This window comes from Miscanthus floridulus, chromosome 8 (genome assembly GCF_019320115.1).
Source record: "Miscanthus floridulus cultivar M001 chromosome 8, ASM1932011v1, whole genome shotgun sequence".
NCBI lineage: Eukaryota > Viridiplantae > Streptophyta > Magnoliopsida > Poales > Poaceae > Miscanthus > Miscanthus floridulus.
The window spans coordinates 160135457-160206820 of record NC_089587.1 but is presented as its reverse complement, the minus strand read 5'-3'; the positions used below and the strand labels follow the sequence as shown (position 1 = coordinate 160206820).

The 71364-nt window shown below is 45.1% G+C and overlaps 2 protein-coding genes and 1 pseudogene across 9 annotated transcripts; 1 reads left to right on the top strand and 2 right to left on the bottom strand.

Moving 5' to 3' along the window:
• Positions 1 to 13450: 13450 nt before the first annotated feature.
• Positions 13451 to 36475, bottom strand: LOC136477439 (DNA polymerase epsilon catalytic subunit A-like). Of its 2 annotated transcripts, XM_066475602.1 has the most exons (49): positions 36183 to 36475; positions 34440 to 34505; positions 34309 to 34368; positions 34085 to 34180; positions 33504 to 33664; positions 33232 to 33320; positions 32927 to 33144; positions 32460 to 32546; positions 32206 to 32340; positions 31456 to 31578; positions 31011 to 31094; positions 30644 to 30808; positions 30007 to 30183; positions 29774 to 29887; positions 29293 to 29397; positions 27906 to 28024; positions 27695 to 27836; positions 27527 to 27621; positions 27220 to 27325; positions 27046 to 27125; positions 26780 to 26956; positions 26056 to 26140; positions 25861 to 25941; positions 25582 to 25725; positions 24828 to 24923; positions 24522 to 24722; positions 24175 to 24229; positions 23947 to 24089; positions 23185 to 23618; positions 22314 to 22452; positions 22000 to 22197; positions 21841 to 21915; positions 21568 to 21758; positions 20715 to 20886; positions 20566 to 20630; positions 18837 to 18969; positions 18660 to 18761; positions 18495 to 18578; positions 17422 to 17496; positions 17279 to 17338; positions 16925 to 17181; positions 16790 to 16838; positions 16402 to 16562; positions 16254 to 16320; positions 16042 to 16158; positions 15756 to 15926; positions 15317 to 15520; positions 14666 to 14772; positions 13451 to 14136 (listed from the first exon to the last, which is right to left on the bottom strand). In XM_066475602.1, the coding sequence occupies exons 1-49, from the start codon at positions 36375 to 36377 to the stop codon at positions 13776 to 13778; spliced, it is 6621 nt and encodes a 2206-aa protein (XP_066331699.1). In that variant the 5' UTR covers positions 36378 to 36475; the 3' UTR covers positions 13451 to 13775. The 2 variants fall into 2 exon arrangements, with proteins under 2 accessions (XP_066331699.1, XP_066331700.1); XM_066475603.1 differs by lacking the exons at positions 34085 to 34180; positions 34309 to 34368; positions 34440 to 34505; positions 36183 to 36475 and adding an exon at positions 33955 to 33975.
• Positions 36476 to 37046: 571 nt separating this feature from the next.
• LOC136477438 (uncharacterized) lies at positions 37047 to 66478 on the bottom strand. 7 transcript variants are annotated; one of them, XR_010764013.1, is made up of 13 exons: positions 66092 to 66478; positions 65963 to 66027; positions 47148 to 47294; positions 46836 to 46943; positions 46598 to 46735; positions 46264 to 46515; positions 42982 to 44858; positions 42779 to 42897; positions 41813 to 42689; positions 39041 to 39140; positions 38206 to 38278; positions 38024 to 38126; positions 37047 to 37684 (listed from the first exon to the last, which is right to left on the bottom strand). XR_010764013.1 is itself a non-coding variant. In XM_066475600.1 (6 exons), exons 1-5 carry the CDS (start codon positions 66417 to 66419, stop codon positions 38052 to 38054), a joined length of 630 nt encoding a protein of 209 aa, XP_066331697.1. In that variant the 5' UTR covers positions 66420 to 66478; the 3' UTR covers positions 37048 to 37684; positions 38024 to 38051. The 7 variants fall into 7 exon arrangements, 2 of the variants coding, with proteins under 2 accessions (XP_066331698.1, XP_066331697.1); XR_010764014.1 differs by lacking the exon at positions 39041 to 39140; XR_010764017.1 differs by lacking the exons at positions 46264 to 46515; positions 46598 to 46735 and having other exon boundaries at positions 41813 to 42897.
• On the top strand, positions 44846 to 46137 carry LOC136475441 (ethylene-responsive transcription factor RAP2-13-like; annotated as a pseudogene).
• Positions 66479 to 71364: the final 4886 nt, after the last annotated feature.

Here is a 71364-nt window from a genome sequence, read left to right as displayed (position 1 = left end):
AGTGTATTGTGTTGGCCCAAACAAGTCCATGTGCAATAACTCAAATGCTTTACTAGTGCTCATCATGCTTTTCTTAGGATGGGTGTTTCCAACTTGTTTGCTGGCTTGACAAGAGCTACAAAGCTTATCCTTTTCAAACACAACATCTTTCAAGCCTTTAACTAAGTCATGCTTAATCAATCTATTCAATTGTTTCATTCCAACATGACCAAGCCTTCTATGCCATAACCAACCCATGCTAGACTTAGTGAACAAGCATGTAGACAATCTAGCTTCACTAGCATTGAAATCAACCAAGTATAGATTCTCATATCTAAAGCCTTTGAAGATCAAGTTAGAGCCATCTACACTTATGATCTTTACATCATCTATTCCAAATATGCATTTGAATCCAAGATCACACAATTGAGCTACGGATAGCAAATTGAAGTTCAAGCTCTCTACTAGCAACACATTGGATATGCTCATGTCATTGGATATTGCAATCTTACTAAGCCCTTTGACCTTGCCTTTGCCATTATCACCAAATGTGATACTATCGTAACCATCATTGCCATTGGTGTTGATTGAGTTGAACATTCTTGCATCACCGGTCATGTGTTGAGTACACCCACTATCAAGAACCCAATGCTTTCCTCCAGCTTTGTAATTGACCTACAAAAGAAGATCAATTCTTTTTAGGTACCCAAACTTGCTTGGGTCCTTGAAGGTTAGTTACTAAGCTCTTTGGAACCCAAATGGCTTTCTTCTTTGAGCCCATCCATGGTTTACCAATGAACTTAGCCTTCACACCATTTGTACCCTTAGTAAGCATATAGCATGAATCAAGCTTAATAAAGAATACATTAGCATTTTTGTTCTTATTTTTGCATTCTTGCTCTTTGTGACCCACTTGCTTGCAACTAGTGCAAAATTGACCATTGTTCTTCACAAAACTAGTCTTGTGAGGAGCAAATGCCGCTTTGCCTTTCTTGGGGGTATAGCCCAATCCCTCTTTGTAGAGAGAAGCTCTTTGGCTACCCAAGCACATAAGCAAGCGGTCCTCACCACCATAAGCCTTAGCTAGGTTGTGAGTGAGCTTAGTGACCTCCTTCTTGAGGTTCTCATTCTCAACCACTAGTGAGGCATCACAAGTGAGACCATCACTACTAGATGAGGTAGAAATGGAAGTGCTACAAGAAGGGTTAGAAGGAGCAACAATGATAGACATAGATAGCGGTTCATCAATTATCTCACAAGTTAAGCCTACGTTACAAGTTTCAACATGCTTCTTTTTATTTTGCTCATCAAGCAAAGAGGAATGAGCCTTTTCAAACTTTTTGTGAGCTTTGCCAAGCTTCTCATTGGCTTCCTCTAGCCTCCCATGAGATACATTGAGCTCATCAAAGGCTTACTTAAGGGCTTTTAGTTCCTTACGCAAGCTTTTGCATTCCCTTCTCTTGATATCAAAGTGTTCTCTAGCATCTTCTAGCATGTCAAATAATTCATCCTTAGTAGGTTCATCATCATCACTATCACTATCATTTTCATTTTTATGTTCATTATCATCATCATGTTCTTCATCACTTTCATCATCGCAAGATTGTACCTTAGTGGCCTTAGCCATGAAGCATGATGAAGATTCGAAGAGAGAAGGCTTCTCATTGATGGCAATGCTTGCAAGAGCCTTCTTCTTGGTGGTCTTGTTATCATCCCTATCATCATCATCATCACTTGAGGAAGCATCACTATCCCAAGTGACTACATATGAACCACCCTTCTTCTTCTTGAAGGCCATCTTGTCCTTCTTCTCTTTCTTTTCTTTCTTGTCCTTCTTCTTGTTCTTCTTGTTGTCATCATCATTTTCACTATTATATGGGCATTGAGCAACAAGATGATCTTTGCTTCCACACTTGAAGCACCTTCTTGACTCTTCTTTGTTCTTGAATGAAGATTTCTTTCTTCTTGCACGATAGCCCTTCTTCACCATGAACTTGCCAAATCTCTTGACAAATAGAGCCATCTTCTCATCATCATCATCATCATCCCATGATTCATCTTCTTCACTTGATGTTTCTTGCTTAGCTTTGCCCTTGGATGATGTGGCCTTGAATGCCACACTCTTCTTCTTCTCATCCTTATTCTCATCTTTCTTCTCCTTCTTTTCTTCCTTCTCATCATCATCTCTATAAGTATCATCGGTCATTATATCTTCCAACACTTGGTTTGGTGTCATTGTGTCCAAACCACTCCTCACTAGAATAGTGACCAATGTACCAAATCTTGAGGGTAAGCATCTCAAGAACTTGTGGGAGAAGTCTTTATCCTTCACTTCTTCTCCAAGTGCTTTGAGATCATTAATAAGCACTTGAAGCCTATGGAACATCTCCGGCACACTCTCATCATCCTTCATCTTGAAGCTTGCAAACTTTTCTTTGAGAATGTAAGCCTTTGCACCCTTCACGGCTTGAGTGCCCTCAAATGATTCCTCCAACTTCTTCCATGCCTCATGAGCCATCTCAATATTTTTGACTTGCTCAAATGTTCTTTCATCAATTGCATCATGAATAGCACTTAGAGCAATGTCATTGTTTTGGAGAAGTACTTCTTCGGCCACGGTGGGATTCTCTGGATCTTCAATCTCAATTTTTGTTTCTACCACCTTCCAAACCTTCCTATTGATTGACTTGATATACATTGTCATCTTAGCCATCCAATAGGGATAATTTGTGCCATCAAATTGGGGTGGCTTCTTGGTGTTGTTGATTTGAGCCATTTTAACACCGAAGGTTGTTAAGCCTCAAATAACGGTGACCTCGGCTCTGATACCACTTGAAAGGTCCTAATGGCTAGAGGGGGGGTGAATAGCCTAATAAAAATTTCTACAACAACACTTAACAAAAGGTTAGACAATTATGAGGCGAAGCAAGTATTGCGCTAGCCTACTCAAAATGCAAGCCACCTACCACAATTCTAGTTTAGATAGTGTCGATTCACACAAGAGGTATGACACTACCCTATGTTAGTGTGCTCTCAAAAGCTAACTAAAGAGTCACACCAACCAACCAAGCAAGCTCTCACAACTAGTTACACTAAAGAGCTTGTCAACTAGTTTGCGATAATGTAAAGAGAGTGATCAAGATAGTTATACCACCGTGTAGAGGAGTGAACCAATCAATCACAAGGATGAATAACAATGAAGACCAATCACCTCAGAATCAATGATGAACACAATGATTTTTACCGAGGTTCACTTGCTTGCCGGCAAGCTAGTCCACGTTGTGGCGATTCACTCACTTGGAGGTTCACGCGCTAATTGGCTTCACACGCTAAACCCTCAATAGGGTGCCGCACAACCAACACAAGATGAGGATCACACAAGCCACGAGCAATTCATTAGAGTACCTTTTGGCTCTCCGCCGGGGAAAGGTCAAGAACCCCTCACAATCACCACGATCGGAGCCGGAGAAATCACCACCTCCGCTCGACGATCCTCGCTGCTCCAAGCCGTCTAGGTGGCGGCAACCACCAAGAGTAACAAGCGAATCCCGCAGTGAAACACAAACACCAAGTGCCTCTAGATGTAAACACTCAAACAATGCACTTGGATTCTCTTCCAATCTCACAAAGATGTTTAATCTATGATGGAAATGAGTGTGAGGGCTTTGGCTAAGCTCACAAGGTTGCTATGTTAACGGAAATAGCCAAAGATATGAGCTATAGCCAGCCATGGGGCTTAAATAGAAGCCCCCACGAAATATAGCTGTTATACCCCTTTACTGGGCATGACGCGGACTGACCGGACGCTCCGGTCAGTTGACCGGACGCTGAGCCCCCTACGTCCGATCGCTCGTAGTCAGCCACGTGTCTGGCTCCAACGGTCATCTGCCTTGACCGATCGGTCGCTCTGGTCAGTTGACCGGACGCTGGACCCTCAGCGTCCGGTCGTTTCTAGTAAGCTCTCCGAGGCGTATTTCTTTGACCGGACGCGTCTGGTCCACCTTGACCGGACGCAGACCAGCGTTCGGTGCTTAACCCTAAGCGCTATGCAGACCGACCACTTGACCGGACACACCTCTTTAGCGTCCAGTCGCCGAGCGACCTAGCGTCCAGTCAATAGACCGACGCCAGCATCTCACTGTTACACATGACCGGACACGCCGGTCCCTCAGAGGTCTAGCGTCCGGTCACTGTATAACCAGCGACACTAACTCGTTTTTACTTCTAACTTCTCCACCCTTGCTCAAATGTGCTAACCACCAAGTGTATCACCTTGTGCACATGTGTTAGCATATTTTCACAAATATTTTCAAGGGTGTTAGCACTCCACTAGATCCTAAATGCATATGTAATGAGTTAGAGCATCTAGTGGCACTTTGATAACCGTATTTCGATACGAGTTTCACTCCTCTTAATAGTACGGCTATCAAACCTAAATGTGATCATACTCTCTAAGTGTCTTGATCACCAAAACAAAATAGCTCCTATGGTTTATACTTTTGCCTTGAGCTTTTTGTTTTTCTCTTTCTTTATTTCAAGTTTAAGCCCTTGATCATCGCCATGCCATCACTTTGTCATGTTATGATCTTCATTAGCTTCTCTACTTGAAGTGTGCTACCTATCTCATGATCACTTGATAAACTAGGTTAGCGCTTAGGGTTTCATCAATTCACCAAAACCAAACTAGTGCTTTCAGCGGGCCTTGTTCCCTCCGGTACATGGTGGCGGCCACACCACAAACGCAGTTGGTGTGATCTCGCAAGACTTCAAGCCCCTCCGATGTACAACACTTGTGCTCGCAAGCACGGGGTGGCAAGAGGTATGCAAACCTCACTAAACACTAGACATACACCTAGAGCAAGCGCATAAGCGGTGGTCTAATCAACCTAAGCACTTCGCAAAGCACTTATGCTAATCACCTAATAAAACACTAAGCACTATGCATGTGGAGATCACTAAAATGGTGTATCAACACCCTTGGTATGTTTCCTCAGCTCCACTCATCTCAAATGGCCGGTTGGGGGTTGTATTTATAAGCCCCACTGAGAAAGTAGCCGTTGGGGTCGAATTCTCACGAAACTGCTACTGACCAGACGCTGAATCGTCCTGACCGGACGCGTCCGGTCATCCCGACCGTTGAGCCGGCAATACACTGATCGGACGCTGGCCAGTGTCCGGTCGCCTGCCACCGGACGTGTCCGGTCACATATTTGCCGCTCTGGAACCTCTCTGTACTCGATCGGACGCTGCTTTCCTACGTCCGGTCGGTTGCCGCCAGCGTCTGATCCAGTGTCCGGTTGCCTGTCTGCCGAGCCACCGGTCCAGCGTCCGGTCCAGCGCCCGATCGCCTCTGTGAGCTCGTTTCTTCGCGATCTTGCGTATGGCTTGGTTCCTATCTTCATGCTTGAACTTTGCTTGATATCTTGATTCTTTTCTTGTGCTCCTAAGGTCTTACTTGAGGTGTTGATCATCGGATCATCACGTCGCCTTCGTCCAAGTCACGTCTTGCACCCTATTGAACTACAAAACAAACACTTGCAAATTCATTAGTCCAATTTGGTTGTGTTGGTCATCAAACACCAAAATTCAAAGTAAATGGGCCAAGGGTCCATTTTCCTTACACGGTCCTTCACCGCAGTCCGGGGGGCCACACCTGCAGTCTCCGTCGCCGCAGTAGGGATGTTGAACTTTGTGATGTTGAACTTGTAATAATAAACTTGTGATGTTGAATTTTGGTGCATTTGTGATGGATTTTTGATGGATTTATTAAATATGCGTGTGCTTGTGATATATAATGCATGTTGGTGATATAGATATGATGATTGATGTATATGTGTGTGTGTATATATATATATATATATATATATATATATATATATTGTCTGTTACAATGGAATGTAAAAAAATTGCAATTCTCGAGGTCTTTGCCGAGTGCCATGGGCAAGGCACTCGGCAAAGATTTTTCAAAAAAAAAAAATTCTTTGCCGAGTGCCTTGCCGCGGCACTCGGCAAAGTATTTTTTTTAAAAAAAATTCAGAAATTCTTTGTCGAGTGCCTAAACAGGGGCACTCGGCAAAGAAATTATTTAAAAATAAATAAAAAAAAACATTTGCCGAGTGCCTGGGCAGGGGCACTCGGCAAAGTACTTTTTAAAAAAAAATAAAAAAAACTTTGCTGAGTGCCTGGGCTGGAGCACTCGGCAAAGTCATTTTTAAAAAAAATAAAAAAAATTTGCCGAGTGCTGGGTCGGGCACTCGGTAAAATAACCGTTAACGGCCGGCGCCGCAACGGCCGAAAATATTTTGCGAGTGCCGCCCCAAGCACTCAGCAAAATTTTATTTTATTTTGCCGAGTGTCCGAATAAAAAGCACTCGGTAAAGACCCTTTACCGAGAAAAATTTTGTCGAGCGGACTTTGCCAAATGCTACACTCGGCAAAGCCTTTGCCAAGTGCAAATGGCTCTTTGCCGAGTGTAAAAACAATCGGCAAAGCCGTGGCCTACAGCAGTGATTTTCTGTGTTTTGATCACCTACTAGTACCCTCTCACGTTGACCGACTCATTTTCTCACTTGTATACGAAGAAGGAAACCACTTTTAATACTGCTCTGCAAACAAATAAAAGATGGAAAACATTCCGCGCTCCGGTTGTTTGCCTCCACGAGCAAAAGTACTTATACAGCGCAAAGTAACTCATGAGCTAAGGCCCTGTTTAGTTGGCGAAATTTTTTGAAAAATGATATTGTAGTACTTTCGTTGTTATTTGACAATTAATGTCCAATTATAGTCTAATTAGGCTTAAAAGATTCATCTCGTGAATTTCGTCTAAACTGTATAATTAGTTTTTATTTTTTATTTATATTTAATACTTCATGCATGCGTTCAAAGATTCGATGTGACGAAGAATCTTAAAAAATTTTGCAAAATTTTGAGAACTAAACGGTACCTAAGTCAAAGTCGCAGCTACAGCCATGAGAACTAAACGGTACCTAAGTCAAAGTCGCAGCTACAGCCAACAGAAGTCTAGTCTAAGAGCAACTTGATCCATATGCAAATGCAAGCGTACGTACCCCCAAGCGGTTGAGGACACGGCAGGCACAGATTTTTCTGACTTACCGGGCCTGCAGTGAAGATGCTTTGAACCGGCAAAACTAACCATCATCACCTGCCGCGGAATCGTGCAGCAAATCATTGTGATGGCATTGGCGCTCTGTGCCGTCCCAAATCGTCAGTCAGAGATTAAAATATGATGAGGTCGCCCCTCGCGAACCAAAGGACAAGTTTGACAACGTTTATAAGCCCTTGTTTAGTTGGAGAAATTTGGATTTTGGGCTACTGTAGCACGTTCGTTTTTATTTGGCAAATAGTATTCAAACATGGACTAATTAGGCTCAAAACGTTCGTCTCGCAATTTCCCACCAAACTGTTCAATTAGTTTTTCTTTTCGTCTACATTTAATGCTCCATGCACGGGCCGTAAACATTCGATGTGACAGGTACTGTAACAACTTTTTAGAAGTTAGGGTGTAACTAAACAAAGGATAAAATCACAAATGGTACTCCTATCCTACAATAATGCATCCCGGGGCCTACGAGAAGGCTGAGGTCACAGGGCACGCGGGCTTCATCCATCCATCCAACGAATCCTGGCCCCTCACAAGTCGCAAGTACGTCCACTCAAAAAAAAAAAAAGAACACGTCACAAGTACAACGGCCTCCGTTTCCTTTTCCTTGTGTAAAATAATGCAGTACGATGATGGTGGCAACAAAAACAGACAACTAGCATGACGCCCCAAGGTTAGCGTAGTGGCAGGCTGGCAGCATTCGGTCCGACGCGTGTATTTCTTTTCACGTCATCCCTACCGTTCATACAACCACATCATAACTTAGAATAATCTATGCGGCTAGATTTGAAAACGCAACTTTATTTTCCGTTCAACTCCATGCTCATAGGCCATAACCAAAGATATCTATGTTAGAATATACATGTATATGTGCTGTGCGTGTATGGGCCTGTGCCTGGTATAGCCGGCCAGCCCTATATTTGGTTAGAGAGATATGAGGAGATCTCTGTTGGTTCTGTTTCTATAAGCCACAAGATCTCCTCTTCCCTATATATATATGTACATAGGACTCTCCAATCAATTCAATCCAATATTCCATGCAATCTCTATTGTTTTCATGGTATCACGAGTCTAGGGTTCCCTTCCGCTCCTGCTCGCCGCCGCAAATTCGCGTGCGCATCCTCTGCAGCACCAATCATGCCCGGCGATCCTCCACCCCCTGCTCCCCAGCCGCACGCTCCGCAGCCCTCGAGCGCAGCCTCCGGCATCGTCACCGACGCCTCTGGTGCTGCAGCCATCGCTGCCCAGGAGAAGCGCGCCCATGCCGACGCTGCTCGCCTCCGCGAGCGCGCGGCCCAGGCTCGCCACGCCGCTGCCCTCGCCCGCGTGGCTGAGGCTGACCGCGTGGCTGCTGCAGCGCAGGCTGAGCGCGACGCCGCCGAAACTCGTCTCCGCGCTGCCCTGGCTCGCGCCGCCCTCGAGCGTGCTGCGACCCAACCCCTCCCTGGAAGTGACGACGGTTCCGGCGGCGAAGACTCCGACGCCGGCGACGATCCCCTCCAGGATGCTCTCTTCCAGCACGAGGCCGCAGCCTTGATCAATCTGCATGCCCAAGCCGTGGCTGTGCAGAACATCCGTCTCCTCGTGCCGCTCGTCCTCGACGTCTCTTCGACGTTCTACGGCCACTGGCGCGAGTCCTTCCTCCACGTCGTCGGCCGCTACTCTCTAGAGAGTCACGTTCTCTCCGACGCGTCCACTCCCACCTCGCCGGATTGGGTGCGCATGGACTACGTCGTTCGGACTTGGCTCGGCGGCACCATCACCGACGCCCTCGCCGAGACCGCCGTCGAATCGGGCAACACTGCCCGTGTCTCATGGCTCGCCATCGAGTCCCAGTTCCGTGGGAATCGCGAAACCCGTGCCCTCCACCTCGACGCGGAATTCCGCAACTTCAAGCAAGGCGATCAAGACATCACCACCTATTGCAGGAAGCTCAAGGGCATGGCTGATGCTCTCCGCGACCTTGGCGAGCCCGTTCTAGACCGCACGCTTGTGCTAAACCTCATCCGCGGTCTCAATGGCCGCTTTGAAGCCATTGGGCTCCACCTTCGTCGCGGGCATCCCTTCCCTTCCTTTTTGCAGGCCCGCAATGATCTTCTCCTTGAAGAGCTCACCATGGAGGCGACTGCGCCGGCTACTGCTCTTCATGTCGGGGCTGCCACCCCCTCCAGCGGCTCGCGGCCGCCGTCTGCTCCTCAAGCACCTCCAGCCGCGCCTCCACAGCAACGGCCGCCGGGTCAACAACAACCCTCCAACGGTGGGGGGGGGGCAAGCGCGCCCGGCGCGGCAAGCGCGGTGGTGGCGGCCGTGGCCAAATGCCCAACAGTGGGCAGCAATCAGCGTCTTGGCCTAATCTTCATCAACCATGGACCGGATCCATCAACATGTGGCCTGGACCCCGGCCATCGACGCTCCCGCACCCTCATGCTCTCCTCGGCGGCGTGCAGCAGCCTCTAGGCGGACAGCAGATGCCTCATGCACTGCTGGCCGGCGCACAACAGGGCTGGGGTGTCCACTCGGGCGTGCAGCAGTGGGCACTGCCCCCAGCGGGCCTCTACAGCCCGGCTGTTGGCTCCCCAGGCTGGGATGCGGCAAGCTTGGCTGCCAACTTCCAAACGATGTCGCTGCAGCAGCCCCCATCCAGCAACTGGTACTTCGACTCCGGCGCCACCAACCATATGACTTCTGATGCTGGTACAGTCACTGCTCCCTTCACTCCACTTTCATCATCACCATCCCATATTGTTGTCGGTAATGGACACCTTCTTCCCGTTACTTCCACTGGCGTTACCAATTTTCCTCATAACCTTCATCTTAATAATGTCCTTGTTTCTCCTGGCCTTATTAAGAATCTTATTTCGGTACGTCAGTTTACTTCCGATAACAATTGTTCTGTGGAGTTTGACCCTCTTGGCTGTTCTGTGAAGGATCTACATTCTCGGAGAGAGATCGTCCGGTGTGACAGCTCCGGTCCCCTCTACCCACTACAGTTCCATGAGCCTGCCTCTACTCTGATCGCCACCTCCAGTCCTTTGCTTTGGCACCAGCGTCTTGGTCATCCCGGTCATGAAGTCTTGTCTAGGCTAGCCCAATCGTCTGCTATTCCATGTAATAATAGTGCCAGTCAAACATTATGTCATGCTTGTCAGTTGGGGCGTCATACTCGTTTGCCATTTCATGCGTCCAATTCCAGAACCACTCATATTTTCCAATTAATACATTGTGATTTGTGGACCTCGCCTATTCCAAGTGTTGCTGGATGCAAGTATTATCTTGTCGTTCTTGATGACTTTTCGCACTACCTCTGGACTTTTCCACTTCGGTTAAAGTCAGACACCTTTTCGACCCTGTCTAACTTCTTTGCATATGTTGCTACACAGTTCGGTGTCTCTATTCAGGGTATTCAGTGCGACAATGGACGCGAGTTCGACAATCATGCTTCCCGTGCCTTCTTCCTCTCTCACGGCGTGCAGCTACGCATGTCTTGTCCTTACACCTCCTCCCAAAACGGTAAAGCCGAACGCATTATTCGTACCATCAATAATGTTGTTCGCTCCCTCCTGTTCCAGGCTAGTGTCCCTCCAGCCTATTGGGTTGAGGCCCTCTCCACCGCCACACTGCTCCTTAACATTCTCCCTACCAAGACACTCAATTTCTCCACCCCTCATATGGTCCTATATGGGTCTCCACCCTCTTATGAGCATCTTCGTGTTTTTGGGTGCCGTTGCTATCCCAACCTTTCAGCCACCGCTCCCCACAAACTCGCCCCCCGTTCCTCCTTGTGTGTTTTTCTTGGCTATTCCCCTCATCACAAAGGATACTGCTGTCTTGACAGGTCCTCCAACCGGATCATCATATCTCGGCATGTCGTCTTTGATGAGACATCCTATCCCTTCTCCGAGGATTCCGCTCGTCCTACTCCCCAGGACTTCGAGTTCTTGGACTCTATTGACCCTGTGATGGCTCCACCAGTGTCGTCATTTTTTATGCCTGCAGGTTCTCCCGGCGCCGCCGCTGCACAGCCACGTGCGGCTGTGTTTCCAGGGAGCAGCGCCCCATGGCTTGCTGCTGCTCCCCTGGCCCCTGGCGCATCATCTACAGCAGGCCCGGCTGCAACAGCCGGTCATGCACCACCAGCAGCTGGCTCCTCCATCAGCCAGCCAGCTGGTCTGGGCAATCAGGCACGTGCACCACCAGCAGCTGGCCCCTCCAGTAGCCAGCCGGCTAGTCTAGACAGTCGCCCTGTTGGTCCTCCACCCGGCTTCCAGCGCTGGGATGGGCAGGCTGCTACGGCGCTGGTCCCACGGCCTCCATCTCCACCTGCTCCACCTGCTCCACCACCACCGGCTGCTACTGCTGTTCGCCTTCCACCTGGGGCGGTTCCCATCGTCCCTGTGGTCAATCAGCATGCCATGAGGACGCGTGGGAAAGCCGGTTTCCGACAGCCGGCGGCATTTTAGACGACCTCCCTGTCGCCGATCCCGCGGACGTATCGCGCCGCTCTTGCTGACCCCCATTGGCGTGCAGCTATGCAGGAGGAGTTCTCAGCTCTGCTTGTCAACCACACTTGGGATCTAGTTCCGCGACCACCGCGCTCTAATGTGGTGACTAGCAAGTGGGTCTTCAAACACAAGTTCAGGGCAGACGGTTCTCTCGAGCGCTACAAGGCGCGCTGGGTTCTTCGTGGATTCACCCAGCGCCCAGGCATTGACTACGATGAGACTTTCAGCCCCGTTGTGAAGCCCGCCACTGTTCGCACAGTTCTCTCGTTGGCTGTCTCACGCAGTTGGCCAGTTCATCAGCTTGATGTGAAGAATGCATTCCTCCATGGGACCCTCTCCGAGACAGTCTACTGCGCCCAGCCAGCAGGATTTGAGGACAATTCTCGCCTGGATTTTGTCTGCCGCTTAAACAGGTCCTTATACGGCCTGAAACAGGCGCCCCGTGCTTGGTATAGCAGGTTCGCCACGTTCCTTCTCCAGTTGGGCTTTGTTGAGACCAAGTCGGACACATCCTTATTTGTTTATCGTCGGGGTTCTGAGACTGCATATCTCCTGCTCTATGTTGATGATATTGTGCTGACTGCTTCCTCAGCGGATCTACGCCAGCGTATTATTGCAGCGCTTCAGCGGGAATTTTCTATGAAGGATTTGGGAGAACTCCATCATTTTCTGGGCATGCAGGTTCAGCGCACCAGCTGTGGTCTTTTCTTATCTCAACATCAGTATATGCTGGACATCTTAGATCGTGCTGGTATGGCAGATTGCAAGCCCTGCTCTACTCCGGTTGATATCAACCCGAAGCTCTCAGCTGATGGCAACCCCATTGCAGATCCTACGGATTTTCGCAGCCTAGCAGGAGCTCTGCAGTATCTCACTTTCACACGGCCGGACATTGCTTATGCCGTGCAGCAAGTGTGTCTTCATATGCATGATCCGCGAGAGCCTCGCCTTGCAGCTTTGAAGCGCATATTGCGCTATGTTCGTGGCACTTTAGAGTTGGGGTTACACATTCGAGCCTCCAGTCAGCTTTATCTTGTTGTCTACTCCGATGCCGACTGGGCCGGCTGTCCTGACACTCGTAAGTCCACCTCGGGCTACGCGGTGTTCCTCGGTGACACTTTGATTTCCTGGTCCTCCAAGCGCCAGAACACGGTCTCTCGCTCCAGTGCTGAAGCTGAGTATCGTGCGGTCGCCAATGCCGTCGCCGAAGCTTCTTGGTTGCGCCAGTTGTTGTCTGAGCTGCATACACCCCTGCGCCATGCCACATTGGTCTACTGCGACAATATCAGCACCGTGTACATGTCTTCCAACCCTGTTCAGCATCAGCGTACCAAGCACATTGAGATTGATCTTCACTTCGTCCGAGAACGAGTGGCTCTTGGTGCTGTCCGCGTTCTTCACGTCCCGACGACGTCCCAGTTCGCCGACATTTTTACCAAAGGCTTGCCTACTGCTGTCTTCACGGAGTTTCGGTACAGTCTCAACGTTCGACCCATCGATGCTGTGACTGCGGGGGCGTGTTAGAATATACATGTATATGTGCTGTGCGTGTATGGGCCTGTGCCTGGTATAGCCGGCCAGCCCTATATTTGGTTAGAGAGATATGAGATCTCTGTTGGTTCTGTTTCTATAAGCCACAAGATCTCTTCCCTATATATATATGTACATAGGACTCTCCAATCAATTCAATCCAATATTCCACGCAATCTCTATTGCTTTCAATCTATCTACATGGCCTCCAATACAAAGTTGATTTTTGCACCAGCAATGTCACATACTACATTTTTTTCTATAATTCTCTTCGCGCCCCCCCCCCCCCCCCCCCCCCCCCCCCCCCCCCCCCCCCCCCCCCAGCAAGGCTAATTATCAAGATGTTTCGATACCAAGGTTACAATCGTTTCTTGTCAATTTTCCATCCACCTTTGAATATCTACAATACAATAACAATCTTTTGCAAGCAGGGTAGAGGTACACTGCTACCACACATCGTTAGTCTTCATCACTGATAAACTGGTATCTTCTGAAGTCCGAACAGTTTTACTCTACCAAAGATCAAGCTGATACGTGGCACCACTATACACCCGTTTATATACACTCTTCGGAGCTATAGCCTATGCAAGTTGTAAAACCTAGCAATCGCTAAACTATGTTGAAGTAGCAGCCTGCTGCCTGCATCATCTGACTTCAAGAATCCATCGCACGCAATCTTGCAGGAGCTGGAACTTTTGGCTGACCGCCACTTTCAGGAATACCCGCATTTTGCTGAGAAAATATGAAGACTCTTCCTTGCACCGGAAGGAGCCCCCACAGGAACACTGCTCCGACAAATGGGCGGCTTTCACTTGCCTGCAGCGCACGCACACCAGATCCTGCAGGTGGTACAGCCTCTCTCGCTGGCGGACCACCTGTAGAAGTGCGTTCTCCATGTGCTCACGGTGGTATGGTTGCCCACACTGCGGAACCGCGCATCTCCACTCCTGACCTCGGAGTGTTGAGTCACGGCAGAGATCCAGGTCCCGGCAATCATTGCAATAGCTGCCAATGTAATTGTTTCATAAGATTTGGTAACATCATGATTCAAGAGAAGACAATGAAAATAGCTGCTGAATCTGTACATTATGATTCTAACACAAAAGATTGGAACAATTTCCAGCTAAGACCTTGTTTGGATGTAGTCGGATTCCAATCAATCCACATGTGTGGGGATGGATTGGAGTGGAACTTAGAACTAAATTCCACCCCAACCCACCTCAACACATATGGATTGAGGTGAATCCGACAACATCCAAACAAGGCCTAAATGTTACATTTTAATTTTAATTCTGACCCATAGATCGTACCAATTTTACAAATTGAGCAGTTAATATGAGAACTGGCAAGAGAGCAAGAAACACTATTTGGTTCCAATTCTCTGATTAACATTCTCCTGTTTCTTTTTTATGAAAATGTATTTCAACTCATTTTTTTTCAATGCAACCATAAAGATAAATAGCTAAAATACTATCGCAAATGATCATGCAAGGATGCAACAAACTTTCCACAATTTGGTTTATGAATATAATACCTGCAGATCACATTTGGCAGAGTGAACGAGGCACATGGGTCTTGGAATTGTGCTTCTGGAGCAAACTCCTTTACGCGAACCAACTTTAACAAGTTCTTCCTCATTCTCTGCCAGAAATATTTGTATATGGTGAGAGGAATTATAGTACAATTACAAGTGTAACAATCTAGCCCAGTCAAAAAAGGAAAGGTTGGTTATTCTTCTGCAACATTTGAAAAAAGGTTTATTTTCTTGCCAGAATGTGGAACAAGACCATTTGGTTAATTCGAAGACAGGCAAACGTACTGATGACAGCGCGGCAGTAGGACTTCTAGTTGGGAGGCTGCCGGTCAGGGTCAAAGAAATCTCTACCTTAACTGTTATGCCTCAGAGCAGGGTTTTCCCCCAGGGTCAAGTCTTTTTTAATTATTTTATTCAAAGACAGAAGGACATGACTCAAATGTTTTTTAGTTAAGTAGTCAACATGCATGTCAAACCGAGAAGACAGACATGTTGGCCTATCTGCAAGTCATTGGTAGATATATAGCAACAGCACAGGGAGGATACCTAACTATTTGGTGAAGAAATAACAATTAACAAATATTCTTCTGCTTTAAGTTCTTCCAGTGAAAACAGCAAGTATCAGTTGAGTCGTCCAAACAGAAGATTTACCAAAATATCATGCTGAACATTCTGATCAAGAGCAAGGACTGCACAGATATGCTTAATGAACTCCAATGCAGCGTCGCCTTTATGCGTGTGAGGATCGGATTCTCTATTTGCAGGTTCATCTGACTCATGCTTGCTTTTCCCTTTGAAATGGTGAAGTATATCACTTACAGTTCTTAGAAGCTTGTCTGCAAAGTAATTGCTAATCTGCATAACCAAATATTAAAGTCAGATTATAAACAACAGTGTTTCCAGAGCATATGGTACTCCATTTATTATAAATATTGTGCTCAAGAAACTCCATAACTTTCTGGAACTCTGAATACCATCATTAGCTTTATGCACCACAATAGCAATATATTAATTGTGGTTAAAATGTCACTGGTAAATGTTTGGATGTCCACATTTCCATGTTATCTGGATGAAGAAGAAAATACATTACCTTGTCACGGAGGTGTTCTATCACCTGGCCCTCAAGATTCTCGGCAGCCATGACTGTTACAGATGGAGTGCATGAGGTATCATCCCTTATGGTAGCTTGAGTAGCTACTTGTTCCTTCATGAATTTCCATGGAATATATAGGAATTCGGATACAATTAAGACAAAGTGATCCTGTATTTTAACAAAAGAAAAAAATGAAATATAAGGTCAGAGCAATCATTTGAGTTTCATTTGCAGGAAAGTCGTTACTAATGTTAGGATGACTCTGAAATTATAACAAATATACCTGTGTATCTTTGGGCAAATCTTCTGCCATGTTCCAGCTTGAGACAATGTCAATATCATTATCACCATCTGAAGAGTCTGTGTTTTGTGTTTTAGCTTGAATTCCGCCATAGTTATACTAAACCATAAAACAACATAAGATAAAGAAACATCAAAGGCAAAAAACAAAAGTCTAAATCAACATATTGTGGTAACACAACGAAAAGTACAAACCTGATCCATGAACAGTGACGAATGCCAGAAGTGCAATGGTTCCAATTCTATCCACTCGAAAAGATCCCTAAAAAAAGTAGACTATTAGTCTCAGTTTAGAGAATAAGTGGATTACCCATTCTGTTTGCAATAAGTGGTCACACGGTACCTTGTCTGCAAGGTCTTTAATAAGCTATCACAATATGCATGTGCGGATGACAAATCTACTTTTCCAGTATCTATGATTATCTTAGAAAAGTTTGCAAATATAACATTAGCTCCCAGCTTTCGGAACTCAGCCAACAATAGAGCAAAGACTTTCTTCATTGCCTGATAAAGTTCAATTATAAAGAAAAAGACAGGGTAAGATAAGTTGTAGCGTAGGTAATGTTGGACATTCGACAGCGTAAAAACTGACACTAGACTAGTAAAAAAAAACAATGATTGCTTGCAAAAGAAATTATTTTGCAAATCTAGTAAAAAATAAGCAGTAAATACTGGAAACGATATCTGTATTACAAAAAGGACTATTGACACAGTTAAGTAATTCAGCTTACATTATGAAGAAGACGATGGAGAGCTGGATCATGAAGTTTCGATCGTGGGCTGAAAAAGTATTCAAGAACATGCTAAGAGCACACTAAAACTGAAATGCAATTACTAACAGTTCAAGCACAAACATGAGATATTACCTGCAAAGCCAGCGGTAGAGATGTTGCAATATTGCATCAGCAAATACATTTCCAGACGACACTGCATCTGAAATGCATCTTTGAATAAGTTGCTTTAGCACCTGGAAAGCAGGTATACATAAGATAGCATCGTCAAAGTCAGTTTCAGTGCCATGTGGACCAGGAGGCACGTCGTTTCCAAAGCTACCAATTGATCCTCCTTCCATTTCATCCACTTGACTACTTTTTAGGAGAGCATTAACCGCCAAATGGTGGATCTGCAGAAGAAATATATGTTACATATAAATTGATTATCAGCAGAGAAATGAGCTTGTAGTATTTTAATGTGTCTAAGCCAATAGGATCTGAGCCTACCTTAAGCTCAACAGAAACTCTTCTATATGCACCAGGATAAGTAAGTGCAGGCTGAATGACCTATAAAATGAGGTCATATTTAGCTAAACAGTGAAAAAAGGTAAAACACAATGCATATTGGGAAATAAACCAATGCTTCTCACTTCATCAGCAAAACATGTCTCTCCTTCGTAAGTGCCTCCTAAATCAGGAATGCCATCATCAGATATCCATAGTACCTACATATATAGCAAGTCACTAGGAAACATATGCACTACAAAAAAAACTCCATATTAAACCGTGATGGTTTTTTTTTCTGAAGTACAGGGTTGAACCCTGCTTCAGGCTCATTAATTAAACCAGGATATGTGGCATCCAGGTCTAGAGGGATGCCTAGAGGTGGTGGTGGGGTGGCACAAGCACGCCCGCCAGCGGTCGTTAGCGGTAGCTCCGGTGGTGGTGGTGGTGGCGCCAATGGAGCCAGGCAAAAGGTGTGGGCAGCAAGGTCTCTGACCGGAGTCCAAAGAAGCAAACAGGGCACGATGTGCGTGGGGGAGGAAGAAGATAAGATGGCTGTAGGGCCCACACAGGCGTATCTGGACAGGTCTCCCATCAGCGCTATACAGAGACTGCTCTCTGTTTAGTCGCCTCCTTCAGGAGAGCATAGCTCAGTTACTCATACCCAGTTTTCCCTAAAGACATGTAGGGAAATATTTTTGCAGATAATTTCAAGCTTTTTTCTTCTCTATATGGGCACAATATATATAATTCACATAATATGTTTTTTCTCAAACACGGAGGAGAGCTGTGTATCATTATATTAAGAAGAAAGGAAAAAAAGGGAAGAACCCTTACAAACAAAAATTCACCCACCCATGCCAGTGATTAACTAAATAAGCGCGCCTGTGTACAAGAACAGCACCGACCCTATCGGCATGCCTAAACCAACCCTAGGGCTGAGAGGTAAGAGATACCTCTCACCCCAGCCAATTTCCCAAAAAAAAAAGGAAATGTACTTGGCTTCTATATTGTCATTGGTGAAAAGCAAGGCATTGTTTTAAGATAACTGGTTTGCATGCATGTTCTCCTGGAAAGCTGCATATCATTTACAAAGCTGAAAATCTAATGGTGTGAAAAAAGAGAATCAATCAGAAGTTCGCCACAAGGAATATGACAGACAAGTGCATGGAATTCAAACAAAATAAAGGCCAACTTCCATGATCAAGATAGAACTAACCTGCTGTTGATCACGCAATGCCCTTGAAAAAAATACATCAGCAGTAAAAAGAAGCCAGTCTAGCTCAAAATTACCCAGTGGCACCTGTTTAAAAGCATTGGTGTTCAGTTTATTTCGATACAAACTGAATGACTAACTGAAGTATTTGCTAGTAGAGAACCTTACATGTGCATATCTAGCTAGTGAAATCCGTTCACTGAACCATTGGGTTGATGCAGCACAACGCTGCATACTTGTTCGACCAGCTGTTGCTTGCCAACCGAGAGCCTGGACAAGCAAAGTAAGCAAAACAAGAGGAAGAACAAAAGGTATAAAATGCAATGGCCTTTGTCCATTTTATACCAGATAGTTGTTGTCCCGTGCATTGCTAGGAATGGTTACACATGGGAAATCATCAAGTGCTCGTACAGCTGCCTTTATAGCTTGGAGTTTAGGGCATTCTATGATGCCTATGACAGGTCCAGGATGTTGTTGTCTACAAAAGATTTCCTTAGATTTTATGATAAGCAAAATTACCAAATACTATAATAGGAAGACACTAGATACTATCTAGCACATACACAACTTAGGTGCCTTGGCCATTAGATCAAAACAGAAAGAAATTTGGCAATTCTGATGTCGAATCATACATTTATGTAACACATTTGCACTTTATGTTTCAACCTACTAACTGTGTCTGTTTGCCATTCTTTAGGTAGTGCCCTTTCAGACAAAACTTAACCACAGACAACAAAGGATTATACTGATACTCTCTACTGAATTAGCTATAAACTTACAACAGGAATTCTGATGTGACAGTTACCACATGGACAAATTTGAGTTAGAAGGAGAATCGAGCTATTGAACAATGTATGGAGAAGGGGTATCTGCCATTTTTGTGCAAAAAAAAAATTCTAATGCTTAAAAGGCCACTTTGCCTGATATTAAATTAAAATAATATTTTTTTTTACCCTAATTTTCTAGAACGATGAGGTCACAAGGGACATATACAAGGGGACATCCCTTGGTGTATGCTTTTCGCGGATGATGTAGTGCTAGTTGATGAAAGTCGGACAGGAGTGAATCAGAAACTGAAGTTATGGCGGGAGACTTTGGAGTCCAAAGGTTTTACTAAAACTGAGTATATGAGATGTGACTTCGGCACTACTACTCGGGAGGAGGAAGATATTAGTTTGGAAGGTCAAGTTGTGCCTAGGAAGGATACCTTTCGATATTTAGGATCAATGCTACAGAGAGGCGGGGATATTGATGAAGATGTTAGCCATAGAATCAAAGCAGAGTGGATGAAGTGGCGCCAAGCATCTGGTGTCCTATGTGACAAAAGGGTACCACAGAAGCTAAAAGACAAGTTTTATAGGACGGCGATTAGACCTGCTATGTTGTATGGTGCAGAATGTTGGCCTACAAAAAGACGACATGTTCAACAGATAAGTGTCGCGGAAATGCGTATGTTGCGTTGGATTTGCGGTCATACAAGAAGGGATCGAGTTCGGAACGATGATATACGTGATAGATTAGGGGTAGCACCAATTGAAGAAAAGCTTGTCCAACACCGGTTGAGATGGTTTGGACATGTCCAACGGAGACCTCCAGAGGCACCAGTGCGTAGTGGAATCCTAAGCCAGGATAGTAACGTGAAGAGAGGCAGAGGAAGACCGAAGTTGACTTGGGTAGAGGCAATAAAAGGAGACTTGAAATGATGGAATATACCCAAAGACTTAGCCTTAGATAGGAGTGCTTGGAAAACAGCTATTCACGTGCCTGAACCTTAATTGCTTCTGCTAGGTTTCAACTCTAGCCTACCCTAACTTGTTTGTGACTTAAAGGCTTTGTTGTTGTTGTTGTTGACCCTAATTTTCTAGAACAAACTGGCTGGTGTCAGCAACCAGTAAACACAAAAAAGAGCCCGAATGCGATCACAGGATACAAATTTTGCATATATGCATGTCCAGTACATCAGCAACTTTTTATTCCCCAGATTACAAAACCTAGTCCAATAAAGTGTTCATGACTCACAGAAAAAGAAGCCAAAAAAACAAGACTGTTTTTAAATAATCAGAAAACAGCATACCTGTACTCAAGTAACATTCTTTGCACATATTTGCTGCCAGCATCAATTAATGTTTGGTAGTCCACCTAAAAATAGAATCAAAGAATCAGAATTAGGTATGCCAAACAGCATGAAAATTTATATATTGCATCTCATGATTTCACTCATACATGGAAAGAGAGATTCTCAGGGACAGAACCAAGGGCTTGGCAAGCATCTTGAAATTGCTTTTCAAGAAATGACGGAGATATTTCTTTGTTACGGAAAGGATTGACAACCACTGCATGTATTCGGAGAGACGTAGGGAAGTAAAATACATATACAGCCCTTCCTTCATTCAAGCTGAAATTAAAGAATATGTACGTAAGTCCCAGATTAATAAATGTATTACTGAAGAGTACAGATGGCTCCTTGTACATAATATTCTTTCGTTTTAATTGAGCGGCAGAGCTCCTGCCTTTGTTTCAAAAAAAAAAGAGTACACATGGCTTTCATATGATGCATGAAAGGAAGAAGAGTACATTCCAATGTTTTCAAGTCGTCTAGTCGAACCTAGTCGCCATGGGACCGACTAGGACGATTAATCACGATTAATCGCGATTAATCGGACGACTTGTACAAGTCGACGGTACCCCTAATCAGTCAGCAGGGACCGATTAGGACGATTAATCGTGATTAATCGCGATTAATCGGACGACTTGAAAACATTGGTACATTCATTGATGCCAATCCTACAATACATTAAAAAGTAAAAGATTGTAAACATGTGTTTTATGATCTTGAGAAAATGTCCTAGAAACAATCATTGAGTCCTCAAGAGATCATACATACACTAAAACTAGCAGTTTACTCCATAGTACAAGGGCTTGAATTAGTTAACTACAATTACTCTATACTTTTGATAGAGATGGAAAATGGGCATAATAACCGCTCTGTAGGCAAAATATATAAGTGTCAAGTAGTGCTACATAGATTACCATTATAGGTCTTATATGCTTATAATAACTATATTATTAGGGGTACCTGTGGTATAAATAGAAAAATGAAACTGTTTGTTCCAGATATGAGCACTCGGCGGTTGTTTTCATTTGCAACTCAGCGAGATCCCATCCATCTTGTATACTTCGTTTTTTTGCGGACTTGTCCACTTTGCATACACAGCCAATTTGGAGAACAGCATTGAGATCTGGTGGAATTTTTGTCTCGTATATTCCCTAAACGTAACTTAGGTTATAAAGGAAATGAAAGAAAAATAATGCAAAACCATCTCCCATAAACACATCAACAAATGCTCACCTCAACATCTGGCTCTGCTAGATGAGCTGCAAGTTTTTTGCCTTCAGCCCTGAACTGTTCTTCAGTTGTTACAACCTAAATGACATAGTCAAAGCATGTTCTCTTAGACAAAGAAATTGTATCCCTAGTTACTTTGCAGCTATTATTCACAACATTCACCTCAATGAGGTTGAAACAAGGTCTTCCATGTGGGAGAATCTTTTTGACACGCCTTCCTGGAAACTCTTCTGTGACAGGAGCCTTTGAGTTTAGGTAAAAAGTTCTAGGCACATTAATAGGAATCTTGAACATAATCCCTTCAGCAACAACCCACGCAAAAAAGTGACCAGGCACTGTACTTGAAGCAAGCTGGATTATCTGGTATGGACAATATATGGAATTAAAAGCATCACCATAAGCAAAGACATAATGTTTAAAACAAAAGATGGTAAAACAAATGCTACAGAGCATAATAGATAACAGAAGATACATACCTGCCAATGTGATCTAAAGAGAGCCAATTCTTGTTTCTGGAAAACTGTAGATCTATTCCGAATGTTGCCAGGTAACTGATTGGCATGTCTTGCCAAGAGCAAAGCATTAGGACTATCAAAAGTGGCAGCAGCACCCAACCTGGCAGAAGCAGAAGAGAGACATAAACTTTGGCTTCTACATAACTATTGCGGTTAATTTGTTTAGTCCCCATCACTTTAATAAGTCCAGGCTAAAAAGAACTTACAATACTAAAGTAGCTTAATGGACAAAGAACATAAGGTGTCCATCAAAACCCTCCAAACAGATAAGGTTCCACTGGGTTAAACCAATACAAGGCATTGACTTCTATAACATCAGAAACCTGATGTCCTTATCATAGAATCTATTAAGGGCAAACATGTAATACTCTATTCTGATCTCATATATAGAATTAGGATAAATATCTGTGTGGGACACCTGCAGGCTGCAAGCAGAATTTAGGCGCAAAATACACCTTATTGTTCAGCTTATTCAATACTATGAAGTGCACCTTCCAAAAAAAGCATGTTACTAACCTAGGGGAACAACTTTGGGCCTCATGAAAAACAATTTATGGATGAATTGGGTAAAAGCCAACAGAAATTTAACATATAAAGTAGTACACTGCAAAGCGAACAAATAGCAGTAAGATGACCTACTGAAAGTTCAGACTTGATTCCTTTTAAGTTATCTGATTTTACTTGAAAAACAATCTATTAGAGTCCCATAAAATGGCCAGCACCTAACATCAAACTAGAGTGCTTGGATCTAAAAGAGCACCAGTTATAGGAGTATATTAACTTCTAAAGGTGTTTAAACTTTAAAGAAGTGTGTATTTTAATAGTTGCGTACCTTCGACGTTTTTTTTGTTCACGGACATATTTCCATTTTCTTTTCTTAGCATCAAGCCATCCTTGATAGTCAGTACTCTTATCAACTGTTTCATCAGCAGCATCATTTTGGATTTGTGAAGCACGGGGAACATTTAACCCAGTTATACAATTTTGTTGTTTTTTACTATTATTCGAACCAGTTCCCACTGATGCTCCATTTGTATTATTTTCTTTGTCAATGTCTAAACCATGACAAGGATTTTTTCTCAAATCCTTGTTTGAAATTAATAAATCTTCCATATCTCCAGTCCTATTCAAGTTCTGCAGCCCCTCTTCTTTAGACAAGGGACTGAAGATATCACGCAGTTTACGCTGCCGAAATCGATCATCTTTCTCCCTGACCTTTTTGTGTAACCAATCTGGATGAAGAACTCGAGGAACAGGATTTGAGATCTGTAAGAAATAAGGATTCATCAATAATATTAATCAAAGAGAACAAGAAATAATTACTACCTCTGATTCCAGATCTAGGTCATACTAGGATTGGATTTATCCAGTCAAAACTTTATCAACTTGGACAATCAATATGTGAAAAGTTACATAGATTCACAACACATGTTGATGTTATCATATTCATCATGGAATATACTTTTGCAGTATATATTTTTTTCACTATTTAAAATGGTACATTTTAATAAAAAATTAGAATTCAAAGTGTCACATTGGAGCCCATGTCCATTTCCTAAACAACCTACATTTGGAATCAGAGGGAGTATATTACCTTTTGCATTGCTGCAGGAATTGTTATGATTTTCTGAATAGCTGAACTTAGGCGTTGCTTGTAGTAAGACCAATCAACAATAGATCGAATGCTTGCATCAGAGGAGATTCTACACCATTTCCTTAAATAATGCTTTGCAATCTCTGAAAGGTACATGGATAGCATGAGGGTAAGTAAATTGAACAGTTTGACTGATGCAGAAGGAGCAGTTTTTATGTAAAATGGTACCAGGATCTGTCTCGAATATAGCTACTGGAACAGCACGCTCGCTCACTGGAGTGCCCTAAATATTTTAAGAAAGTCAAGTTAACCATAGGAAAGATAAATACAAATAATTCAACTCACCTAATATTACATGGGTAAACTAATGCCACAAAATCTTTGCCAACAACAAAAAAGAACTAATTCCACCAAAAAGAATCAAGGGATGTTCCTCTAGTTCCTTGATAGGATCCCATGAAGGATACCAAAATAGAACATGGGAAAGGCCATGAAAACATAACATTGACAACTATCCTAATTTGAAGTTATGTATAGCTAAATGATTTTAATCACTGAAACACTTCAAAGCTTACTTGTGGCTCCCGAGCAACAATATATTGGCAATGTAGTCCTTTGTCTTTAACCATCGAATCTCCAAGGAATTCGGCGAGTCTTTTTGCTGTAGTTACAGCACATGACTTCTGCTCTCCGTAGTCAACTAAAGATTTACTCATTGTGCTCGACTCCGATATGAAATCAAGCAATTCACTGTCAGCAATATCAATTCCTTGATTCTGTAACAGAAAAATAATTTTATATGTATTGACTCATAACATAAGCTGGTTGGCCTGTTGAGGCTTTAGAGAATAAGAATATAATTCATTATACAGATCGCTTACATCCAGTAGGTCCAACCACCGGTTAGCAACAGAGGCAACAGCAGAATAGCACTCCTCCAAAGTTGAACCATGAAGAAATTTGTCAAATACCTCCGCCTGCAAGCAAAATATTTATGTTAAATCTAAGAAATTAAACTGGCCAACTAACAGAGAACTTGTCCACAAAGATCTACAATGCAAAAGGAATTTTTTAGCAGCACTTCTTTATGGAGATTTTCAACATTGCTTCATGGGAGATTTGGAAAGTATGGAATGGAAAATATCTTTAACTTCTGTCCTTTTTCTTCTTTTTATCTGTTTGCACATAACTAAACCATTTCTATACAAAGGCACTGCGGCAAACTCCCCACAGTTTATTTGTCAAAAAATGGAGTTCTTATTCCCCTTTAGAGCACAAGCAGTACTCAGTTCTTTTTCTGATGTTTTTGGAGCGAAAAAGTGTTCCCTTCCATATGATATCTGAGGATTTCAAGAGGCATGGCTATATGTTTACCAAGTGTCCCTACCTCAATTAGTTTATGCCTCCTTATATAAGTCTCGGTCCCTTCTCTAAACAGAAAGTACTTGCCTGTCCTTGTTCATTGATCACTAAGATCAAACAAGGATGATTTAGGAGAGAAATACATTTAATGGTAAGACACAATTTTCGCAGGAGCACGTAGTCTTGTGTTTGTATTTGTTAATAAGTGTGAACAAATTTAAAATGTTAATAAAGAGAATGTTGAAGTAACTGGTGCGGAAAGGAAGCATATACCTGAAAAACTTTTATGAGCTTCAGCTCACCTCTACGCTTGATTTCAAAACCTTTAAGTTCTGCCAAGGTGCCATCTTCATTGAAGACAGCATACCTCTTCTTTATCAGAATCCCTTCCTCTTTAGAGGCAGGTAAGATCATGGCCTATTATGTTAAGATGTGTTTCAAGGTTAACAAAGTAAGTTTGATCAGTATTTTATAACAAAAAATTAGACCAAGGAACAGAATTACTACAAAAAAAGAGACTAAACTAAACAGTAATACCATTTAAGTACTCACCTTGTAAGGTCCATCAACCTCAAACTCAATGGAACACTCACTGTGTGTTGTATATGTCTTATTTACTGGGTCTTTCAATGTCTAGTAGAACAAAGAAACCAAGCGATTAATAACACTAGGATCAACCATGACAATATAGAACTTGAATAATGATTTGAAGTATAACTTTCAGAAGAACAAGACATGTACTCTTACTTGATATTGATCATTAGTGTTGTTCCTTGCAACGTCAACATTGAGCATGACACAGGGATAAGATATTGTTAGCTTCTTACCAGCTCTGAAATATCACCAGTAAGTGTCAGATTGAAATCGAGTATAAAGGCTTGTGTTGAGAATTTCCATCTTCAAAAAACTGCAAATGAATCACTTGAGAATAGATAGTTTCAGCAGTTATTTTGTGCTACGTCCAGTCCAAAACACAAGCACTATGATACGAATGTAGGCAACACTCGGCACTTTGGCCATTAATAAATACTTAGATTTACGACATAAAAGTAGCGGAAGTACAAAAAAAATATTTCATGGCATCACTCTTCTGTCGTCTTGTCGATTTTTCTTAACTATTGTGATGATAATTAGGAGTCAAAATTCTGCCTTCAGAATCTTCAATGTACAGTAAAAAATGGCAACTACTTCTGGAATTATGCTGATTTTACGTTTATTTAATTAGCTTCCCGGTAACTTCAATGCTCAAACTCCTTGATCAAATCACAAGTAGTAGCACATACTGAAAAGCTAGAAACCACAAGGATTAAAAGCAATCCAGCAAATACTACACTCAAGACCCAACTCAGGCAATCATTTCAACAGAAATGTCTAGGATAGATGATCCAGCCTTGAATTAGTGAGAGCAGCTATAGGAGAGTTTCATAATAATAAAACAAAACAGCTTGTTTAATTGCTGTAGTTTACTCACTTTGTCTTGAAAGTAAAGTTTTCTGGAAATGAGCCAGGCAAAACACACCAAATGCCGTCTGTATCCAGTTCCAGTGGCCTTCCAATTTTTTCCACAAGTAATCGAGCATTTTGGATAATCTTTGCACCAGTATATGTTACGACACCAGCCATTTCCATAGAGTACCATCTTGCTCCCCTAAATAAAAAAAGGTATGACACTATTACATTGCGAATCGTACTCGATGAATACAAATGAAAACCATGTTGTCTTTAAATTTCACATACTTTCGCATAACATATCCATAAAAAGAATTCAATATGCACTTGTGAGCAAGTTGCAAAGAATCATATAGGACAACCATGTCCTGCAAAAGACAAGTTAGAGAAGGAAAATAATTCAGATGCCTGAAACATGAAACAAGGCCGTATGATACTCTGATGTATAGCGCACAATCGAACCTGTGCTTCCTGAATTTTCATAGAATTTCCACTGGCTTTCGCTTCTGTCAATTTTCCTTTCCATGTTTTGTTAAGACCTTTGTATTCATATCTTCTATCACGAAAACTGGAATTATCAAATGAAGGTAACAATTTAGAGCATGTCCATCTAAATCATTAGTATAAAACGGAGCTACAGTTTGCTCCATGAAAAATTACCATGTAGACAGATTGACAACCAATGCCATATGTCCATGCTATCAAAAAATAAAGAGGAATATCCCTCAAAAATAAAAAGGAATATGAATATAGTAAGCATTGGACTGACCTTCGTACTGTGTCTACATAGAAAGAATTTTCACGCATGCATATTCCAGCTTCTCTGACTTCAGTAATTGGTTTATCAACAACTCTTTTGTGCGCCTGCATTGTGACATAAGAACATCCACATAAATCTCACCAAAAGAGAATTTACCCATGAATTTGGGAATAGTACCTTTTGGCAGTATTTCTTCAAACGATCCTTCAATTTAAGTAAATGTTCCGGTTTTGAGAGGTCAAGAAAAGGCTTTGACGATGCAATGCCACCAGATTGAATCAGCTCTGACTCAATTTGCCTCTTTATGTGATAATAGTCACTACAAAACATAACTGCATTAGATAAAATATTCATAAAAAATCACAGTACATAAATTTGTAATGCATACTTCTTTTTTGCCATGTAGGTCTCTCCTCGCCAGACCCATTCAAGCTTTCTGAGGCAATTTTTTCCAGGACGATTAAAATCACATGCTGTGCAGTCCACATCTGTAACTATGGATGGTGGCTGCAATCAACAAGGAGGAAAAGGTTCATTTTATTTATATAATCATGTAGGGGCCTAATATGGTAGCACAACTTAGAAAAAAGTGGATGGTTTTTTTATAAACAGAATAGTTCATGGAACATGAGTGATTGATTCAAAGAGACTTAGCTGTTTCCATAGCAGTCATTAACTTACATTGATACTTAGGCATTCAGTCCACCAAGGTGCCTGTTGTAATATTTGCATGCCCAGCCTTCTAATAGCTTATTCTTTAGGGTGAATTGGTTTGTGCACAAATCTCAGTACAAGTATTGGAGCTGGAGGTATCAAGTAAAGGCTCACAAAAGTTTCATTTTATCTAATTTTAATAATTATTGGCAAAAGGTTGACTAGGCAAGGCCTGCACTTCTAGCTCTGGGCTCTGGCACCCCTTGCGCTGAAGCGCCCTTGACACTGGCTTGCACTCTGGCACCACCAACCCACACACTGTGTAATACCTGATTGAGATTATGCTAGGAGTCCTGAAATATGAGTGCTTTGCCTACCTTCGCCTAACAACTAAAGCTTTTCAGAGAATTGGTTAGTGCAACGAAACTAATAGTGCCTTAATTAACTTTTGGCAATGCAACAGTCTAAACATTCTCTCTGCTTCTTTGTGTTGTCTATATAACCCAGAATGATGCTTCAGTGAGATAGTGCCCAATGAGATTGTGGGCATCAACCATATAATCCTTTCAACTAGCCATATGGCTAGAAACAGTAGCCAAGGAAGCTAAGCCATGTACGTATCTCACCAGATCATGATCTTAACTTCTTGTATGACTACATCTGACATAGATAACTCCCTAAGGATATCATCAGGGAACTCACCCCAATAGGAAATAGACATAGTTTAAAAGGCGGTTAGGCGTCCAGGCGAGTGCTTGGTACGCCTGGACGCCTAGGCCACAAGGCGCCACTGTTTCCCAGGCGAGCTGGGTACGCCTGGACGCCTAGGCGTCGCCTAGGCGACGCCTTGAAAACTATGGAAATAGATCAATTTAGATTGATGTATTTGGTAAAACAATTAAACAACTCAACTGTTCAGTAGCCGTTTTGATAATAATACTAGTGAATTTTAGTCAATCCGTAACCGAGTATTATAAGGCATCTCTGATCTATCTAATCTTTCCTTTGTAAATGTTCTTGGCATCCTCAAGGCCTACTAATTCTACAAGCTAGGTTCAACTTACATTAGAGCACAAAGTAATACAAAATTAGACATACTAGATTAATGTACAAGGAAATACCTGGAGTCTATTAGTTAAAATAATATTTGGATACATAGCAGCAACATCCAGATGATATATAAGAGGTCGTTCTTCACGAATTGGGTGATCTCGCAATGCAACAAGCTGAGAATTCAACATAACAACAAAGGTCACACAAGCTTGGTTTCAAAAATGTAATATATGATTAATGCAAATTATGCAGCTACATGTGAAGGGAGGTTCTTATATAAACATTAGAGAACGGCTGTCCTTGGTACATTAGCCAATTACTCAAATTATAATCCTGGAGTACAAATTATATGTTTCAAAATCAAAAGATAATTAACAATCTTCGAAGTGAAAACACAGTGAGTTACAGATGGAATATATTGGTCTCAATTTTGAATTATTTTCACTTTCCTGGTCAATTATTGTAATATATTTCCATTTGTTAGTTTGCCATTTGATAGCCTAGACTTAAAGTGAAGATCAAAATATCTTGCTGGACAATATCTAATACCTTTTGCTCTATGGCATCCTTGACTTCATCATAATTTGTGACAGAATCAATATCCAACTTTCCTTCTACAGCAATGGCATATTGCAGATCACGATCAAGATTTCCAATGAGTTGCTGCAACAAGAATGTGGATTGTTATTGTTAATATAGAAATTGCAAATCATCTGTTGAACAACATCAGTGTAAAATAGATTAATACCCTAACCAGCTCTAGAAAAGGGATAACAAATTACCTCATATGCTAATGGTTCAAGTTGGAACTTTGTGGGGAGATCAGATCTAAACACACCAGTTTCAAGACACTCAACATGACCACCAATGTAGGTTTCACTTTCCAATAAACGGTTATTGTAGAACTTCTCCAGATCAGCTTGGTGCTTGTTAGGACAAATGACACTAGCCTTGAATGCCTATACATGAAAAGAAACTAAATTCAGCAAGCATGAGTAATCATAGGTAGATTGGAAAAGATGCACTATTCATAGTTATGGAAATTGGGAGTTCAAGCACTTGCCATGGGCTCAAATCCAAGAACAAGCAATGAAGCAACGGTGGGAAAAAACCACATGATATTTTTTTTGAAAATATGTATTCACAACTTTACATCCTCTTAAGGAGCAAACAAGCTTTATGTAACAAAAAAAACTCACATGATATACATAGAACTTGAGCGGGAAGGAAAAGCATAGCAAACCATCACCAATTTCGCATCAAGAAAACAGAAAAGCAAAAGCAGAAAGGTCTATTTCAGCACAATTTGACAGCTCAAGTACTTGAGAGTTCCATAAGAAACACCTGGATCTAGATGAAGGTATTACTTCAAGATGCATATGTTATTGAAACATAGCAGAAAATATTCATTAAACAGACCTGAACCATTAGCAGCATTTCACAAAGTGTCCCACTTCCTTTCCGCAGTACCTCATCAGGTGACATAGGTATTATGTTTGCAAGAGAAAAGATGAAAGGATGGACATAAGTCATGTATAGATAGTACGTCGCAACAGCATCTGATACAGAATATGAAGCCATTGTCTGAAAAAGAAACAATGGGGTGAAAATGAACTCAGGAAAATATTTCAAATTAAGACAAGTACAATCCATAAAACTAAACAAAAAATCACAGCCAAGCAGCACTATTTAGTGTTATGTGTCACATAGACGTATTTAAACCACCTCCATTGGAGATAATGTTACTTCATCAGAATAAAAAAAAAGAGAGGCAAACTTAAAGTACCTGTGGCTGCTCCATTGCAAAGCGAACCATATCTTCTGGATTAACCTCCAGAGGATCGTAACCTAGCTTGGCTTTTGTAACAGCCTGCAAGTGTGACAATGTAATAAGAGAAATGAGAAATAAAATACTAAGAAAAAATATTAATAATAAGCAAAAGAATATGCAGATAATGTAAAATAAAAGATTTGGGTTGCCACATAATCAGCAAAAGGCAAATGGCGAACCCTTTTAGTGCTTGTGGAATAAAAAATGCTAAAATTATGTATATTAATTGTTTATTCAAATGATCCACATGGTATCACTAAAAACTTGTTTTGTACTATTACCAAGATGTAATTTTATTAACACATTTAGAACTGAAACTAAGCACATCCATAAAAACTGAATATTATCAAACCGTCAAGTTAGTTTAAAGGTATTTTTGTTTCAGTAAGTAATGCATCACCTTTAGACCTTGGCTTCCTTGTGGAAGGTAACTGTCTCGCTTCACCCAAGCAAAACAGTCAAGATGGCAAGAAAATTTAGCCCGACACTCGCCCTGATTATTGTCACATTGGAAACCAATCTCCTGCAACAATAAAAAATATAAATGAACTAGATATGAAACACTCATCACCTTTGGCATTTCTAGGTCTTATCCAATCTGCTCTAGGTCAGAAATAAATGGAGAGCAAAAACATGTGTATAATATCACAAAGAACAGTACTAAAGAATAAGACGCCCTTGTTTATTTTCCCTGCAGATGCAGACAGTTTTTTCTTAGATCACTTTGTTTTGTATCAAGTGGTTGAACTATATTTGATGCCCCACCCCCCCTCCAAAAAAAAACTCTATTTTTTTTTCTTCAGACACTTCGATGCCAGTTTTGAGAATGGTAATACCACCAGAGCAGCCACAGTTGGCGGATTCTGAATAAGCTGTGCTGCACAACATTTATTTTTAAATATGCTTTAGAAAAGTAGTAAAACATAGTGCTGCAGCTTAGCTTAATAGAGAGACCAGATTTTCTAAAAGCACTTCCACAAAACAAGATTATAATAACCGAATAAAAAAAAAGGGCAGACCCAGTGCCGGAGGCTCCCACATGGGTGAGGTCTGGGGAAGGGAAAAACAGAGGCAAGCCTTCCCCCCACAAAATCTGCGGAGAGGCTGCTTCGAACGTACGACCTGGTGACCCAGTGAGACAACAGCGCACCTCATTCATTTTTATTCCATGGTGTGCAGCCCTCTTCTCTAAAAATGGCCAGTCAAAAAAGTCACCATTGTATGTAACATAAATGCCAGGCTTAACCTCTTGCATATGAGAAAACCATGCTTTAAGTAGATCCAACTATAGGCAACAGAAATAAAGGGGGTTATAGCAATAGAAATAAAGGGGGTTATAGCAATATAGTTATGATGCATACAATTCATATTATGCTGAACAAAAAAAACGATAGTTGCCGATACCTCAGTTTGAACATTCTTAACTCTAAAATACCCCTCAAATTCGGGTTTAGGTGTGTACTCCAAATCTTCAATGTCTTCTCCAACGCACTACAAAGAATAAAATAAAAATACTGCATTGCATAAACTTAATTAAGAAACATCTGCATCTTGCAAAAGCAATCAACAAAAGTGGGTAATCTAAGATAATGATTTTGTTAGATATATTCCTATAGTCTTCTTAGACGGTCTGTATCTTTCCTGCCATATAAGGGGTTTCCTGCACATGTCCATGAGTACAACTATTTGTAACAGATCTGGCTGTTGTTTTTTTGTAAATTCTGATCTTGAAGGAATTCTCAGGTGATTGGTGCTGCCAAGGCTAGGCGATACACCCAAGAAATAGAGCAAAGGATGTTTCAAGCCATAAATGAACATAATAAAACGGAAAGTGATAAACAAGCATTGGGCAAAAAAATGCAAGTCAAAACCTCTCTGTTGATTATCAGGTACCCTTGTTCATCAATCATGTATGAAATCATCATTATGGTGTCGTATTCAGCATCTGGAAACTTCAGGGGCAGCTTTGTGGTCTCAATATCAAATGCACATACATGAACTTCTGCACGCTGAAGCAGGTCTTCCCTTCTCTGAAGCAAAACATCAGAACCAGATACACTAACATTGTACCACTGTCCACTTCTGACATCTGCGAAATAATTTGATTTAGGAGTATCAAAGAGTCAGTGGCAAATCAGCATGTGAAAAAATAAGGATTAGCAGGTATAGGGCTCACCATTATCTATAGCAAAACGAACATGATATGGAACATCATATTCACGCAAATCAATGATGTAATTTATGTAATCTTGTGGCCTTTCTACCCTGCCATAGTGCACATGATCAACAGACTATAGGTTCACAAATAAACACAAAAATGGATAAGGCAGGTAAACATTAATCCAAATAAAACTAAGGAAAGAACTATATAAAGTATCTTTGCATAGAAAGCATAAATATGTCTTAGATCACAATAAAGAAGCTGGATGCTGCAAAGTGTATAAGCACCTTTTTACACCATGAACTGATTCAAATGCCTCCACGGCATCTATTTTTTCTTCATTCTTTTCAACAACATGTAATAGGTCATTCCTTACACGCATTAATTGCTGTACGGTATCAAACTGAAGCTTCAGGTATTTTCTCTTCAAGCCAGAAAGATGATTTTTCTGCAACAACAGTGTAAGTGTTAAAAATTATATTCTACACCTGTCCCAGACACATCAAAATGGCAGAAACAGAAACAAACAAGAGCACATTGGCATCTCCCCTACTCGTAGTTAAACAATAGTCTGTCAGTTTAGCATATTATAACTAGCATGTGTATTCAAAATTTCAAATTGAACATTTGAAGCATTCAGCTTCAGCTGAACTCCAGGGACATACGAATCTCACTATGGCTATAACACAAGGATGGCCATCAATGGAGAATCAAGGCATCAAGTATAATGATACAAACCTAAGGAGATCAAAATTCCTGCAGAAAACATCTTAGACCTAAACATAGAGCCAAACTTATCACCATGACAGCATTTCATGATGGATGTCAAACAGAATATTAGATTCAACACGCATAGCAAGTGACAAACCAGATCTAAATCCTCCTTCTCAATTATTTCTATGTCAGAAATTTCCCCTTCATAACGTCGCCTAATATATGCCTCAACTTCCAAATCCATCTTGTCCTGCAAAATTTAAAATATACCAAAATAGAACACCAGCAAACAAAAACTGCATCAGAAAAGGTTCAAGTTTCTCCATGATCGAATTTTATGGTGGGAGTATTAGAATAAAACCTCAAGCTCTAGCTCACCTTAGTCGCGGCATAAAAGTAAGGCCGAAAATTGTACTTCACTTTAAATGTAGACCCATCCTGCAAGATACTATACAAAGTTAGACATATGGAAGTTCAGACAGGCCTCATACTGTAATTGCAAAATTTACCTGTGACACAAAGTATAAGTCAACACAGCTGTAGATTTTTCCGGTGTCCTCGTCTTCCCATGATGACTGCAGGTGTTATAGGGGTTAAATTTAATCTTACCTTTTTTTCCTTCAAACAAAAGCTGAGTCATGATTTTATTTTACAATTAAGAAACTTTAAGGTATTGCCAGTTGATCTGATGACATGTATTCTTCTTTTTCCTCTTTTTAAGTACATAGTTTCTCTTTTTAACTTTATAATTTATATATTTACAATATGGGTCAAACCTGCTGTTTCACTAAGACAAAGATTCTTCAAGTCGCTCCTTAGAATTTATTGTGAACCATCAACATTGAAACACTTTATTTACATTCAGTGAAGTTTTAATAATTTCTGTAGTTCTATACATGAAACTGGAAGCAGTGTTCAACAAGGCGCTAATCCGAGGTCGCTTAGGCGCGAGTAGGCGCTGGGCGGAGGGGTATCGCGGCGACTAGGGGGCTAGGCGGGCCTCTAGGCGGTGGTCGCGCCTCCACGGCGTTAGGTGGCACTTCCACGGCGCCTGTGCAGCAAGAAGGCGGACGAGGCGGCGGCGAAGCAGGAGCGCAGGGGGGGCTCTTTTTTGGCGAGCCAGAGGGCACACGTGGGGGCGGGCAGGAATGAGCAAAAAGCAAATGGCCGCGCGGGAAGGATAAGGAGGCCATGCGCCGGTGCCTGGAGAGGGTTATAGAGAGAGAAGAGGTCCTCGCTGCTGTCACCGGCTGGATTCACCGGGCTCCTCCAGCTGCCCGCCGTCCGTGACGCCGGCGAGTCCCAGTCTCATTCCTCCAGCCACCCACCGCTCGTGAAGCTGCTTCCTCGCCGGGCAGCTTCCTCCCTGCTGCCCATGCCTCCAGAGCTGCTTCCTCGCCGCCGGCCGTCGTGACCCCAAGCCCCAAAGTAAGGTCCACCCTCCCCTGCTCCTCTCTCTCCTCTGATCCCTGCCTTCTTCCTCCTCTACTCCTCCCTCCACTGCTCCAACGCATAGATCCTCCTCTGATTGGTATTCTACTGGCTCCTCCAGTCCTCTGCATAAATTATCCTCTGCTTGATAATCTACTGGTTGTTTGCCTCCTACTGCACTTGGTAATTTACCCTCTTTGTATATGTACTTGTTTGTTTGCCTGTGTAGTGAGTTGTGTGACTATATATAATATGCCTCTGCAAATTTATTCAGCTACTATACTTATATAATTTATTCAGCTACACATGTTGTTTGCAAATTTAACAAAACGCCTAGGCTCGCCTAGGCTCTAGGCGATGGCTCACTGCCTAGAGATCGCCTAGCACCTTTTCTAACCTTGACTAGAAGGACTGGTTTTGTAGTATTTCAAGACATTATAGTGAATAGACACTAGCATGCACACAAGTTTTCACTAAGCTACATCAAAATGCGCTTAGCGCACCTGCCTGCCAGGATATGGTGGTAGTCTTCTCCAATGGCTAGAGGTACATAAGAAGAAATTTCACTGCCTAAGCAATGAATTTCCAGCTACCCAATTACCTGCGGATGCACTAACCAAAACAGAAAGTAAAAGCTTTCTTGCTGACCTGCATATTTCTACTTGACTTTAGACCCCATTTCTAACGTATTCCAGTTCAATCCCAACGCGGATCACGGCATCACGCAGGTCCGCCCTTAATTTCCCGGGAGATCCACAGTTGAGACTCAACCCAAAACAACTACAACGAAGAGACCAGAGAGGGCGAGAGATCGAACTCACCGGCGAGAAGGTGAGAAGCCACCCGAGGCGCCGCTCCCCGTCAGTGTATGGCGCGAATCCCAACCGGCTCTCGAGGAGCTCCTCCGCGCCCAGGCGCAGCCGCTGCTCCTTCGCCTTCGCCGACCCGCTCCGCCGCCAGTTCCCGCTGCCTCCCCCTCCGCCTCCTCTAGCAGCTGGACCCCGCCGCCCGCTCATGCTGGCAAGTGCGCTCCGCTGAGCGGGAAGGGAAGACTCGCTGGCCCAGTAGCCGCTTGACTTTTGATTGCCGTTGCACGCCGGGGAAGGGGAAGAGTGAACCCTAATTTGGGTCTTGCAGAAATGCAGAGGGGAGAAATGAGCGCCAAAAGTTAAAGGCGGTGGGGGCGTTTTCCCGCGCGCTCTCAGTTCCGCTGTGGGCCGCCCTCTTTTCTCTTTTTCGTCCCACTCGGGCCCCTTGTATTTCTGTGGCCTGCTAGCGGGGGTCCGCTTGTGAGGGTAATTGAGTCCGTCGATCCAACAGGTGAGATCTCACCTCTGTGGTGATGAATTATCTAGTTAGAGTTTTTTTTTTCTCTTATCAGTTTTTTTTTCTTGCGTGGCTCTTATTTCAGATTTAGCCATAGGTTTCCACACGTTTCAATCAAAACTAGTATGTAACCCCGCGCTTCGCGTGGGCACATCAAGCTGGCAATGTACAACAGATTTAGGTGCATTGGCAAAAGCGGTATATATCATCCAATTATGATTCAATCATAACATTTGGTTCTCATGCGGGAAGAGGATAAATTAATACTTAAGACACAAAAGAAATATCGAATAATTGAACCGGTATGGGTTACCTAAGATTACACATAATAAGTAAATTAAGACCTCACCAGCTCTGAACCTACCCTCTTTTGCCTATCATGAACCATTTTCATCTCATCCGCGCTGCTAAAGTGGTCAGAGGTTCTTTGTGCTCTCCAGGTCCCTCGTTGCCTGAACGTCTCTCCCTTTTCCCAACAGCCTGGCACCGCGGCTGGTCCTTGAACTGTCCATAGCAACTGAGCCCGCTTTCAGACTGTTCTCAAATGGAACCACCTGAATCATAAGATGGAAGCTGAAATTCCCATCTTTGCCTAGGTTGACACAGGAACTCCTGAACTGGGTGGCAACTGGCACTGATGGCAACCCACTCTTCACGTGGAGTGTTTTCAGGTACCATCTGAACAAACTGAAGAGCCACCATAGTTCATACTAGTGAATGCCCCGCGCGCCTTCGCGCGCGTCGGTAAGGGGATAAAGCTCAGGTTTATGAATGTACAATTCTCATGCCACATATGATTTGCTGTCTTCGGAGATGTAATAAGCTGGAACTTGCAGGATTGATATATTACATGCGAAAGGTGTGGCAAAGTTCATACACTTTTCACCGACTAACAAAGTAGACACCGACAGGAACCATTTTGCATGGTAAGTTTGTGAAAACTGTCTACGCAGAGGTTACAAAATGATGCCGTGGACGTCTTGTTCGGTTGCAGCACCTGGTGAGAGGAAAAAAATTTTGGTTCAATCAATAGATGATAGATATACAACAGCATGTCTATAGCAAATGAAGAAGTTCCTAAAATCTGCCACATGCATGAGGACGGTATATATTGGACCTGCAGGATTTTTTTAATATGTTCATGGAATGAATTGGAGCAACAAAGTCATTAAAATGTGGCTGTCATTAACTGATTTCAGAATTAGTAAATGGTTTTCTTTGGGTAGCTTTTGATAAGTAGCTTGTAGACTAATAATTACAAGATCTGTACATGAAAAATAGGTTTGTCTTTGGTAACTCAATTAAGCCAAAAACTAAGCAGGCACCATGTATTTACCTATTTTGGGGTCTCAGTTAGGGAGGCCCTATGAATAGTTTATGTCGGAGGGTCCATTGAAGACGTTGCCTTGTCTCTGTAATTTGTATATGAACGGATGATCCTGTGCAATTGTCGAAGCATGTTAGACTTCTGTGGATATAATGTAGCAGTCCTAATGTTTTCTGAAAATGATGATTGACCTGAATTTTCGTAGTAGCCTGTTTGGTAACTTGTGGAAATGAGTTGATGAATGCACTGAGAGGAAGAAAGCCGCTGGAATGCAACACAGAGCAAAGTATCAAAGTTACAGACGTGGTACTAAAAGACGAACAAAATGACCAACTGAACCTATAAATCACTACAATGGAAAAATAGCAGGAATTTAGTGAATAAGAGTGGCTTCAGAAAGAAACGAAATGGCATCATCTGATCTCTTGTATTTAGGCACAATGGAATGCATTGAGAAATACCATCCTTTGTAACAATCCAAATTGGGAGCACATACAACAAAGATGGGAAACTGTAGCCAAGTATTACCCATGCACGGAGCATAGATCTTCCATAAATTCGAGGAAAATGTATGAAAAGCAAAGGAAGTTGACTGAAACCGAATAAAGCGAATGTGTACGACGTGTGAAACTAATTGAATTGGTTTTTTTTCAAAGAAATCATATGAGGAAAGGAACATTATTTGTAGTAAGGACTAAAGTATATCCTTTGGCTGTGAAGGAATACATAGATAGGAAGGTAATTATCCATGTGTACACAGTTAATATGGTTGAGCATGGCACCTTACATTGCTAAATATCTGAACTTGGCAAAGTAACATACAGATGCCATGTATCATGACATATATTATCGCAACTAAATATCTGAATAATTCGACATGAACAAACTCGAACTAACAACCTGTGATTGTACTGCCCATAGCACAAATCGACCTGAACAAATTCGAGCTCACAGCCTGTGATGGTACTGTCCATAGCACATAGCACTAATCAAGAACAGCTTACAAGCAAGGAAATAGCAAAATACCTTAAACATACTTATGAATGTACCATTGCACCCTTGTCCCTGTTTTTTTTTAATCTGTGAACCTGTTAATTTCAGCGAAGCTACAACATCTTATTGAGCACTGCAATAGCATAGGGAACCATTCAGAAGGCATAGGAAAACTTGTAGCTGTTATTAGCACCATATTGTTTTTTTAGTACCATAGGCCTTATGAAAGCTTATAAATAATCACATCCAAATGTGATGGAAGCACTAAAATAGAGCAAAATTACACTACTAACTACAAAGGAACCACCAGTTCTATAGGGAATCGACCTCAGGGCACCAAATATTATTAGCACCATATTGTGATTTTGAGGCAGGAAGGAGGAGTATTTCATTTGCGTGGCACAGTCTTCCTGCGCCAAGTACTCCTCCATATCGATTTTACAATCCAAGATGTAAGTTAGATATCATATGCAAGGTTCAACTCCGCCGATATCTTTTACGGTCCTAACTAAATTAGAATGAACTCTACATGGAAATTGCAGGATAACATTGTAAATGTATATAGCACTCAAGAGCTTGTATTCTAGAGGTGGTATAATTTAGAGTACACGTAGATACATGTCTATATTGCACTCCAGGTATTAATATAAGAAGTATGTCACTAAAAGAAATAGATTGTAACTCCATAATTATGGGAAGATGGTCCAGAAACTAAGCATACTTTTTTTTTTCTTTCAAAAAGCCGACAACCATCTACATCAGAACAAATGCAACTATTTTATAACCATGCCCATCGAAACCTACACATTCAAGGGAAAAAATGTGAGGCAAAACTTTGTGGCTCATTGCTATGGCAACTGCATCGCAACCAAGCTAATACTGTGAAGGTGGAAAACGCAAGGGATAGAATGATAACTGAAAGGAACTTGCATATCCATGATTAATTAAAGACAGAATTATTTCATCCTTGAATGCGAAGATGAGTTTTGCCAAGTGCATTAATTAAATAAGTAACTCAAGCGGCAAAGGACATAAAAGGGATTTAGCGCTACCCACTCATAGATCTACTGATATGTTGAACAATATGGAGATGGGGATGGGGATTAGTGGGGAAATAACGTGTACTGCCATGAAAACGAAGAGCAGCTCTGCAAATCAAAGTTACACAGGTGTTCCCAATGCAGAGAAGCAAATAGATATATTGATATGTGTAGTAGTGAGTAATAGATGGATAGATGGGAATGGAGATTAAGAGTAAGCACCTGGCTTTCCTTGTACAAATGGAATGAATCCGTCAACCTGCAGCACAGATCAGAAGAGGAACACAGAGGAAACCACAATAGGAGCAACAGACAGGAGAGGGATGGTCTTGCTTCAGCGGAGACGGCAAGAAGCGAATGGAGCAGAGGGGGTGCCACAGTGTACGCGTAGAGCAGAGGAACCAGCTGTAGCGCAGGGGGGCTGGCCGCGCCTGCGGCGAACGCCGCACCATTGCGTAGCCGTGCCGGGGGCGGGCACGGCCAATGCACCGCCGCCCCACCCGCGCCGGTTCCGTGAGGGAGAGGGGATCTGGGGTAGGAGCCATGAGACGAGGGAAGAGAAGAAAACGGTGACGTACCGCTAGATTCTGCCGTCGAGGAAGAGGCAGCTAGGGTTTTGTCAAGCCCAAGCAGATCAGCGGGAGGAGGGAGCGCCGAGGGAAGCCACGTCGATGCCCACCGTCTCGGCCCGGTCGCGCCGCTCCGTGGCCAAGAACGGCGGCCGTGGGGGCGCAGGCGTCGTGCATGGGAAGGGCGCCGTCGCTGCCGCCCGCGTCGGGGAGAGAGCGAGAGATCGAACGAAGAAGAGAAGGGTCAGGAAGCAGAAGTTTCAGGAAGGAGAAGCAGAAGCCGTGTATATATATGTCTGATCGGCTTTAGACGAGAAGCTGTTGAAGCAAAAGAGAAGCAGCAGGGAATCTGGGAAAGTGAAGGAATAGACCGGGAAGCCGCTCCCGGAAGAATCCACTCCAAGCGATCTGGGCCGTTGAATCGAAGATCTGACGGCCTTGAGATTTTGGAGCGACGTGGCCAGGCTGAGCATCGGCTAAACCAAACTACTTTAATATATATAGAGATACAGTGGGAGTTGCTGCCACTCTCGTTTAGGCCTGAGCAGAGTTGTTGAAGCTTGTCGTCCATGTCCTCTATGTGCATGACACTATGACAGTGACTTCAGAATTCGCAGTAGTATGTTGCAGGGATGACATCGCGGTACCTCCATCGCCGCCGCCATGTAACCAATTCAGTCTACATACGTAACTTAGTGGTTCTTGTGGCTGGAAGGCGTGGAGGTGGATACACAACACAAAGCTGGTAGATTTCTGTGTTTCTGTTCATGCTGTAGCTCTAGTAGCCTACAAAATATATGCTGTGCTGTGCCAAAATAAAAGGATCAGCTGGTCAAACCAAACTGCTTGATCTGTCATTTTTGCAATTGCTGATGGTGGGAAGATACTAATCTTTGCATATATGTTCTGAAAAAATGTGTTTTAAGCAATTGATCCCTGTGTACATATCCAAAATTGAGTTTAAAACTTATTGGTAAAAGTAAAGGAGGTTAACAAACAGAGTATTCTATTCATAAAAGTTTTGTTTCTAGGTGAGTGTGCTGTGGATCAATGTTTTTGAGGCGCCGCGGCGAGGCGCCGCGCCCGACCCCCTTCACAACGTCTAGTCGTTTGTGGCGGACGCCTAGGCGACGCCATACACACATTGTAAGGCGTTGTAAGCTAAAATTTTATATACTAGTGTAGCACATACATACCTCGTTTGTTGCCAATTTTTGAACCCATGTTCCTTTCTTTCCTTTCCAAAAGCTCTTCTCCCATGTAGCATCCAACCCCTTGAAGGAAACTGCATGACAATTAAAGAATTCAGCAATCAAACACATTATCAGTTGCTGAGAATTAAATAGGAAACAATACACAAAAGGCAAGATAACAAATTAGCAAGCATTAGTGCATGCATGAGCATGACAAATGACATCATAGTCTGTCTCAAATAGTCCACAAACTTAGAATGAAGTACTGAACTCTAAAGCATACTAATTAAGTCAACTACACCAAAGCCATACAACAGGAGTGCAGGACAACACAAAAGTACAGCAAGGGTGCAGGACACAACAGAATCCATCAGCATGAGTGCAAATCTCTGTTTCAGCACTCAAAATCCATCATCAAACTCATCAGGATCAGCAGCCTTGTCTTCTTCAGTAGCAAGAACATTGCCATCTTCTTCACACTCGCTCACTTCCGCATCATCATGTGGGTCTTCAACTTCATCTTCCTCTTCTCCATCTTCAGTAGCAGAACATTTCTTGAACGACTATAATATTGAGTAGCAGTAGCTCTCCTAGGAAGGTTATGACCCTGCAGCGCTTGTGATGCACCGGTGGCTTCATCAACATGCTGCCATGTGAGCTCATTGACAGCATCAGACCCTCGAGCACCCGGAATGGGCACATGCAATGAATCAGCCCATTCATTGTCCCAATCAAACTCCTCAATGACCAAAGGGTCATATTTCTTGCTTGCCTTCTCACGCATAAGCTGAAACCTTGTTCTCATCTTCCGATTGTATGAAACAAAAATAATATCATTCAATCTCTTGTGCAGCAGCCTATTCCTTGTCTTTGTATGCATCTACAAACAAAAAAAATCAGATGGGAAGCAAAACAAAAAATCAGATTGTATGCATCTAAATAGAAATTGTTAATCACAAGGATACTCACAAAATTGAAGGTACTCCAGCATCTCTCACAACCATATGATGAAGCACAAAGACTAACTATACGCTTAGCAAGTCTTTGTAGTTCAATGACTCGGCCACCATAAGAACGCCACCAATCAACTGGATGAAAAGTACAACGCATATTAGGAGTTTGGAATGCAATTAAGTTGCTGAAATTTGCAAGCTGAGATTAACAACACTTACGAGGACTCATTTTGTCATAGCTTTCCTTTGCCATTTTGTTTGAGAAGGCATCTCCACGTTGCTCTTCATACTCAATGGCCTGCCTATTGATATTCATTTGTGTTTCCACATCTAGTATCATTCTTCCAAGCACTTCAATAAAACAACCTCTTAGCTGCCCAACAGTGGCTTCATCATTAGCTTTTACAAGAGGATAAAATTTTCCTGGGTTCAAATATAGTGCAGCCCCATACAATGGATGCTCCATTTGGTTCACCCAACGCTTCTCAATAATGTCCATGATACGCTTGAGCAGGCCCTGCTTGGTTGATATATTGAAGCTGAGCTTTATCCTATCTTTTGCATGATTCATTAGAGCTGTGACCTCTGGCATTGCAGGCTTCTCATCACCATCAACAGCCCTCAAAACAATTAAGAGTGGGGCTAAAGCTCTTAGGCAATCTTCTACTGAGTTCCAAAACTCAATAGATAGCACAATGTCTTGCACTTATTGACCTGCTGTAGTTGTACACAAGTTGTTCCCAATCCATGCTTCACTAACAAACAAGCTCTTCAAGGCATCCTTGTTCTTGTACAAACTCTTCAATGTCAGAAATGATGTGGCAAATCGAGTCTTTGCTGCCCTAACAAGATCATTCCCACCTGTTTGAGCCCTCATTGCACTAAGAAGCCTCCCATGCCTATTAATGAATGTGGTGACACGCCTAGCACGTGCAATAGGTTTCTTAAATGCCTTCAAGTTTCCAATTTCTTCTAACATCAGATCCAAGCAATGTGCAGCACAAGGACTCCAAAATAGTGTGAGAATCCTATCCATCAAAATCTTACCAGCAGCCTTGTAGTTAGCGCCATTGTCGGTCACAACTTGAACAACACTGTCCTTTTCAATGTCCTCAATCTTCTCATGTAACAAATCAGCTAACATTGTTGCACTATGAACTTGACTTGATGCATCAACTGACTCCAAAAAGTATGTTCCCTCAGGTCTATTCACAAGAAAATTAATCAAGTGGTGCCCTCTCATATCCCGTCTGACATTAGTGTACAACCATATTGCTTCTAGGCCTGCTCATGGTCCTTCCTCATGGCACTTGTCACCTTAACACATTCTTGAAGCAAAGGTTCACCAAGCTGTTGGTTAGTTGGAGGCTTGTACCCTGAACCATAGTGGGTTGTTGCCTCACAGGCAATTTCAAATTGCCTTGAATTTGCTGCATTAAAGGATACACCACACTCCATGAACCATAGTGCCCATTGCAAATCCACATATTGCTTCTCCTCCTTAGTCTTTGTGCTGGACTCAATGGTGGGTTGAAAGTCCTTTGCACGCCTTTGATCTACTATCTATTCATGTGTTCTTCTAAGCATAGCAATAACAGACTTTGTTGTCTTTGGTGTCTTTGGTGTTGAATTGCCATTGCTAGGTCTTGAAGCCTTGAATTGATAGGTAGCATGCCTTCTCTTGGCGGCTGTCCCAGAACTTGGTTTTGCAGCCGGTTTTGGTGTTGCACCCCCATCTGCTCCTGCTTGTACATCTGCTGCTGCCACCTCCACAACTTCATCTTCCCATCTTCTTCCTCAATACCATCCAAGAACAAAGGCCTTCTTCTCTTCTTTTGCAAGTAAGCTTCCATCTCTTTCCTGAACTTTTGGACAAAGGACAATATCTCCATATCCACCAGCCAAATGTTGCTTGAACCTCTTTATGCCTCCTGAAGCCTCATTTCCACACAGGATACATGTCACCCAGTCTCTCCTAGCAGGGGCCTTCCAGTAGGCATATTTCCAGCCTGGATCATTGGACTTTGCTTTCCTTGCTGGATCAGTCTTGGGATCATAATCAGGTGCTTCACTTGAGCTTGCCATGTTGTTGGATGCTACATAAAAGAAAACAAGAGCCTTATGTTTGGGAAAGCAGAGCACACGCCATATTCAGAGCAGACAGAGCAGAGCATAGCATAGCATAGCAGAGAGTATACAATATCTAGATTCAGAGCAGAGCACGAGGAGGCAAAGCAGAGAGTATACAATATTCCGACTTTAGAGCAGCAGTACAAGCAGAGCAGACAGAAGAGTGGGTGGCGTGCGGCAGCAGCACTGGGGCAAGTGGGTGGCAGAGATCCGCCTCCCGCGGAACCGCACCCGCCTCTGGCTCGGCACCTTCGGAACCGCGCGCCTCAACTTCCCCGAGAATGCTGCCTCCCGCGGCCGCTCCACGCCTCCATTGACGCCAAGCTCCAGACACTCTGCCAAAACATTGCCACGTCCAACAAGAAGGGCGCCAAGAAGCCCGCCTCCGCCGCTGCAGCTGCCACGTCGTCGTCCACCCCCACCAACAACTGCTCCTCTTCACCGTCCTCTGACGACGCGTCCTCGTCCTGCCTCGAGTCCGCAGCTGAGTCCTCGTGCCCATCCCCATCGCCGTCCGCCTCCCCCGAATCGTCGACGGTGCCGGAGATGCAGCAGCTAGACTTTAGCAAGGCGCCGTGGGACGAGGCCGCCGGCTTCGCGTTCACCAAGTACCCGTCGTACGAGATTTGGAAAAGCATAGTGGAGGCGGGGGGCATACCAGGCGGAATAGCAGAGTGGAGGCGGGGGGCATACCAGGCGGAAGGGGACCCGATGGAGGCGCAGGCAACAGGTGGGCCGACGGAGGAAGATGCAGGCTAGCTCCACGGTAGGGGCGGCCGGCCGGTGGATATGAGCAGAGTAGCAGCCCAGCGGAGGTCGAGGTCCGTCCGCCGCCTTCTCTCTTCCTCTCCCCTCGCCCGCACTCGCGGTCAATGACTCATGCGGTCGATTTCCCACGCGAAGAGGCTACCTGGGCGCACGAGCGGTCGATTTCCTGCGCCTCTTACTTTTCCCGCGGGCGTGCAGTCGATTCCCTGTAGGGCCGCGCTCCTTTTGGCGCCCTTCCCCTACGACCGGCATCCGGCATCCGCGGCGCGGTGGCAGGCGTCCGCCCGATGCCATTCGCGCCTAGGCGACGCCTAATCCTATGAGGCGGACGCCATACACGCTGAGGTCGTGGCGACCCCGACGCCCAGGCCCTCGACCACGCCTTGTCGCCTACATTGCTGTGGATTATTATTAGCTAATAACAAAAGGGTGGTGTTATGGATCTTGGAGTCAACAGAATTGTATATAAAAGGCATAAAACTTGTGTAGCCCTTACTACGATGACGGTGTGTACCAATTAGACCTAAAATAGAAAAAAGTCGCATTAAGGAACAAATGAGGTTATTAGTATTACGAAGAAACCGTGGGCCCAAAAATTATTACCTTCTAAAAAAGGAGTCATGTTGTACCCATGGACTATAGAGCAATGCAATTATCTAAAAAAAGACTCGGCCAAGGGGAGAGACGTCCCCCTGATTTTCATCTTAAGAAGATGGTGCCGTGACTCGAACCCGGGCTGGCTCAACCAACCGCTTCTTTGGCGTGTTGTGCTGACCAGTTGCACCGTGAGAGTGTTGGCAGAGCAATGCAATTATCTGAAAAGACCGTATAGCCTATGCTGCCCTTAGATTAAACCTGAAGTAGCAAGAGTTGTGTCAGGGAATAAATAATTGTAGGTAGATGTTTTTAAGATAAACTGTGCAATTGGAGTACTTGCCTATGATGAGAACATTGGCTAGATAATTCATCGAAAATTTCGCTGTAGAAAATATTCTGATCATGATTTTGTTTCATACTCGTGTTAGGGGCTCCGTAGTTGAAACAGTTTGCATTGTACCGGCAAGAGGGAAATAACCTAACCGATCAAAACATGAGGAGCCATAATTATCTGTAAACTGAGATTCATTTGTTTCCTTGCGCAAACCTTTGAAGAGGGAGTACAAAATTGGAGGTACCTTGTGAGCAGCACCTATGAAGATAGGTGATTCTGTGGAGAAGAGCGGCCAGGCCTGAGCTTCAGGGTAGCGCGGTGCCGGCCAATAAGTTGTCAGTCATGTATTGATCTGCATAAATGTGCTGGGATTATAGGTCTCTACAGATGGAGAATGGAAACATCGTTTATAAAAGATGAAGAATCTTGCATACAAATATGGTTAAATAAGTGCATTATTGAGAGTGGTATTGCTGCAATATTTGGGAAAATAATAGAAAATCGAAAAATTTGGGGAAAGATGAGAATCCTAGAACTATAGGGGAATCTTAGGTACCTTTTGCTGGGTATATACAGTAATAGAATAATATCTGCAAGGATTACATTGTGGGCAGGATGGCTCACTTGCAGCACACTATCAATTTCCTGTTGAATTCTGCAACTCAAAGAATCTGAAAATAAATCGAACTGGAGCTGATGAAATCTGAAAACAGAAAAAATGAGGTCACCAGGTGCTGATCTCCGCTGCAGGAAGATAATCCTATTGTTTATATCCACACACATACATACCAAGTGTCGGTACAGAAAGTGACCAACTAGTAAATATTTATAGTTTTACTGTACGTTGTAATCGAAGGTGGCCTAGCACTCAATGACACAGGATTTATACTGGTTCAGGCAACGTGCCCTATGTCCGGTCGGGGTCGGTCGGTGACTTTATTCCTGAGACCAGGTGCTCGAAGTTTGTAGTGGGGTTACAAACGAGAAGGAGAAAGGAGAGGGTGTACAAGAGGTTCGGTTGGCTCCGACAGAAAGGGTTGCGGTCGGAACTTGATGGTCCTGCGGTTGGGAGCGTTGATGTCGATCCAGTGAGTCTGAGCTTGAAGAAGTTGATCTCCTCTTGTTGGAGGGAGCGCATCCCCTTTTATAGATGAAGGTGATAGCTTTACAGGTGAGGGGGAGAGAGTACGGATGTTTCTAAGCCTTGCTGCCTACGGTGATGAAAACTGGATAATGGTTGGCGCCCCCAATACTGTCGATGTCGCTATAGGATGTCAGATGTGCACAGGAGGTCGAGCTATCTTCTTCAGGAAGGATGACGCCGGTACCTGCAAAATACTTCTGGATGCCTAGTGGCATGTGAGGAGCCGCGCTATGTTCACCCGGTATGGCAAATTCTGGAGCTCATACCGCGATCGATGTCCAGAGACACGCGGGGGGCTTACCATATGGGAGTTTCTAGTGGCCCCTACAATACTTTGTGTCAGGGTGGCTGCAGAGCACTGTTTCGTGCAGGGTATGGTCCCTGGTACAGTGGTTTTGACTTATGAGCCATGCCTTGTCTTTCTCCGCACATCTTCTGGTTCCTTCCGAGCGGGGTGTCCCCGGTCGGATGGCCCCAGTCGGCTCTCAGTGCATCGGCCGGAGAAGAGCGGTGAGCAGGGTTCCCATGAGCCCCGGTCGCGGGGTCGGAGTCGGAAGCAGCGTTTTGGGCCAGGCCTTTCGATTGGAGAGACTGCTTGAGATGGCTAGTGCCTGAAACAAGTGCTCTGGTCGGAGAGGTGGGTCGAAGAAGTTGACGAACGGACACTTGCTTCTTAAGGGTAGTCCCTCCGGTCGGCGACCGGACTACCCTTCTGGCCTGCTGTGTTTTAGATTTTTGGGCTGGCCCATGAATTATATGTTGCTCTCCTGGGCTGAGCCCGGGCGTGGAAGCCGGTCCTCGAGGGACCCCGGGTTTATGAACCCGACAGGAGCCCCCGAGCCCCCAGGCGATTCGAGCCGAATCGTCCAGGGGATTTTTTTGTTTGCTGGTGGGTGCGCGCGAGCGCACCTGCGGGTGTAGCCCCCGGGTGGTTCGGGCGGAACTGGCTGGGGGGTTCTTTGTGTGGTGTCTGTGGGTGCGTGTGTTTTTTGAGTTTTAAGACGTAATTTTGTTTAACCATGGCGTCGTTGTGTAGCCGAGGTGTTTTTAAGCGCGGGAATTGGATTGAGACAAAACTTATTGATCCCCGGCGTCAGTGCGCGTCGGGGATCGGGTGAGGAAGTTTTTAGTTTTGAAACAAGCCCCGGTGTTGGTGCGCGCCACGAACAGAAATAGCTTAGTTTTGGATGCAACAGAGTTTGATCTTTGGCGTCAGTGCGCGCCATGGGATCGGGTAAGGTGGAGTCGCAAGTAGTCCTAGGCGTCGGTGGTCGCCGTGGATCGAGAGAGTTAGTTTTAGTTAATTCAGGAAGCCGTTACACGAGTTTAGGAGTCACGGTCCCAGGAGCCGTAGCCGGATGTCGCCGATCCGGTCGACGCGAGTTTAGGAGTCACGGTCCCAAGAGCCATAGCCGGATGTCGCCTATCCCGTCAACACGAGTTTAGGAGTCACAGTCCCAAGAGCCATAGCCGGATGTTGTCTATCCCATCGACGCAAGTTTAGGAGTCACGGTCCCAAGAGCCATAGCCGAATGTCGCCTATCCCGTCGACGCGAGTTCGGAGTCACGGTCCCATGGCATTTAAGCCCCCGAGCCTTGTCGGGCCTTCATGGGGGCCGATGTGAGTTGTTTTGCGCTACCCCATCCGGTTCCTCACAACCGGAGGGGCTGAGTTTCGTCGCTTGTCCTGATCGCTCGGGCTCGAAGACTAGCTCAGTGAGCTCGCTAACGGGTGTGATCGAGTGGAATCCGGGTCTGTCGTTCGTGACGGGGTTGGCATAGCCCTCTTATGGCATTCTACTACTCCTTTACCTACAGCCTAGGTTGTTCCATAGACCGACCCGAGTGGCCTGATGGCCTCCCCTCGATGGAGATTCTATGGGCTTGGCGAGAGGTTCGGGATCGAACGAGAAGGTTGAGATGACCCAGTTTGCTAGACCAGGCGAAGGCCGCACGGTGCTCATCTACGGTTTTCTCCCCAGGCTCTGTTTGGTTGCTCATGTCGAATGAGGCAAGCCGCCGCTTCGTGGCACAACACGGAGCATTTTGGTGCATTTCGCTGCACGTGCGATGCTTAGTTCCTGAGCCCCCGGGCGGTTCATGCCCTAACCGTCCGGGGGGTTCAGGCGTATGAGATGAATGCGTGTATGGATGTATGAATGATTTGTAATGAAATAGAGGGGCTTTGATAGTGTTTTACCTTGAAGACTGGAGAGACAGGGTTTGAAGGGCTCCAGTCGGAAACGTCCGTCCAGGACCTGCGCTTGTCAATCGTGGGTTAGCCCCTGTGTGAACAATTTTGTTTTTTTAAAGAACACATGCTCACCTTGATGTCCTAAGAGACGGGGATCGGAGAGCTTCAGTCAGAAATGTCCGACCAGGACCCATGCTCGTCATTCGAGACAGAGTCGGCATGGCTCGCATCGGGCGCCCCTTCGCTTCCTACCTGTATCTCAGGTGCTTATCCAGAGTGAGTCGATCAACTCAGGAGGCCGGTTGATTTCTCCCGACGGAGATTTCGCTATTGGATCTCTCCAGATCTAGCCTGTGGAGATGGGGAGCCATCCGCGTGTGGTGATGCTTCGGTTTTCATGCCCGACGTGTGGTAGTGGCTGGTCGTGCGGTAGTGGTGGGCCATGTCCCGGTCGTGTCCCGTCTGATTAGGAGCCATTTCACCGTGCTGGGCACATCTCGTTGATCAGGGGGCATCCCATCTACATTAAATGGAAAGAGAGAGAGAGAGAGAGAGAGTTTCTCGCCCCATCGCTTCGCCTTCCCGATTGGCACGTCCTTTCCTAACCGCTGCTCCCCTTCCTTTAAGTAGGAGAAGAGAGAGGGTGTTCGCCTCGTTCTTTTGCCTGTTCGTCGTCTGCCGCCGCCACCTTTCTTTTTCCTCCTTGTCGAGAGTGTTCCTCAGAGCTGCAGAGGTTTCTAGGAAAGGAAGGGGGAGAGAGCGAGGGAGAAGAGGAGAACTCACTGATCCTTTTTGCAAGCCGGAGCAAGATGTCGGACTGGAGGTCGTCCACCGTGAGGAAGTCGGTGCTGGAGTCTTTCGTCAAGAAGGGTTTTCTGCCACCGTAGGAGGTGGCGCACTGGAGGGTCCCTAGGGAAGAGGAGTTCCCACGACCTCGTCCTAGCGAGGTAGTATCCTTCCTTACCTTTCATGAGCATGGGCTAGGATACCCCACGCACTGGTTCCTACGCGGGCTCCTTAATGAGTGGGATTTGGAGCTACAACATCTCAATCCAACGGGGGTGCTACATATAGCTAGTTTCGTTACCGCCTATGAGGCTTTCCTCGGGATGGAGCCGCACGCAGATCTCTTTCAATGATTCTTCTCTGGGAGGACCTTGACGGTGGGGAGCTCGGTTGAGGCCACGCCGGTGGGGGGTTTCGCCCTTCAGAGGAAGTCAAGCATAGGAGGTTCGTACCCCACGTACACCCCCTGCAGTTCCAACCGGGGGTGGCATGAGGAGTGGTTCTACATCAGGAACCCGGAGGCAGCGCCGTTCCTGGCATTTACCAGTAGGAGGCTAGAGGAGCGGGAAAGCTGGTCATGGGGTTGCGGCCATAAAGGGAGGCACAAGGTGGAGGCCATCGAAGAGGAGCTTCGAAAGCTCGTGAGGCACGGCCTTGACGGAGTGCGGGTGTTCTACACCCTCTACCGCCGCCGGATTGCACCATTGGTGGAGAGGACGCAGCCAATGTGGGAGTACGGTGGCCAGTCAGACCCAAACCGTGCGTCACCGGAGGAGTTGCCAGATGACGAGGTCTGGAGTCGCGTTGGCCGGGTGTTGCAGCTGAGGCTCAGGGAGATGGTTGCGGGAAAACCCATACCGCTCAATGCCTTGATCGCGTCCACATTGGTGCATTCCCTTGTTTTTGTTTGAGCTTCTTCTTTGCTCTTTCCTATTCCTTTGATCTGGTTCATTTGTTCCGTAGGGGCTTGGGAGGTATAAGTCCCGACCGCACCTTCCTAAGGGTCCAGAGGGCGTGGCTCAGCAGACTGCTCAGAAGAAGGTAGCCGAGGCTCGGAAGAAGAAAACAAATAAGGAGATCCTGCAGAAGCAGGAGAAGGAGCAGGAGATCGTCTGGCGCATGAGGGCCGGGGAACGTAGGAGCGACGTCGAGTTGGAACTCGCGTCAGACGATCCTATGGATTTGGATGATATGGTCTTCTTCGACGAGGAGGAGAGCGGGGGGGGGGGGGGGTCATTGCGACCTCGGCGGAGCGTCGTGATATTGCGACGTCGTCCGCTGGTGACGAGCTGGTGGTCATGCGTCGTGCAGCGGATCCCTCATCAAGGAAGCGCGCAGTGGGCGCAGACATCGTCGGTGAGCGGGCGTTGAAGCGGACGAGGTCACTGTGCCTCTTGACAGCGTCGCCGGCCCCACCCCCACCTGTTGTGGACATGGTGGAGTAAGGCGAGCGGTCTGCTAAGGGGCGGACTGACACCCGCGTGTCGCTCGGACCGGTGCCGACGCATGGCTCGCGGCAGGGGGAGGACCTACCGGCTGTGGGCGTAGTCGAGCATGCCGAGCGATCTGAGGGGCAGACCGGGGCACGTGTGCCGTGTGAGTCACAGTCAAAGGATACTGCGCCTATTGCTCTGGTTGAGGATTCCCGAGCTAGGGGTCGAGATGACCCATAGGTCGGGCAAGAGCCGGTAGGGACAACTTTGCCCCCTGCCGAAGTAAAGGAGCGCGGGTCATGGTCCAGGAGTGGTCCTCGACGCATAGGCGCGTCGAGGTCGGGGTCGGCCTTCAGAGTTGTGCCGCTCGCCACCCGGTATGTCTTTCTCCATTTTCTTTTGGTTTTTTGCTGGTTGAGATTTTTGTTGGAGTGTGATTGACCCATACCTTCCGTCAGTGGCTTGGGGATGCCGGGGATGAGTATTGCCCCGACTACCGTGCAGGAGACATGGAAGCCCGTTCTGCAGCGTGTCGCGGCGGCAAGATCTTCTGTTCCGAGGATGGTGCCCTCTGGTTCGGCTGTTGAGGAGGAAGCAGTGTTAGCGGCGATCCCGGTGCTGATGGCAACGGTGGCATTGGAGGTGACTCTCACGGCGGAGGCAAGGGATACCGAGCTTCCTGTCTTGCCAGGTAGAGGGTCACGTGACTCGCCTTTGCCATCGGAGCCGAAGGCGCTAGGGGAAGACGTGGCCGGGCCGGGGTCGAGACGCCCGACGGTAGCCTAGGTCAACGAGGTGGTGGAGATCATGTCTGATGACGAGACGGATGTCCCGGCGGAGCCGTCGGTGCCGTTGCGGCAACCCGCTGGTGATGTCATGACGGAGGTGCCATCGCGGTGCCTGGCGGTGGTCTAGTTGGTGGCTGGGACCTCTAGCGGGCTAGTGGTGTCACCACGGGACCTGGCGGTGGCACGGTTGGAGGCTAGGCCCTCCGGCGTGATGCCAGAGGGTGACCTAGAGTGGCCCTACCCTAAGCACCCAGTGAGCACGTGGTTCATCCTTTGGGACTCCCGGGAGCATCAGCTTTGGTACATCTTTGGGGGGCAAGGGCATGTCGTGGTATCAGAACTCACCAAGCTGACCGCGCAGCTTGAAAGCGCCTGGAAGCAGGCTCTGTTTGCCCAGCAGTTGGTTGAGGGCAACTATGGCAGAACCTCCTAAATTATAGGGCCCACATGCACTTGTCAATATCCGACGACCTTTGACAACTATGCATATGTTCCTGGTAACTTAAGAAGTCTGTCGGGTGTCCTCGGGGAACCCCGAATCATCCACGATTTTCGAGCAGGATCACATTACAGAGTTATTGCAGTATTACAACATTTATTCAAATTTATACAATAGAGTAAAAACAGCGGAAGTCTTACGATAACTTATTTTACAAACCAGTGGTTTCAACCTTACAAACTAAGTTCAATAATTAATACAAAACTTAGTAGTGGAGTGGTATTATAACATAATACGAAACACACAATAAAACTACCCTGCCCAAGGGCCACACATTTACTTCTCATCGTCAGATCGAACAATAGTCATGCAGCACGATCCAAAACAGATCTGCTCACGAGGCTCACCTGCAACAAGGGTCAACGAACCCTGAGTACAAAAGTACTCAACAAGTCTTAACCGAAATAAGAACTGATAAACTCAGGAATACAGGCTCAGGGATTCAAGGTATGGTTTTAACAATAACCAAAGTTCTTTTGCGTAAAAGCTCTTTAACAAAATTTATTATTTTGACATTTGAAACTTCATAAATTCATATACAAAGATGACATGATCCGTATTGAGATCATGAAACTTCGTACACAACACTTTCTCAAACCACTTCAAGTTTCAGTTATTATCTACGATGATGAACAGAGAAGTGAGTCTCCATAACCGAGGAGCAACGACGATTCAAACCGATTATAAACCCAGTTGGGAATTCCAGACCACACGACATATGCAGGTCCATGACCTACATATACCAACCTACCCTCGGATCCTCTAAACAAGAATGGGTCCACGCCACCCGAGAATACAGTACTCTACCAATCCAGCCCATTGCCATGTGGGTACACGCTATTCTCGCCATCTCTCCACTCCTAGTGCGCGAGTAGCCATTCTCGTACTAGAATCACCCAGTTAAGGCTTACTAGAGTATGTGGTTAGTACTACAAAGTCTCACCGCACATAGTTCAACAACGGTACGGACCTTAACCGACACAGGTGGAAAGAACCAGCTCACAAGACCTCCATGTCTTGTGTATCTCATATACCGAATCCGCCCGGTCTAGATTTATTACTCCACATGCTCATATCACATGATAACATAAGTAACCAAAGAACCATTTAAAACCTGCAGGTGACAGGTAATCACCCGACTTTGATCTGTCTAAGCATGGCTAAGCATAACTAGACATTTACGACGTAAAACTGGTAACAAGGTAGATACGGAAAAACAATGTTGGTAATGCACCAATTAGGATTTTACTTAACTCTTGATCACTTAATGTAGTATAGAAAAGCAAAAGCGAAATTAATTTGTAAAACACAAGGTAGGGTTGTATGCATCCGGGGCTTGCCTTCGTTGACGGAAAAGTCCGGTTCCTACGACGTTCCACAAGTATTCGATCCGACCTCAACAGATGGATTAACCTCATCCGCAATTTGATTAACTACCACGTGTTTAGCTTCGTTCACTACACGTAGTAACAATGCCATGTTTAACATGATGCGGAATACGAAACATGATGCTCGATGATGGATGCAAAAGTTAACAACTGGAATACAACTTTCCTACATGGTACAGGTATAAGTCAAACTAACTAAACCTTTTCATAACACCTAATTCAATTGCCAAGGATCATTATCAACTAATGACCCAAGGACATCACTCAATCAAAAATTCAAACAAAACCTAAATCACTAAAGGTTACTATTTGCTTTTATGAATTAATTAATTAATTAAGAATTATGAAATAAATCAACTTGTTCCAATTGACCTCAAATTTTTGTAAATGTTCATCACATGATAACTAAGTGGCAAAACAATTTTCATAATTTTTGGATACATAAATAAGCCTAGAAAAATCATGGAAACTCATTTATTAATTAATTGAGCAATTTTTATCACATTCAAAAAGTACTGAAAAAGAACATTTCATATTTTTCTTAAATAATATACATCACAGAGAGGTCACACAAAAATTATCATAATTTTTGGAGCTCTAAATAATTCTACACAAAAATAACAAAAACATACATTATTCATTCATTTCAGAAAATAGAAAAAATTCCATTTGAACGCTGAGTCACTAACATCGGGTCCCGCCTGTCATCTTCAACCTCCGACTTTGACTCCAGCAACACGCGCGCTGACCGGCGATTCCTCGCCGCCGGTGAGAACAACGGCGAAGGCAAAGGCACCACGGTAATCACCACAACAAGGCGTAACGATTGGTGGCACAACCGAGACCAAACGCGGCCAGAACCGAGCACTACACCGGCCACGGCGGCTCGGCCAAGCAGGACACGGTGGCACCGCGGTGTCAAGCAACTAGAGCTTGCTAGAGCTCTCTAAAACTACTCGAGAAGCAACAGAAGCTCACCACAAGCGTGTTAGAACGTGTTGTAGACGATGATCAGCAAGGGTGGCGTCAGACGACGGTGACAGCAACGACGGCGATGGCAAGCTCGACTCCTGGTGACTACAATGGAGGAATGGTTCAATCAAAAGGTCACAGAGGACCACAGTAACACGGTGAAGCAGAAGGGCTACAAATCAAGGACGGATACGCACCGTGGAGCACTGGCCACAGTGAGGCGAACACGACGGCGACGCTGCTGGTCGCGAGGAAGAAGAGCGCGCACATCAGTTTCCCGGTGAAATCAAGCTACAAAAGCAGGTCGGTTGGATGTGCAAGGAGCAGGCGGAGCCATGACAGGCTATAGCTGTGACTGGCAAGCACTAAGACGACGGCGCAAGCTCAACGGAATTGGGCGGTGGCGACGGCAAAAGCAGAGGAAGAAGAAAGGAGATGAACGGCGATGGCTCAGGCTAAATAGCGCGGCTTAGAAGCAAGGAGAAGCCACGCGGAAGCCTTCACCACACCAGTGCGACGCCAAAGACGGCCACGACACGCTTGGAACGCCGAAGAAGATCGCCGGCCATGTAGCTTAGGCGGTGAACACTGTTCACAGTAATTACAGAATTGCCATTCGCTTTCAAAGCCAAATTACTCCCAAATTTGTGTAACAACTCGAAAATCTCCAAAAATAAAAGTTGTTCAAAATCAAAAGTTCTACAACTTTGCTTTTATAACCATCCCCTAATTCGTTCTACATTTTGAAATGAAAATTTGAATTAAAAAAGGGGACATTTAAGGAATTTCGCCTTTTCAAATTACTTCAAATTTTACTAAACAACTTGGAAAATTCCAAAAACCAACTTTGTACAACTCAACAAGATCTACAATTTTGCTTTAAGGCTCAACCCCAAAATGTGCTTAGATTTTGAAATGAGTTTTCAGGGTAGAATTTAAATGCTGAAAATAATGGTTTTCTCGAAAATTCAAATCCAAACCAAAATTTGAACTTGATTCAAACAATTCAATTCAACACTCATAACATAAATGTAAACTTGTTTTAGTGAATGCATATTAAAGTTTGCAATATGACCAATGCCTTGCAATGCATATGATGACATGTCCTGTTTTTAGTATTTAAACACCCGGGGTGTTACAATCCTTCCCCCTAAAAGAAATCTCGCCCCGAGATTCAAAGCCATAGGGTAGTAATGGAAAAGGAAATGTGTCACGAGAACACATACAAAATCTGTCCATAAAACAGCTGAGGTCCCTTTACAAAACACAACTTGTAACAACCGAGCTTAGCTAACATTACTCTATATTGATGCAAGAAACTCTGGAAATTTTTCTAGCAAGTAATCTTCGGATTCCCAAGTAGCTTCTTCTTCTAAATGTTGATTCCATTGTATCTTGTAGAACTTGATTGTCCTTCTTCGAGTAACACGATCTTTCTAATCCAAAACTCGGATAGGATATTCAGAATAAGTCAAATCTGGTTCAAGTTCCACTCCTTCAACCTCAACATTCTGCTCGAGCACTCGGAGACACTTCTTCAATTGAGAAACATGGAACACATCATGCACAGCTGCGAGATGTTCTGGTAATTTCAAGCGATATGCCACTTTTCCATACCTCTCCAAAATTTGAAATGGTCCAATATATCGAGGTGCCAACTTGCCTTTAACACCAAAATGGGTAACTCCCTTCATTGGTGATACTTTCAGATATACAAAATCTCCTTTGTTAAACACCAATGGTCTACGTCGTCTATCCGCATAACTCTTTTGTCGGGATTGAGCTATCTTCAAATTACTTTGTATTTGCTTAACCTTGTCTTCTGTTTCTTTCACAAGGTCAACCCCAAAGAATCTTCTTTCTCCAGGCTTAGACCAACTCACCGATGTTCTGCATCTACGACCATAGAGTGCTTCAAATGGAGCCATTCTAATGCTTTCCTGATAACTATTGTTGTATGAGAACTCGGCCAAAGGTAAGCATTCGTCCCACTTATTGGAATAGTTAAGGACACAACACCTTAACATATCTTTAAGCACTTGATTGACTCTTTTAGTTTGTCCATCAGTCTACGGATGATAAGCTGTACTATACAGTAGTTTGGTACCCAATGAAGAATGCAACTATTTCAAAAAGTTGGAGACAAACTATGTACCCCTATCGGACATAATAGTCTTGGGTACTCCATGGAGACTCATAATTCGCTCTAAATACATCTTGGCATACCGTATAGTGGGATATGTATTCTGAACTGGAAGAAAATGTGCTGACTTGGTTAGTCGATCTACAATAACCCATATTGAGTCAAATCCCTTTGATGTCTTGGGTAGACCAACAATAAAGTCCATACTTATGTCCTCCCACTTCCAAGATGGAACAGGTAATGGTTGTAATTTACCAGCAGACCTCAAATGTATAGCTTTCACCTTTTGACAAGTATCACACTTTGCTATGTATCTAGCAATCTCTATTTTCATCTTAGTCCACCAAAATCTTTGTTTCAAGTCATGGTACATCTTGTTACTTCCCGGATGGATAGATAACCTAGTAGCATGTGCCTCCTCTAGAATTGACTGCCGCAACTCAGGAACCTTTGGTACCACCAGACGATCCTTGAACCATAACACACCTTCATCATCACTTTAATTGATCATTACTAATTCTTCAGGATCTTCTTCTTCTTCTTCCGATTCACTACCATCGGCAAGGATGACACCAGGGTCCATGGCATCAGCTTGGGGTTCATGATTTGGATCTAGGAGATTGCTTAGCCTATGAACTTCCTCATGCAGATAAGTATTATGTTCTTCTAAATCTTCTACATAGAATTCTAGCTCATGAGTTCTAGCTCTAGCTACATTTTCTCTATGCTAGGCTTCATTTCTCCCATCCACCATACGAACTAACATACTCTCACAGTTCCTATGCACGGTGGTGAGACGCATCAATTGATCCTGTAGTTCTCCTACCTGGATAGCATCCAAAGTTCTGTCTCTCATAGCCTATGCTAACTCAGCCGAAAGCCTCTGTATCTCTACCTAGGGATCAGGCCTAGAGCTGCTACTGCTAGCACCGTCATTCCTAGGGGCAAGTTGGTGACGAGGAACTCCTTTAGGTCTAGTGGACTTACGGGGCGTTACCTTGGTGCGAGCCATACTATAGGAAGCAAGATTAATCCAATTAAGACCATTTGATCAAAGTCTAAAGAGTAGCTAGGATGGATTACATTACTCAAACTAGACTCACTACTCAACTCCAGACTCAGAGGGGAAGTAACGAGTGAATTAATCATGATGCATGAATCGTTCTTACGAACAAAATCATCAAAGCTTATAAAGCACATAAACAACATTTGTTTTTATATAGGGCATAATAAGATTACTACTCCACCACACAAAACCTTTTTAATCAAATAAGGAATGGTGAGAAAGAGATAAGATAATTCAGAAGCAATTTGGACTAAATTAACAAGTTAAGTTTAGTCATCCCAAATTGTTTTGAAATTTTTGTAAACCAATACGACAAAGACTTTGTAACGCTCCCGCTCTGATACCATTCTATGGTAGAACCTTCTAAATTATAGGGCCCACATGCACTTGTCACTGTCCGACGGCCTTTGACAACTATGCATATGTTCCTGGTAACTTAAGAAGTCTGTCGGGTGTCCTCGGGATACCCCGAATCATCCATGATTTCCGAGCAGGATCACATTACAGAGTCATTGGAACATTTATTCAAATTTATACATCAGAGTAAAAACAACGGAAGTCTTATGATAACTTATTTTACAAACCAGTGGTTTCAACCTTACAAACTAAGTTCGATAATTAATACAAAACTTAGTAGTGGAGTGGCATTATAACATAATACGAAACACACAATAAAACTGCCCTGCCCAAGGGCGACACATTTACTTCTCATCGTTAGATTGAACAATAGTCATGCAGCACGATCCAAAATAGATCTGCTCACGAGGCTCACCTGCAACAAGGGTCAACGAACCCTGAGTACAAAAGTACTCAACAAGTCTTAACCGAAATAAGAACTGATAAACTCAGGAATGCAGGCTCAGGGATTCAAGGTATGGTTTTAACAATAACCAAAGTTCTTTTGCGTAAAAGCTCTTTAACAAAATTCTTTATTTTGACATTTGAAACTTCATAAATTCATATACAAAGATGACACAATCCGTATTGAGATCATGAAACTTCATACACAACACTTTCTCAAACCACTTCAAGTTTCAGTTATTATCTACGATGATGAACAGAGAAGTGAGTCTCCATAACCGAGGAGCAACGACGATTCAAACCGATTATAAACCCAGCTAGGAATTCCAGACCACACGACATATGCAGGTCCATGACCTACATATACCAACCTACCCTCAGATCCTCTAAATAAGAATGGGTCCGCGCCACCCGAGAATACAGTACTCCACCAATCCAGCCCATTGCCACGTGGGTACATGCTATTCTCGCCATCTCTCCACTCCTAGTGCGCGAGTAGCCATTCTCGTACTAGAATCACCCAGTTAAGGCTTACTAGAGTATGTGGTTAGTACTACAAAGTCTCACCGCACATAGTTCAACAACGGTACGGACCTTAACCGACACAGGTGGAAAGAACCAGCTCACAAGACCTCCATGTCTTGTGTATCTCATATACCGAATCCGCCCGGTCTAGATTTATTACTCCACATGCTCATATCACATGATAACATAAGTAACCAAAGAACCATTTAAAACCTGCAGGTGACAGGTAATCACCCGACTTTGATCTGTCTAAGCATGGCTAAGCATAACTAGACATTTACGACGTAAAACTGGTAACAAGGTAGATACGGAAAAACAATGTTGGTAATGCACCAATTAGGATTTTACTTAACTCTTGATCACTTAATGTAGTATAGAAAAGCAAAAGCGAAATTAATTTGTAAAACATAAGGTAGGGTTGTATGCATCCGGGGCTTGCCTTCGTTGACGGAAAAGTCCGGTTCCTACGACGTTCCACAAGTATTCGATCCGACCTCAACAGATGGATTAACCTCATCCGCAATTTGATTAACTACCACGTGTTTAGCTTCGTTCACTACACGTAGTAACAATGCCATGTTTAACATGATGCGGAATACGAAACATGATGCTCGATGATGGATGCAAAAGTTAACAACTGGAATACAACTTTCCTACATGGTACAGGTATAAGTCAAACTAACTAAACCTTTTCATAACACCTAATTCAATTGCCAAGGATCATTATCAACTAATGACCCAAGGACATCACTCAATCAAAAATTCAAACAAAACCTAAATCACTAAAGGTTACTATTTGCTTTTATGAATTAATTAATTAATTAAGAATTATGAAATAAATCAACTTGTTCCAATTGACCTCAAATTTTTGTAAATGTTCATCACATGATAACTAAGTGGCAAAACAATTTTCATAATTTTTGGATACATAAATAAGCCTAGAAAAATCATGGAAACTCATTTATTAATTAATTGAGCAATTTTTATCACATTCAAAAAGTACTGAAAAAGAACATTTCATATTTTTCTTAAATAATATACATCACAGAGAGGTCACACAAAAATTATCATAATTTTTGGAGCTCTAAATAATTCTACACAAAAATAACAAAAGCATACATTATTCATTCATTTCAGAAAATAGAAAAAATTCCATTTGAACGCTGAGTCACTGACATCGGGTCCCGCCTGTCATCTTCAACCTCCGACTTTGACTCCGGCGACACGCGCACAGACCGGCGATTCCTCGCCGCCGGTGAGAACAACGGCGAAGGCAAAGGCACCACGGTAATCACCACAAGGCGCAACGATTGGTGGCACAACCGAGACCAAACGCGGCCAGAACCGAGCACTACACCGGCCATGGTGGCTCGGCCGAGTAGGACACGGCGGCACCGCGGTGTCAAGCAACTAGAGCTTGCTAGAGCTCTCTAAAACTACTCAAGAAGCAACAGAAGCTCACCACAAGCATGTTAGAACGTGTTGTAGACGATGATCAGCAAGGGTGGCGTCAGACGACGGTGACAGCAACGATGGCGATGGCAAGCTCGACTCCTGGTGACTACAATGGAGGAATGGTTCAATCAAAAGGTCACAGAGGACCATGGTAACATGGTGAAGCAGAAGGGCTACAAATCAAGGACGGATACGCACCGTGGAGCACTGGCCACGGTGAGGCGAACACGACGGCGACGCTGCCGGCCGCGAGGAAGAAAAGCGCGCACAGCAGTTTCCTGATGAAATCAAGCTACAAAAGCAGGTCGGTTGGATGCGCAAGGAGCAGGCGAAGCCATACCGGGCTATAGCTATGACTGGCAAGCACTAAGACGACGGCGCAAGCTCAATGGAATTGGGCGGTGGCGACAGCAAAAGTAGAGGAAGAAGAAAGGAGATGAACGGCGATGGCTCAGGCTAAATAGCACGGCTTAGAAGTAAGGAGAAGCCACGTGGAAGCCTTCACCGCGCCAGCACGACGCCAAAGACAGCCACAACGCGCCTGGAACGCCGAAGAAGATCGCCGGCCATGTAGCTTAGGCGGTGAACACTGTTCATAGTAATTACAGAATTGCCATTCGCTTTCAAAGCCAAATTACTCCCAAATTTGTGTAACAACTCAAAAATCTCCAAAAATAAAAGTTGTTCAAAATCAAAAGTTCTACAACTTTGCTTTTATAACATCCCCTAATTCGGTCTACATTTTGAAATGAAAATTTTAATTAAAAAAGGGGACATTTAAGGAATTTCACCTTTTCAAATTACTTCAAATTTTACTAAACAACTTGGAAAATTCCAAAAACCAACTTTGTACAACTCAACAAGATCTACAATTTTGCTTTAAGGCTCAACTCCAAAATGTTCTTAGATTTTGAAATGAGTTTTCAGGGTAGAATTTAAATGCTAAAAATCAGGGTTTTCTCAAAAATTCAAATCCAAACCAAATTTTGAACTTGATTCAAACAATTCAATTCAATACTCATAACATAAATGTAAACTTGTTTTAGTGAATGCATATTAAAGTTTGCAATATGACCAATGCCTTGCAATGCATATGATGACATGTCCTGTTTTTAGTATTTAAACACCCGGGGTGGTACAACAACACACAGCTCGCGGCGGAGGTGAGTTTCTAGTACTTGTCCTTTACCCTTTGAATCCCTTATCGATTGTTTTTAGCGTGCTTACCTTTCATAGGAGATAAGGAAGATGTCATCCCACCAGTCCCACTTCCTCTGGTCAAAGTACGCCCGGATGGCTGAGCTCGAGCGTCGGGCAGAGTCTGCTTGCCGTGAGTCCCAGGACCGGGCGGCCGAGGCGGCCGTGGCGCGGGTGGAGGGGAAGCGTGTGGAGGAGCGGGTGACTACGGCCGAGCAAGGGCTCGAGGCGGCAAGGGCCCGCCAAGCGGAGACTGAGGCAGAGTTGTGGGCGTCCTTAGCGAACACCGAGGTGGCGCTTCAGGAGGCCTTGACGGCCCTTGATTCGCAGCGTGCCGCCCTAGAGTCAGTGGAGAAAGCCCTAGAGGTGGAGCGGAGGGCCTGGTCGGAGGCGGATCAAGAGGTGCTCGTGCTCCGGGGTCGGGTGATGGAGACAGAGGACGCGAGTGCCCGGCTATGTGAGCAGTTGGCCCAGCTATGCGAGCAGGTGGCTCGGCAAGCAGAGGATCTCTCCACCCTCAAGGCTTCTCACATCGGTATGTACCCTTTTTGTTTTTTGTTGTGTTGGCTTTTCCCTCAGCCTGTTTCTAAGCTCGTTGCTCTTCTCATAGAGCTGGGCGGAAAAGTGGAGGTGCTGGAGCGGGACCTGGAGACGACCAAGGCGACGCTTGGCCGATGTACGGAGGAGCCGGCCAAGTCCCGTGAGGAGCGTCATGCTCTTGAGGGGGATCTTGACCAGATCCGCAATGTTGCCCAGCACGTCGTTTCGGAGATCTTTGGGTCAGCGTCGAGCACCGGCGCACCCGCTGTCCAGCTGGCGGAGGTCCTGGGGGAGGTCCGAGATCTTATCTGATCTAGGCTGTTCTACAGAGTGTCCGGGGTGCTGACCGTGGTGGGGACGCACCATCCGCTCCTAGACTTTGCCACCATATGTAGCGGATATGCCGAAGGCATGAGCATGGCGGACATCCAGTCCATTGGGGAGAGCTTGCTGCCGTACGCGCGATCGGTGGTAGACCAAGTCTCCGTCGAGTGGGTAATGGATGTCCGTCATGAAGACCTGGCCAAAAGCGCACGTGGAGAGGATGCTGCAGAGCTCTCGGATGGCGAGGAGCCTGGGTCGGAGGTGAATGTCGCCCCGGTCTTGGCCGAGCCAGATGCCGTGCCGTCGGGAAGTGAGCAGCTCGCGCCTTCGTCGCTTGCACCATCGTCGGATGTCTCCGGGCTGGTCCAGTAGCATGTAAAAATGATAGTAGTTTAGTGGAAGTAGATAGTTTTAAGTTTGTGGGGGAAGCCCCCATATAAAATGTTCGTGTGCTTAACAGTTATAATGACTGCAATCGGTTTTTTGTTTTTGTAATGGAGTTGCTCTGTTTGGGGAAGCTTGTTCTCTTTCGTTCCTTAGTTCTCCCTTAGCATAATTTTGTTTTCAATTTCTTTCTCTCTCGTACCTGCCTGTTTGTTCCGTGGGCTGCAACTTTACGAGCCCGGGGTGTGGCCCGCGAGGCTCGACCGGTCGTAGCCGTAGGAAAAGGCGGGGTGCGATCAGTCGGAATGTTCTAAAGCAAAGTTACGTAATGTAAAACAAAGGAATGAACTACCCTTTTATTTAGGTAGGAAGGAGTTTCTTTATACAAAAGCAAAAGAGTACTTAAGGTAAAAACAACAACAAAGGGGTAGTAGAGCCCCCTAGTGGAGCCCCCGAGCGCCCCGAGCTGAAAAGTGTTCGGGTCGGGGTGCTCTTATAGGAGCGTTCGCTAAGTAAAGGTAAGACTGAAACTTAGGAAAAGAGTAAAAGACATAGTTGTTCCAAGGTTGTCGGATAGAGCGTCGTCGTCGTTGTCCTTCAGTCGGTAGGCTTCCGGTCGGATCCCCTCGTGCTCCAGTCATCTGGATCCTTGTCCGCTGTGCCCCCTTCTTTGGTCGCTGCCTCCTCGCCCTTTTCCTCCTTTGGCCTACCGACCTACCTCAGCAGGCACTTGAGGAGCTGGCAGTCCTTGTAGAGATGGTTGACGGGATAGTTGTGGTTGGTACATGAGCTCTCCATGAGCTCGTGAAAGTGGCCTGGAGGGTCTTGCTGGGGCTGAATGCCCATGTAATCTGCTGCGGCGGCCAATGCAGAGTTGGTCGGTCGACGGCGATCCTTTCTGTTCTTCTTTCCCCTCTATGTGGAGGGGCCCTCATCTTGATCCTGGCGCTTGGCCTTACCTTTGTCACGGCCCCTGTTGAAGCGCGGCAGAAAAGGCACTTGCTGGGGGTGTTGGACAAAGGTTCGTCGCTCCAGGCTGTCAGGGCTGGAACTCCGGTCGACGCTACGCGTGTCTTGGTTTGGCCTGAGCCGCGCGTAGATAGGCGGTCAGCCTGGGGTGGTCGTCAAGTCAAGATGAGGTGTGGTTGTGGCTTCTTGTGCCACAATCGGTGGTTGTGGCGATGACAGGGTGTAGTGCCCTATCTGCTGCATCCCTGTTCCCCAGACGAGGAGCGAGGTCGCGAGTCGGTGTCGTGATACAGAGCACTCCGCTTGTTGAACGGCGACGGTCTCCAACAGTGCCTGGAGGTTCTGGTGGATTGCTCGTCCACGAGGGTCGTTCGGCTCGGGCAGGTCACACAGGAGCATTGCCGCGGTGGCAACGTTCTGACTAGCCCGAGCGAACGTTCAGATTGGTGGGAAGCAATTAAAATAAATATCTGTTGGAGGTTCGTAGGGTATTACTGCTTGGATATTGGTAAGAGCATTGGAAATAATATTGCCTCACTGGTAATGGAAATAGGACACTTACTAATAGATTCTTAACATTGAATGAGAAGTTATATAAGGATTACAGGTTTGTTCAATTGGCCAGCTCAATCCATGGCATCAGATTGGTGGGAAGCAATTAAAATAAATATCTGTTAGCGGTCCCTAGGGTGTTACTGCTTGGATTTTGGTAAGAGCATTGGAAATAATATTGCTTCAGTGGTAACCGAAATAGGACACTTACTAAAAGATGATGAACCTTTAGGAGGCTGGTATGCTCGTACAAATGCACATGCACTAAATTGGCACCTGCACATAACATAGGAAAATGAGAATAGACATGGAAAAAGGGGAACGCTGCTGGTGTACTGACCGTGTGGAAGCCGCGGATGCAGGAGTGAGCGACGGCGAAGCGATGTGAGGGAACGCTGCTGCTGTGGGGCCGTGGCGCGGCGAGCGAGATGAGCTGATGCCGGGCGGCGTTGCTGCATGGGCGCGCCGTGCCGGTGCCGCTGTAGGAGCGCATGAGGATGAAGGGACCGGGGCTGCGGGGCCTCGCTGCCGCGGCCGAGGCGGGTGGAGCGGGCGAGACGGGTGGAGGCGGTCACGCGCTGCCGATTAGGCGGCCGGCAGCGTCGAAGTGGCGTGGCGGAGTGGCCGTGCCGCAAGCTCCGGCGAGGGCGCTGGCGGGCGACGGTCATCGATGGGGGCGGGCTGGAGGCAGAGCCGTGCGGTTCGGCGGCGGCTGACGAACCGAGATGAGAGCAGGCATGGTGCGCGATGTTCATGTGGGGCGAGGACGGATAGAGGGCCCGAGGTGGGAGCAGGGCCCGTGCGGTGCAGAGGGGTGCGTGGCAGGCATCCGTTGCCTGGAGCCGAGATCGGACGGACATGGAGAAGGAACTGTGGAATGAACAGGGATCTGTGAGGTGAAACCGACAGGACACTATTGGTCAAGGGGAACGATCACCAGGATTAAAGATCTCTATAGATAGATATATAGATAGATATCAATTAAATAAAAATTCACTTGTGTCAAACTTAATAGTATACTCGCAATAGATCCATAGAATGGCCCTGTTTGGCTTACCCCATATATCAGTTTGTTTGACTTTTTTTTCTTCAGCCGGAACAATGTTTTTCTCTCAGAACAATTCAGACGGAACAATGTTTTTAGTCAATTTCAGCCAAGTTTCAGACCAGTGAATGGGGTCAATATTGTTACAAACGGTTAAGGAATAGACAAGAGAGAGAATGATAAGGGTTGCAAAAGATTCAAATGAATATCACGCCAGAGCAAATTTAGAGAGCTCTAGATAAATGATCCATAAACAAATGTGTAAGTGAAAACAATTATTCATTGATCCATCGACAAATTTAGAGAAGTCAAAGGTTGACTTTGTTGACAACAGATTTGATCATTTAACTACCGTCAACACCCACTACTACACAAATGATTTTGCAAGATGGTGCCCTTTTATTAATCGAGACGATCAAAAAATGCAACCGCATTGGAAAATGCTGGACGATTAATGGAGGCAGTTGTTTTTATTTACGGAGGCAGTCAAAAAAATGCCCGCCTCCAAAATTAGATTTATGGAGGCAGGCACCTTAAGACAACCGCCTCAAAAAATAGGGTTTTTTGAGGCAGTTGTTTAAGATGCTCGCCTCCATAAATTCATTTTTGGAGGGCCCGCCTCCGAAAAGGCCGAGGCCCAACAGGCCCAGGTGAGGCCCAATAGCAGTCTTTATATTATTGGTGTTTCGAGTTACCAACTAGTAAATTTCTAGTATTGCGCGTCTGGCTTGGATGATGTGCTTAGAGGACACGAGGTTTATACTGGTTCGGGTAGAAAGTCCCTACGTCCAACTCATCGCTGCTGCTCGTGTTACTAGCACTAAAAGTTTATCGTATGGGTTACAAACAAGCGAGAGAGGGACATGTCACAAGTCTCTGATATGTGTGTGCTCCTAAGACGTGTTAGGACGTGTGTTTTGATGTCTACAGCCATGTAGTGTGGTGAACCATCGTCCCCCCTCCTAGGGCATCCTGCTTTCCCTTTTATAGACGAAGGGGAAGAGCAGGTTACACGAAGAGAAAGAGGGAGAAGAGCCAAGGAGAGAAAGGCTTCCAGGACCGCCGGGCCTTTCTTCTCCTTTATGCGGGTCCCACTGACACTACAGATGGTGTCAGGGATGGCTCCATGCCAGGCCCCTGTTCGCCGCTGATGCGATGCCCCGGCGTTGTCAGCGGGTCGTGATGTCCCATTCCGTCCCAGTGAGCGACGTGGCGAACTAGTGTGCTGGTCAGCGGCCATACAGGGAGTAGGCAGCATAGTGACCACACATCCATCACTGTTGGTGATGTGAGTTCCCTAGAGTGACTTGTCGCGGGCACGGGTCATGTTGAGATGTGCCCACTCCCTACACGATATAAGAAGTTTGATCTTGGGTTGTACTTTTCTGACCCGTATTGGTTGGCGGTGGTATAGGCTTCCGTTAGGAGCCGCGCCTTAGGGGTCAGGCGAGGCGAAGCCCCCGACCCAGAGGCCGAGCGAGACAGGGCCCCTGACCCAGAAGTCGGGCGAGGCGGAGCAAGCGCACCTAGCGGTTCGTTGGAGCTATAGTCGCGCTCTTAACTACTTGGATGAATCAATATTGATGACCATTAGCTCCTTCTCTTCAGGTACCCTAGTATTTGTCCCCGATAGTAGCCCCCGAGCCCGCGTAGGAGTAGAATACTCCTTCGTAAGCTTTTTCGAACGGAAGGACTCTAAGGGCCTTGGCCTTCTTTTATCGCCCACGGTGTATCCTAGGGACAACGATCCCCTTTCATCATGATCGGCCCCTTGGGGATATAGCCATGAGATTTGGTGGGTCAAAAAAGGCCTTTCTTGATTTTGACCCCTATGGGGGTCTGTCATTCTACGACCGCGTGTTCGGTCTCCTTGCGAGTCCAACTTTCCTCGAGCCCTCACCCATAGCAAGGGTCCAGTCGAGGGTCGGCTCATATTTGTGATCGTCTTCCCTCAAGCATTATTTCCGATAAAAATGGAGGGGGTGAGTCGTGCCATGATTTTCCTCTATGGACGAATCATGGTGCTTGGTGAGCTGTTAATGGGCTAGTTCAAGTGGGGCCTCGGCATCCCGTTTGTGGGGTTCCAGCTTGGGTTAGCTGGTGACCGACTCTAGATTCTTAGTGGTCAATCCATATAGTTCTTGGGTCCATTCGACCAATCCTAAGCGCTCTCTGCCTTTCTTCGAGGAAAAACCATGGATCGTATCCGGCCGAGACTTGAACGTGGGCCAGGATGCCCACGGTGCTCATGCACCCAGGTACTAGCCGCTAGCGGGCCCATCCCTTTCCACCCCTCACTCTAAAGGTGCCCAAAGCAGTTGTCAAACCCCTTGGTGGGCCAACCTTCGAACTCTTGGGCTAGATGGGTCATAGGAGCATTTTCAGCTCAGTATCCCTCTTACCTATGATGGGTCGTGGCTCGTTCGGGGAGGCAAAACATCCAGCGCATTTTTTAAGGGGACAGCCATAGGTTGCGTGCACACGCCCCGCCATGAGATGTGGTGATAGGTCATGGCAGGCGCGGAGATCTAGCCAGGTGGTTGGTTTCCTCGCACCCATCGCCCCTATAAAACCAAAGGGTTAGCCCTCCGTGTTTCATACGTTCGCCTACATCCTTACCTCCGCAGCCACACCACCACTGCCAACGCTTAGGTTTCCTGCCTCCGTATCTCCGCCGCCGTTGAGCTCGCATCCATCCACCCCCACCTCCAATGGATTCGTGGTGCCGTTCTGACATCACCTTCCAGCGCATGGAGGGCCTCATCCATTGTAGTCTTCTTCGTGCATGGACCTCAGCCAAGGAGTGGTTGTTGCCCGGCAATGAGGATTCGCCGTCGCCGCTCGATGGCTATGTGGTGCCATTCACCCACTTCCATGAGCGTGGGCTCGCGACCCTCGCCCATAAATTCCTCTGAGGGCTGTTGTACTTCTACAAGATCAAGATGTAGCATCTCAATCCCAACGGGATCCAGCACATGGCGGCGTTCATCGTGCTGTGTGAAGGATTCCTGGGGATCAGCCCCACTTCAACTTATGGAGGTATTTCTGCGCCGTCAACCTATAGAAGAAGAGGGAGAAGGGCGTTAGGCAGGAGCTACACATGTCGATGGGGTGCACCGGCATCCAACTTTAGAATAATCGAGTCAGCGAGTACCCATCCATGCAACTCTTGATGTCTAACAAGGGGTGGCACTCACAGTGGTTCTACCTCAAGAATGACGCCGCCGCCCCTCTGTAGTGGAGGAAGTGGGGCATCCCAGAGAAGGACAAGAAGAAGATCTGAGATCACATCGATGTCATCCACATCCTGAAGGAGAACGACCTAAAAGGGTCGGACATCATTGGGGCTTACCATGCGAGGAGGGTGGCACTGTTGATGACATGCGCGCTCTCGCTATACACGATGGTGCTCGAGGCGTCGTTCGACGGAATGACGCTCGCCAAGGGAACACTCCCCAACTCCAAGGTCACACAACACATCAAGGAGGTGATGGAGCCTTTGTGGGATGTCCTAGGTGCCACCCTCGACTTAGTCTACCCGGTGTCGGGGCATCCTCCGATGCGGCCGGAGCCAAGCTACGTTGTCTTCGTAAGTTTCCCTTTATCTTGACTTCTCTTCAATTGATTTTCTGACCCCTTGAGACTAACTTTGAGAGAGGCAGGACTAGCCGAGGGACCTCATCCTCATGGATCACCCAGCGCTGCTGTCAAGGGATTCGACCATGAGGGCGGTGAATCACACCGAGGGCGAGCGGCTGAGAAAGGCGAAGGAGGATAAGAAGAGGAAGAAGCAATAGAAGCTGTGGCGCATGGGAACAAGGGGAGGATACTGACAACAATGATGATGATGACAATGGTGATGATGATGAGGTGATGGAGGAAGAAGAAATGGTAGCCGATGATATCGAGTGGGACAACCTAGAGAACAAGGATGCGTTGATAGGCATCAGTTCATCCTTGCAGGCGTCGGGACCCTTCCTGTTCTTTGGAGGGAAGGGTACGTCTGGGGAGCCAGCGGAGGCGGGCCATTCAGACGACGCCCCCTAGGAACCAACAAAGGTAGGACATACCGTCGGCCTGCCCTAGGAGCCAATAGAGACGGGTGACTCTACCATCGCGCCTGAGGTGCCAGCGGAGGTGGGCGACACTGCCGTCGTGCCCCAAGAGCCAAGGGGAGCAGGGCGTTTCGCTAATTTGCCCTAGGAGTTGCTAGGGGCTAGCCCCTCTGCCTAGGAGCAGGGGTAGGCTTGAAACGGCCTTGTTCCGATGAGGTGAAGCAAGGGTCGGGGGGTTCATCCCCCAAATGCATCTGTCGCCTAACGGCGCTGAGGTGAATAATCAATTCCTCTGTTTTTCCTATTTTAGTCAGATTTTATCATGATTTATGTTTTTCATCCCTTACAGCGTCGGTAGGTAGCGAATTCCTTTAGCGCTGGCACCAAAGAAGAGCATCGCCCTCCAATCGAGGCGGTGGCTGTCGGCTGGTGTCATGCCTATTTTGGGCAGGAGCGGCGCTAGTGTGACTGCATCACTGGCCGATCAGGCACCGCCAATGGTGGTGCCTGTGC

Bases quoted from the DNA above. Each gene is read 5' to 3' on its own strand.
- LOC136477439 (XM_066475602.1), bottom strand. From the start codon at position 36,377: ATGAGCGGGCGGCGGGGTCCAGCTGCTAGAGGAGGCGGAGGGGGAGGC. The intron at 24,090-24,174 runs GTACCATTTTAC...TGTACCTTTCAG, and splicing joins TATATTCGAGACAGATCCTG to AGATTGCAAAGCATTATTTA. The intron at 21,759-21,840 runs GTGAGCATTTGT...AGTTACGTTTAG, and splicing joins TAGCAGAGCCAGATGTTGAG to GGAATATACGAGACAAAAAT.
- LOC136477438 (XM_066475600.1), bottom strand. From the start codon at position 66,419: ATGACCGTCGCCCGCCAGCGCCCTCGCCGGAGCTTGCGGCACGGCCAC. The intron at 66,028-66,091 runs GTCAGTACACCA...TGTTATGTGCAG, and splicing joins GCATCCGCGGCTTCCACACG to GTGCCAATTTAGTGCATGTG. The intron at 41,902-65,962 runs GTAAGTGTCCTA...ATTGTCATGCAG, and splicing joins TAAAGGTTCATCATCTTTTA to TTTCCTTCAAGGGGTTGGAT.